Here is a 70,730-nt window from a genome sequence, read left to right as displayed (position 1 = left end):
GTATTCGTAATTTCCAAAAATCAAGTTCATGAAATTGAGGGAGATAGTATTAAACATTATGTTAGTTGAATTATATGCTCATTTTGGTAGTCTCTCAAAATTAAATGATTAATGAAATTAGTTAAAAATTAATAGTATTTTTCATGCAAACAAATAAAATATATGATTATTTTTAAAATTTACCGTTTTTTTAAATGAACTAAATTTAAGATTTATAAAAAAGTTTAAAAATTAAAATTAAACATTCAAAAATAAATTAACTAAAATGAACAGACACTAAAACATAACAACCAAATGATATTTTGACTATTGTTTTTGTTATAACCAAATGATATTTTGACTATTGTTTTTGTTATAAGTTTATAATCTAAAAATTAAAGGCAGCTAGAAATTGATATTAAATAGACTCATGTATAAGTCCCTTAAATTATCTATTTATGTTTTTATACAGATATATGTACATACATATATACATATATATTTGTTTGTTAACTCAATTAGTCAATTATATGACATCGGTGATTGAGACATATTAATCAAATTGTTTTCAAGATAAGAAGGTAAGGAAAGAACTATTTAAGCAATTTGACTATCAATTTTGAAATAATAAATGATAGAAGCGTTATTTATTGAGTTTTGCGTTCAAATTGGTAAATATGTAAGTATGTGTGAAGTCAAATGATGTATTTTTAGTTGTTAACATATTACGAACTATTTATACTTTGACAAGTGGGAGGAAAGACTTAAAATGAGACAATATATCACATAAATTTTTTTAGATCTTTCATGATCTATCATAGATAAAAATAAAATTTTACTATATTTTGTAATTATTTTTTTTAGTGATTTTGCAACTATTAGAAAAAAATTTTAAAAAAATGTTTAATTCATTATTTTGGATGTTGGGATAAATGAATTTATCATATTCAACTTTTGTTAGGTACTATAGCATTAAATAAACCTTGTGGAGTTCATTGAATTGGATTGCAATTAAATGAAAAATGTAATTTACTTTTTGAATTTTTACTCACTTTTGTTTCGTATTGGACTCTATAATTTGAATAAAGTTAAAATTTATTTGATATGATTTGTAATTTAATCATGTTTGGATAAAAAAAATTATCATGGAAAGAATTTATTCATGGACTAATAATTGTTTTGTTTTAGATTATGAGTTTTAATTTATCGATTATTTTATTACGTTATGTTTGGTGAAACATATCATATTGGACTTATAATTATTTTATCAATTAAATTTTAAACTAATTTTTTGAAATCAAATATTTAGGCTTTAAGCTAGGATCGATTTCATTTTGAAAATATCTCATGCGTCATTAATAGTTTACTTTATTAATTCGACAATGAAAGAAGGTACGCACTGAAATATGAACGGTTCTAGTGATATGTAACAGTTGTAACCATAGTTGTAGAAAGGGCACTAAGCTGAAATAACATGGAAAAAGAACAAGCAACACAACAACATTTGTTTTGAATACATAGTTATGACTGGAGGTACAACACTCTACACATTTATCATCATATTGTCCTATAACCAACATAACTAAATATGTAAGAACACAATAGTCATAACTCATAAAAAGGACAGAATATCTTCCCGTAATCTTAAATCTATAGATGATGTATATGATTATTCTATCGAACTGCCAAGAGAACTTGGCGTCAAGAAGCTTTTATACTTTTTCTTTGCATAACTTCTCATACGAGGTATTACCAATATATAAGGAATTCCATAACTTCTCATACGAGGTATTACCAATATATAAGGAATTCCTAACCACCCGTGATAGTATTACCAATATATAGGAATAAATCCTAACCACGTGGAACCCTTAAAATGAAAATCTAAAATAAAGTAGGTGGGACCATTAACTAACACGCACAAAATTGATACATAAACAATTTTAAAAGGTAATCTTAACAAACGGTCTAACTTTGATTCGTTAATATCAATCTAAGAGTTTAATTGAAACAATTATAAATATTATATAATGTCTTACTAATAAAATTTGTAGACCAAAGTGGTTGAGAAAATTCAAAATTTATATCGATACAATTATTTCGTGATACTTTTAATTGACTAAGCTCTAAAAGCAATATAAATATTTTTCCTTCTTTATTTTTCTTTCTTTTTTGTCCTATAATGATTTTTCAAAATGATCAATGTGTACATTATTACAAGATGAAGTTTATAAAGTTGACTATGAATATAACTTTTTGGACTCTTAGAAGTATGAGAGAAAATGATATTAACATTTTGGAAAAAAAAAAAGAAAAAAAGAAAATTAGATTGTGTGTTTATTGACTTTTCCACATTATAAATAAATTAAAATAAGAAGAAATTAAAAATTGTCCCCAATCTACATCTTTGAACTAAATTTCCACTTCTTTTAGGTTCTAAAGATTTTTAGGTTCTAAAGATTAAAATGGTCCTTCACTCATTCCATAATTTGGTTTAAGATTGATCTAAAAACTATTATTAGAAGTAGATGGATCGTTAAAAGATGATAAGAATAAAGAAAATTTTCCAAACAATTTATAGAAGTAATTTGAATATAACTGACAAATAAAACAAATTACAATCTAAAAAAGTTGTTGTTTGATCATGTGGACTTGTCTGAAATTAGTTCTTTTGTGAAAGATATTGAGTTAGTTGTCAAGGATGTTCAAATGCAATTCTTTGAGGTTTTTGTTTTATTAATACTGCTCTAGTCTTTGAAGAAGTAATCGGTAGGGCCGACTACTAGTTTTTTGTCTGATTGGTTTTCTGCTTGGTGAGGAGATTTGTTGACAGTGCTTCTTATCGATCTCTCACTCTATAGTTGTTCAACAAAATAAAAAAGGGGTAACAAATAAAGTTGAGAATCATATCGAATTCGATCTTTTTAGCTCCTTTAGTTGTATACTTTCACCTACTAATACTGCACATAGGTTCAAGATCATTTTCATTGTCTATGTGTCGTACGTTGATAGTTGTTCTTTTATTGAAATTTTTCTAATACTAAAGTATTTGACATGTCATTAGATTTGTGTAAAATACTTTTTAATTTTATATTATATTAAATTTTCGTCATGTGTTTGGATGCGATTTTTCTAAAAAAAATATGATAATATACATTGTGTTTTTTTCTAAATAGTATAATAAGGTAGATCTACTGATAATAACAAAAGTTACAAGTATATCAAACATAGCAAAATAAATTAAATTATTTACAAAATATAGCAAAATATCAAGTCTATTTACGAAGGGTCGTTATAAACTACTATATGTGTCTATATGTATCATATGGTAGATACTGATAATAGTCTATAAATAGATTGTAATATATTGCTATATTTGTAAATATATTTGAAAATTTTATCTTTTAAAATAATTTATATATATATATATATATATATATATATATATATATATATATATATATATATGAACTTCACTATATTTTTATATCGGTATAAAATAGAGTGATTTTGGGTAATCAAAATGGATTAAAGTAAGGAAGCACAAAAAAGAAAGTATTTTTCAAAAAGAGAACTAAGATGAATGTGGAGAGGTTGAGGTTTTAAAGCAAATATATGTAAAGAACAAGTTGAGAAGGGTCACTTCTCACCAACACAACCCATGTTTTTCTTAATTTCTTTATTTTGTACTTTGAATATCCCAACCATCGTTGGGATCTATTCCAAGAATTTCTTGTTTTTCAATTTAGAAAATAATAATAATTTGAATGAGAAACAAACACTATTTTTCACTATGTTTTTTATCTTGTTTTTACGTATAATTTAGAGGAAATAGAAATTAAATTCAATAGTTAAGGATCAAATATTTTTTTTTATAATAATAATAATCGTCGTCGAACATAAGCCAGTTCAAACACCCAAAAGTTAAAGTGTCTAAATGCTATAGATATAAAAAGATCAAGTTGTGTTAATTAACATGTGTATATGAGCTAACTCAAAACTTCTTACAAATATTTGAATTTCGAAAACATAATCAAATAGTCTTATTAGATAACGTTGGTTGATTTGACATGCAATAATAGTGATAGATAAAAGCCGATTATTAGATATTTTAAAAACGAGCAAATGCATCTAAGTGTATTGTATCGATTTTATAATGGTCATTTTCGTTAGAATTGGCACGCCATACCAAAACAATGGATTATTGGATTCTAAGTATTTTATTTCACCAGCTTTAAAAAATTCCAATCATGCATCTAAACTCCGACACTAACTTTAATTTTTCTAGTCTACGTGACCACCTCTAGAACGATCGTCACTAATCTCAATTCTAATTTGACTATCTCACTCGTTTGTAATCCATTTAACTATCACATCAACACACCTCCCTAAAATGCGTCACATCGATATTAGACTTATCGACAGGTTTTAAAGCAGTGTATTGAGTAATATTTTTAAAAATAATGTGCTACTGGATGATTCTAAAAAAGAGCTCGGTGTATAGTGGACATTGAGAAAAAGGAATAAAAGATAGAATATAGTTTTCATTTTTTTAAAAACAATGTGTTAGATATAGAAATTGTGGTCCAAAAGTGTGAGCGACACTAGTTGACTATGTGAGCCAGTGAGTGAGTATAGCCCAAGCCAAGGCATATGCTTTTTGCTTCAACATTCCTTGTGCTTCCCTCAACCACACCCTCTCTATCCATCACCTCCACACCCTTTTTTCTTTTTGCCATTTCCCATCTCTCTTTCATGTCCCAATCAAACTTACTAATTCTAACTTTAATTTGTGACTTGCATTTTTGGTTCGACTTGAAAATGTGAGGATTACTTTTTGAAGTTTAAATGAAAAAGCAAAATTAAATCTCGATCGAGTGTGAGGTTTTTCTAATGTATGTGTAGGTGCCTATGTATTATAATATTGTACGTGAATGTTACATATTTTTGTATGTTTTAGACTTTTAGATAAAATAATAAAGAGTTCGCTAGATAAATGACTTGAGAATTAGTAGAAAAATGTCAAATGATATGATTTTTTTAAAAAAATTAAAATTGTTGAATGACGTCAAATTTGAGTGAAATTACCAAAATGACACACATCTTCTTCTTCTTTTTTTCTTTCTTTTTTCTCACTTACAAATTATTGGTCTCTTGCGCAAAAACTAATTAATGTCGCTCTCCCTCAACCTTAGGTGTCTCGTTCGATCTCGCTCTCGCTCAACTTTGGTGTCTAGCTAGGTCTCGTTAGTGTGGCTCTAGTTCAACCTCGGTGTTTCGCTCGGTGTTGATGTTGTTGGGTCGTGTGGATGGTGCCAGAGAAGCCATGTCAGAGATCTGGAGAAGTCGTGTTGGAGAACTCGGAGAAGAAGCTGAAGAAAACGACATGCAACTAAAGAAGACAACGAGCAACTAAAGGAAGAAGAAAATGAAAACTTAAATCAATAAAGGAAGAACAATAGCGTAATTCAGACCGTTCTGACATTAGCAAATAGATATTTGACATTTGAAAAAAAAAATTGGATCATTTCACACTTTGTTCCTTTAAAAATGGGCTTTCTATATAATTTTTTCAATAATAAATTTGGTATTTTAAAATTTATAAGTCATACGTGTAGTACTTACCCTTAGATTTTAATTTCAATTTGATATTTTTTATTTCAAAAGTTTTAATTTAGTTAGTGTAATTTAGTCAAGTTTGTGAAGTGATTATTTTGATGGTACTTTACTAACATTTACTTTATTAGAAGTTAGTTTTTGTTTTAGCTATGTGTTAACTTTACCTAAGTGTAAGTGATCAAATTGGTAAACAACTAAGCATAAGGCGATCTAATATAATTTGGTAAAATAGGGTGGAGATCAAGGTCTATAGCCCAAAATCTCATCTCAATCACGTCGCTTGTCTCGACATGGAGCTAACCAAATTTTATTCAATGTGTAACTTTGCTAGAGATGACGTATGGTTACTACATTATTTGTTATAGTAAACTAAAAGCCCTCCTACCCAACAACCAAGTTGTCTCATTGTTAGCTATTTCTATAAATAGGTGGGATCTTTTACATACTCCAAGTACACGATGCTACTTCGCTCATTAAATGTATGGAACAAAAAACTAGATCTTGTTAGATTTTTTTACAAAACTTTCACCTTAATTCATTCAAACATCTTATTAGAGACCTCCTAAAACTTTATGCATCAATAGAGAAAAATATATGAATTTCAATTTTTGTGTGGATAAAACATAATTTAGAGACCGCTAGTAAAGTTTTGACCAAACTATACAGCGCATATTGAAACTAAGTCAAGGCTAAATGAGCAAAATGAAAATTTTCCAAAACCATAGATAATACATCGTAAAAAACTATAAGATTTAGTTTATTTATTTATTGCGGGAGTCGTGAAGTATTATCAAACATAATTGTAGTTTACTTATTCTAGTGAAAATTCTTTCATCTTTATTTCGGTACCTAATATTTCAAAATGAAAACAGATTCAAATTTATGCGGTGCGAAATATTCTTTTTCTTCCTTTAGTAAAATTTTTTGTATTTTAGTTGTGAATTTATTAAAAAATTTCCTACACCCTTTAGAAAGTTTACTTTTTTAAGATCAAAGGTTTAGCAATGGTGGTCCTTGAGCATTATAATACAACATCCTTCCATAGTGCATCATTCAAAAAGTTTATGTTAGTGTGTAGAATTTTAGTAGCAATAGAGAATCTTTTATATGGTCGAGACAAACAAATGACGTGTCGAAAACGATGATATTCTCGTACTTTTTTTTTTGTATAAGTGAAGTTGTAAATTAGATTAAAGTGAATATATATGTAATTGTGGATTTTAATTATATGCGTATTTTTTTAACCATAGATTTAATAATTTGTATCGTTGTTACTTTCTTATGTTGTAATAGTATGTTTATGATTTATATGTTTCATTGTAATTTGATTTTAAAATAAAAATTTTAAGAATATATGGATGAATTTGATAAAAGTATTTGCAGATAGAAAATGAAATTATTTTAATGAGAATGGAAATTTATCTTTTTTTAACAAATATGAGTGTTTTGTTTTATTAATTGAAGCAACTCTTTAATGGAGTCAGGGTATTCATGATCGTATGAAATAAGAAAGAAAATTAGGTCAAAGTTTCGATATAAAAAAAAAACATGAAAAGCACACCAAATGTGACAAGTGGATGCACAAAATGAGTTAATCTCATTATCAACCTTGAAGTTAAAGGGGTGTAAATTACTATAGTCAGATGCAATAAACTATAATAATCAATTTATAGTCAGATGCAAGAGCTAAGAAATTGGGGTGTAAATTACTGACAAAAGCTTAGCTCAAATTGACATTTCTTTGCAATTATACACAAGAAGTCTTGAATTCGAATATTTATATTCTTCCATTTAATTACAATATTTTAAGAAAAATTGGGATGCAAAACGACGTCGTTGGGATCGAGAAAGAAGCCTACCGAAGCTCGAGAGACCGATTAGAGCAAAAGAACGAAGCTAAAATAAAACCAAATAAGGTTTTTGAGATTCCATCTTCTACGCCGGCGATCCGCCATTTCAGAGTTGGGATAGCTCGGAACTCAGACAATGAAATTAGCTCCAAAAGTAATATTTCTCCTCAGAGATTCTGAGGGTTTTGCCTCAGCCCTTTCCGGAGCTCTTCGCCTCAACCCTCCTTCCACGGTCACCACGCTGTTAGCTCCATTTCCATTTTTTTTTTTTTTTGTTTCCTTCATTGAATTTTAAGTAATTAGCTGACTAACAGATCAAACTTGGCTTGATTTTATTGCAGGGATGAAATTTTCGAGTTCTCCCTCGAGGATTATGCAATCAAGGACCAGAAGGCCTCCGGTAACATCGTTCATTATCTTGATGATAAGGGAATTTATCAGGTACTTGTTGCGGTTTCGGATTATATTAGTGTTGAGAAATGGTCAGAAGTTTAGTTTTATGGAGAATGTTGGCTCTAAACATGTTATGAACAAATTATCCAACGTCGAATTTATTGTTAGATCGTTTCAGCTGGTTTAGCATTGAAAATTCGTGCTCGTGTATTACGAAGTGAAAGGCTTCGTTAGATCTCAAAGAAGGATTGATAAGAACTGTTAGGATTTTATTGTGGTAATCAAGTGTATAGGACAAGAACTAATCTTTAGATATTGGCACCAATATCATAGAGTCTGGTTGACATATTCCTTTGCTTCTAACACAACACACAAATATTAGGAGCTAGGTTCAACTATGGATGGAGTGTGAGTTAAAGCTTAGGTGCCTGATCAATGATGAGAACTGAGAAGAGGAAATGTGTGATGGCAAGGTGTTCTGTTTGGGTGTTAGTTTGGGTTCGATATTAGCTTATCTACATCTTGAGATGTGAACTTTACTTTATAATGTACCAACAAATAGATTGGATCGTCACCCTTATAAGAGGCTTTTCCTAGGCCTTTTGTATTATCCCTCAGGAAAGATTGCTTTATTGCTGATCTTTGTAGCCTTGAAATGGAATCTTGGGATTTGGGTTAGAGAAGAAACCTTAAGGACGAGGAAGTGAGGAAGGAGTCTAGCCTATAATTTACCATTCTATCATTGTCAAGAAAGGCTTCTTTGCAGCAATATCCCTTTGGCCTTTGCCAGAAGATATCTTGCAATTTAAAGTCAGTCAGCCACATAAAACCTTCACTTGTATTTCTAGCTGGTTCTTTCCCAAAGAAGATAAAAAATTTCATTAGGGACCTTAACAATGGAAGCATTAGTACTGCTAATGTGCTACAAAGGAACGTCCCTTGGCTCGTTACTTCGCCAAATTGGCGTTTCTTTGTCAAAGGGATGGAGAGACCATGCTGCATCTATTCATCTCCTGCCCCTTTGCCAATCATTTTTGGAAGATTATCCTAATGGCCTTCAATTGCTCTCTTGGGAGGTATAATCGCTTTACTGGAGGCGGTGTTTATTCGCCACCCTTTTAATAAAGAAAAGGAAGTCATTTAGATAAACTTCGTGAGAGCCTTTCTTTGGTCAGTTTGGTGGGAAAGAAATTGACACATTTTCAAGGACAAGCGACTGACTTTGATAGTTTTTTTTAGCATTTGATCTATATTGCTCTCTTTTTGTAAATTCTCCCCTTACACAACATTATTCTTTTTTCTCTAATTGCCAAATGGAACTGCCTTTTCTGTAATTCCTTTGGCACTTTTGATGTCTTCTTTTGTAATTCCTTGTTAATCAGTGAAATGAAGGCATGACAATTTCTCATAAACAGGAAAAGTTAATTTTGAATGCTAAGTTCGGTCTCTTAGGGGGTTAGAAGATTTTCTTTCTTTTACTTATTGTCAATGGTATGGCATTTGGGATCTGGTAAAGTTACTTGTTTCTGTCAGCTGATCCGAGTTCATGCATGGACTTAACTACAAAAGTTACTTGATGGATTATTTCTTTATCACATATTGTTTTTGCTTTATCTTCAGGTTTCAGTATTAATCTTACAAAATTACGAACCTCCAGTCTTGGCGTGTGCTTTAGATGTAGTTCTTTCACACATAGCAGGAGAACGTTCACCCTCTTCTTCTAAAGCGAAACCCACTCTTGTAGTCCCATCTATCATTACATCCTCAAAGCTCAAGTGGGAGAGCAAAACTCTCACCAAAAATGATCGGACTGTTCTTCTGTATGGTACCCAAGTAGGTCCAGAAACAGATATTTCTCAAACGATGGGTGCCAAAGTCAAGAAACTACCATCAGCTTCACAGATCTACTACGAGCAACTAGCCTGTTTATATCACTTGATTCACATCTTGAAGATTCCTGCTTTTTTCGTTGTTGGACTAACAGGTCGTAGTCTTTCCAATCAAGCTGCAGGTGAAGAGATTCAGGTACTTATTCAATCAATCATTTTATAATATTAAGAATGCCATCCCAGCAGTTTGTTACATAAAGTTAGCCATGATACAATCCAAATTGTGAGCATGAGAGAGTTCCTTCTTCAAAGAGGTTTAAATTTCCTTGAGGATGTTTGGTGCACCAATTTTATATGTCATTGAATAACTAAACTCCATCAACTTCAATAGTATACTATTATTCACTGTCGAAGTTGGCACAATTATCAAAGAATTTCATTTTCTCGCCTCTCTTACACACTTATCGATGAACTCCATCTTTTATCTCTTTTGTATATTTATCGAGGAACTTCAATGGTGCACCTCAAACACATACTTCCTAACTCCAACTAAACAAACTCCACACCCTAAACACATACTTTCTGACTTCAACTTATTGATTGTAGACTTCATTATCTCAAATCAATGCACTAATCACCCTTAGTGTTTGTTATACATAGATCTGTAAAACATTTGAAATCAACAGCAGTGATTTTAGAGAAAGACTTGGATTGAGTAGTGCTTCTTTCTAAAATAGCTGTAAATTGCTCTAAAAGAGTCTAGTTCTCATAATGTACCATAGGACTGTTGGTTTTAAAATCTCAAATTTTCTTACAAATCTTTTGTGGTTTCTTGTGCAGATACTGAATGAAATGGGTGAACTTTTAGCAAACTCCTTGCCACTCAGCTTCTCAAGAGAAGGAATTGTTTGGAATCCAAAAGAAACATCAAAAGATGTAAAGGAACCATGGCGTGCGTTATATGGATGATGGTTTGGTCTTTTTTGCTACCTTTTATTTTAGTTCATCTGGCAAACTAGGGTTATTTTTGTAATCCCATATGTCAAAAATACAATTATTAAAATTTTAAATTTTGTTAAGAAGAATCTTAGTTTAGATTTCTTCTTGTTTATAATCATCAGAAGAAACAAAATATGCTTGCTTAAAATATTGTTTACAATTTTTCTATTAATTTGTTTGGATGTATTTGGATGATAGTTATCAAACCGATGAAACTAATTACAATTTATTAAAATAATAGACATTTAAGGATTAAATTAAGAGTAACTGTTTATTGGACAATATTTGTTTTCAGTTGACTTAGAATAGGTAGGTCGAAATTAGTAAATATTAATTTGGCATGTTTAATCAACAAGGACATAATGTCATTTCATTCCCAAAAGTTTATATGCTGACATCCAATTATTGTCACCAGGTCAAAATCTAATATTTTGAAATTCGACCTATTTTCCAAAAGCAAAAGCATTTTGGTCCATCCTTTGAAATTACATTTTAAAAACTATCCTTAAATATTAAATATTACTATTTACAAACATATATCACAATTTATCTGAATAAACATTTTAGTACAATTTAAGGTTTAAAATAGTATATAATTTTAATTTTTGTTTCTAAGATATTCAAATATTTTAAATCGGTAGAGTAAAATATTTGTAATTATATAATATAAATTTATATACAATAAAATAAATTTTAATTACAAAGCAAAATATCTATTTTAAAATTTTAAATTATACATAGCTTATAAATTAAATATTTTCACGTTATTTTAACTTTTTTTGTATGAAGATGATTGATTGAAACATCTCCTTATTCTTTTGTTTGGAAAATTTTTGTTATTTTGATTGTAACCGTCGACGATCATTGTCTGATTCATAAGATTAATTTTAAAATATTCTCAAACTCAAATTTTATAAACTATGTCTAAATTATAGGAACTAAATTTGTTATTGAGTCAATACAAAATTAATAAATTTATAGTGTAGCAACCTAAAAACTAATTATAAAAGATATATTTAGCTTATATATATGTATAACATATTATTAAATCCAAATCTACCAATGATAATGAGGTGACCACGTTGGACAATTATATATTAACTAGAGAATATAAAAGACCTATGTAACAACGTAAGTTTATGATACACAACTATATAAATACAATATATATAAACAAAGAGGAAATTGGTGGTTAACCATAATATAACAAAAGCATACTTTTTTCATTAAAAATAAAATAAAGAAAGAAAGAAAATAAAGAAAATAGAAGAATAAAGAATGAAGTGACATAAATAAAATAAAAAATGATGGATAAATAAGTCTCTTCGATCCAAAATATAATGTTCAGAAACAACCAAAATTTAAATTAATCGAATATAAATACATAGATGAGATAATGTTGTAGCGTCATGGTAAGTATTGTGAGAATATTGCTTATTCGACATATAGTTAATAGTGTCATTAAGAGCTTCTTTGCATCTCTATACATGAGTTGGAAAATACAAAATACCTCTTATATATGGATTTATTTTATTGTTGCAATACTATAAAGATAATGATTGGGAATGTGAACATGAGTCACAAGGAAGATGAGGGAAAATGTGTTAGTGATTAAAGGGAATAAGAGAAACTTATATAACTTTAAAACCGAACTAATCAATGGTCATACTTTTTTTCTTAATTTAATTTTGTGCGAAGAGAGTTTTTAATGAATTTAATTAATTGAAAGATAGTGAGGAATGTAACCGTTAGTTGAGAAATGGTAGATTTATTGTAACACCCCGTAAATTTAAGAAACTTATTATGGGTATTACATTAAGTGGAATTCGAAGTTAAGGAATGTATTCGGTTGTTTTGTATTGGATTAATTAAATATATATATATATATATATACACGAGTATATATATTTAATTAAAGATTATAGAGTTTGGTAAAAATTGTTATTAATTAAAACACGAGAGCCCAATATCTCGAGTTGTTTGAAGATTAGAACTTTCGAACTTTCGAGGACGAAAGTTTCTTAAAAAAGGGAAGATTGTAACGCCTCCAAAATTAAGATAATTTTAAATTTGTTAAATTAAATTAAATTTAATTTGGACGTTATTTTGAATTCATTTAATGAGAATTATTTTATTTTTGTGAAAATTGAAATTAATTAAATATTTGTTGGATTCATTGAAAACCCTAATAATTAGAAAATTTAAATTATGATAAAACCAACCTAGTAAATAAAAAAGCAAACTATGAAAAGGGCAAAATGGGAATAAGAAGTTTCTCACTTTTATATATACTAGTAAAAGACACGTGCATGATACATATAATGCGTAACTTTAGATTATAGTAAACATTGCATGTATATGTTTAGGTTGTACTAAATTTAAATCTATAAAATTCAAAATATAACAGAATTAAATGTACATGGGAAGAAGTTACAATAATTAGATTAAAATATAAGAATTTAAATGTAAGACTTGTATATATCAAAAAAAATATTTTTTTTATAAACAATATATTTTTTTTTCTATAATTTGAAAATAACTTATTGTCACTTATGGACTTTATCCAAACTTTTGTTATCTTCACTGAAATTGCTCTAGTGCAACATAAAGTTGTCCAGGAGAAAACACATTTTTCAATAAGATATATTCCAACACTAGGAACTGTTTGTCATTGTGCTTTGTTAATTGTCATTGCAAAGCATGAATGAACGAGGGAATTGTTTTCTCTTGAACTTGAATGAATATTTATTGTCATTTGGTGGGCTAAATGGTATTTGTGGAAGAAAAAACTTGTTTTACTGCATGATCATCAATTGTTATTTCAACATGTATAATATTTTTGCTAAATAATCAACATACCAATTTTGTCCAATTACATAATCTATTGAATGAATCCAAATTTCTCAATAATAACGTTGGTAGAAAAAATCAAGGAAGCCTTTTATATGGTAAAAAAATGTTACAAAAACTTTTCAACTTTTAAGTATTTAAATTTATATTGTTAATTATAATTAATCAGATATTTAATTTGTAACTAATTTATAAAATATAAATGAAAAACCATTTGCATTCCAACTCTTCCCATCCTATATTTTAATTTCATTAAACTTAAGTATAATTAATTAAAAAAGTAGTGGGTAAATAAAAAACCATTTGCATTTAACTTTTTATGTGCATACTTTAATTCTACTAAACTTAAGTATAATTAATTCAAAAAGTAGTGGAAAAAGGTGTGTTTTTTATAATTATATAAAAAAATAAAATTAAAATAAATTTACCATAAAACAAAAAGATAAATTGAAACATATAACTAAATTAAAGGATATAATGGAGATAAAAATGCTTATCCATACCAAAACTTTTATATATACAATAGATTATAGAAGATATAGATATATATATAATTGAACTGATTGTACAAAAAAAGAGTTAAATGGAATTATTTTTCTTTAAAAAAATAGAACTATTTATTGTAAAAAAACAAACGAACTATTTTTCAGAAATTAAAATCGAACTATTTCTCAAAACAAAATCCAACCATTTGCATTTGAACATTTTGAAATGTCTCCACACATTTCCCGCACAAAACAATGTCATTCCCAACTTTCTTCCATCCATCTTCTTCCTCTCCTCTCATCTCCGCCGGTTCAATTCCGATCAGAACTCCGTTCGGTGCTCCGATTTTCATGAACCCTCACCTCTAGACTCCGAAACCTCTCAAACTCATTGCGCTTTGTAATTCATCTACCTACAATGGCTTCCAAGGACCCTGAAGAGACCGCCAACACGGCCACTGAGGAGGAAAGTTTGGCCTTCAAGAAGAAACGGGCACGACGCGTGAGCTTTGCTGATTGCGAGATCACTTCAGTGCATATCTTTAACCGCGACGAGGACTACGAGACGCCTCCTGAGCCCCAAACCACTCCCGAGGCTGCTCTTCCGGACAACGAGGTCCTAGGGTTCTTCAGGGACTTGGCTGATAGCGACGATTCCCGTGAATCTTCACCTAATTTGGATGATGATGTTCTTGGGCAGCGGAAATCATTTCTGAGACCGCTTGGATCGCCGTCACCAGGGAGTATATCTGCCGGCTCTGCAACTTCCAATGATGGTATGTTATTCTGTTTCTTTATCTCTTCGTTTTATCTAGCATTTTGTTTGTTGGGTTCTGCCATTTGAGGGATTTCGTTGAAGTACATTGTTTTTCATGGTAACAATTCATGAAGAAGTCAGGATTTTATCTGCATTTCTTGCACACACGAGAGGTTATTTGCACTAAAATATCCACTCAATTCACTATTGCAGAAGATAATTTTTTCGGGCCTGTATCAGCGAGTTTCATTAGACCCATGCGGTTGTCTGATTCTGCTGCCTCTGATGATAATCATGATGTTACAATGGATTCAACAGCATTTTCAATGCATTTTCGTAGCCTTGCTGAATCAGACTCGGGGAGGGATCTCAAAACTCCTACGGCAATTCGGTCTGGATTTGAAGATAGAACGCCGACCCAGAATACCGTGCGTACTAACCCTGACAGTTTTATGACATTAACGATGGCTGACAAAATGATTTCTCCATCTTCACAATCTGGTGATGTGGTAAGAAGTAAAGATTCTAATGCAATGAGTATCGTGGGAGAGAACTCAGAGAAATATGAATATGGGAGATTATCTCCTTCTTTAGATGCACTTTTGACCGAAGGAAGTAGGGATCTCTATGCTGTTTCAGTGGATGAAATATTGTCCGAACAGATTGAAACTCGTGAAGTTGATCAGACTGGACAAGGCAACTATGATGATGAGATTTCTGAGAAAACTGAAATGGTAGATGTTAGTATGATATTTTATTTTTCTTTGATATTTTTTTCCTTGCGAGACTTACCTTACTGTTATCCAAGGATTGGTGCACGATTTAATTGTTAGTTTTTGTTTGGTCTAGACTGGTGATTTTACCTTTAGCAATTGTCCGTATAATGGACAGCCTCAACTTATGGAGTTGTAAAATCTTTTTTAGCTCAATCGTTATCCTGTCATTTGTTACCAGAGTCTTCGCCTTTGGCTATTAATGGGTCTTATGTGGTTGCAGTCAGCATATTACTCTTAACTGCCTCTTGTGTCACGTTATGTTGGCAATGCAATTTTATGCATCCTGACTCGAATGCATCAAATTTTACTGTAATTTAAAATTTTCCATGCGATTTGCTGGTGTTGCACAAATATGGTTGAAGATATTTGTTCATTTTTTTCCCAGGGAAGCAATAAATACTCCAAACATGGAGGTGAGGAAGGTAATAGCGGCACACCCCATAAAGCTTTTCAATCCAATGGTTTGTTACAAAGAAATTTCTCAGATGGGTGGGATAAGGAAGATGTTCTCATGGACAAGAGGCATGAGACACCAAGAAGCATTGACTATAATCTCAAAGATATATCTCCGCTAAAGAGACTCTTATCTGCTGAGCAGAAAATATCTTCGGCTACTTTCAATTCCCCTTCATTTTCTGCTCTTGTGACTCCTCACTCGAAGCTGTCAAATTATAAATTGAGTACAGGGAGCATGAAGTTCGGCAAGATTCTATTGTCCAAGCAGATAAGTATTTCCAAGTTCAGACTTCCTGAATCTTCTCCACATGTTTCAAGTAATGGAGAAGGAACGGACAGATTGAATTCCAGACCATCCAGATACTCTTCTCTAGTTAACTTGAGTGGTCAAGGTGATCAGAGCAAGGATCTTGAACACAACAAATACATAGACATTCCTGTTGTGTGTTTAGAAGAACAACTTACTAGATCGAATGGAAACAACAATGAATTTAAAAGTTCATTTAGCACTTCTGGTAGTGGAGTCAAGACTACAAAAGATTTTCCTAAGCTGAGCCAAAGTGAAGAGCCAAAAGGTTTAGCTGAGGCTGGAGAAACACCAGACCATATGGATGTGGCTAATTTTCCCAACGTGCAACCCATTGAGCCGGCTACAGAAGCCAAGTCACCTGTTCAAGCTACCTGGACTGAGAACAAAGATCTTATGCCACATATCTTGATGTCAGAAGATCCTTTATCGAGGTCATCTACTAGTTCTGAAATTGATGATCTGACGAACATTAGACCTGATGGCAGAGAACAAAATAATTCAACTAATATGTATGATACAATTGTTTCATCTCCTTCCAAAAGTTTAGACGTGAGGTTATCAGGAGCCACTGAATGTTCGACTAGTTGCTTTGGTGAACTGAATCAGTGTAACCAACAAGACAAGCTTGTTCGTGCTTGTCTGACTCAAGGTGGAGCTGCACCTACTAGCAATACCAGACCCAGTCCTTTGAATTTGATTGCTGACAACTCGGGATCATTGCAGTCCAAAATTGGAACTGTATCAACTTCACCACTTCTGAAAGGTATGTCCTTGGTAGATGGGGATGATAATGGAGTTGACCTTTCGAATCTGCACAATAATTCGGAAACCTTCAGCAATTTACAACATTCTTTGAGAAATGGGAACATCGTAAGTTCTCATTTGGAAAGTCCTGCTAAGACTTCCAAGCTTGGTGCCTTTTCACCACAGTTTCAGAAGGCCTGGACAAGTGGACTATCCATTATGCAGGTTGTATTCTCTTTCCTTTTCCTAAGCAAATAATTAACATAGGAATTTTTTTATGTAAACAATAACAGCTTTATCCCCCAGATTGAGTAGAACTCTCATTTGAAAGTTATCTTACCTCTAGTTAACTTTCTACTGAAATCTAATGCTCTCAGAAATCATTCTTAACCAATTTTTTAGTTGATACGATTAATTAATTGTTATCTTTAATGACGATATTGAAGTTTGCTTGTTTTTTTATTTTATTTTATTTAAAATCTTAGAGTCCCTTCACTGTAATACCGAACTACAGTCCCAGAAGGATAATTTCAACCCAGACATCATCAGGCAAGAAAGAGTCTGTGGTTGCCATCTCTAATAAGTCGTCTCCGAGTTCCTTCAACAATGAACAGTCTCAGAGTTCTACAAGGAAAAGGCCATTTCAAAGTCCCTTTAGGAATAATCCTTTTAATGAAACAAAAGATGATGGGATGTTTATGAGAAAAGTTATGGCTTCTCCAACATCCAACTTGAGGGGACATATTAATCAGGATAATGATCAAGAAAGCTGTGTATCGGTGAGTTCTTCAAGGAAGGGCAATCACAGCCATTCTGGGAGCAAGAGAAGAAACATTGGCCCAATGCCTCTTGTTGGGGATCGTGATGACAATGACATAATAGTAAGGATTCGGCAAAACCTAAAACTTAATCATAATGGAAGTTGTGATGTAGACTCTTTGGTAGAAGAGTTCAATCAAATGAGCGATGGAAACAAGAGGATCGAGGACAATAGAAATCGAGCACTTATGCATTGGACAGATGTAAGTTGATTGTTTATCTTTTTTCTCAATGAAAGCTTGGTTTCTTACCTTGAACAAAAAGGATTACTTGTTTGCTAACCAAATTTGATGACAGGAGCAGTAGCGATTTGTTGTTCTTTTGGGTCAAGTTCACTAATTGTTTAACTTGCATTATTATGCGGCAGATGTCAATAAAATTTTTAGCAGAGATAAAAGATTTGCTACCCCCATCAATCAACAAACTGAACTCAAAAGCAGTACATTTCCCCTCATTTCTTCCTTTTTGCTGTCTCTCCTTTTTTCTCCCTCTCTTCATTACATGTTAAATTGTGTTCGGTAATGTTCTGATCTTCATGAATCGTACCCTAACTGATACTATTATTTTGTTTTTTCTTTTTCTTTTTCTTTCTCATTTAGATAGAGAAGCTTGAAGATACTTTGGTTCACCTTTTGAAGGTTAAAAAATATGAATTGCTGTGTTCTGAAATCCAATCTCAGGTTTCAAATATTGAAACAAGCTCATATTTTGATATGCTATTATATCATAACTGTCCACTAGTGGAAGTTTTGGCGTATTAACATTGGTATTATTTTATATGTAGAAAGTAACCGAAGATATTGGAGGAATGCATAAAAGGTGATTTGAGAAGTACATTTGTCTGTATAAGTCAGTTATTATTTGAATTCCTCATATTCTCAAGAATCGGTCGAATAACTGTTTTCGACATCAACACTCATGAATTGAACTATCACAGAGTAGTGGAAGCCAGGCTGTTGTTGTATAAAGTAGCATATCAGAAGGCAAAGCTTCAGTTGGAGTTTGTAAAGCGTGATTTGTATCTGGTACTGTATTTTCTGGTGATTTTAGTTCTTAAATTATGAATAACTTTTAACCTTTGTGCACACTTCCATGCAGAATAGAGCACAATCATTGAGCTCTCGTATTGAAAATTTGCAAATGTTGAAGTTGAATTATGATCGCCTAACGGATTGTGGTTCAAAGAGCAGTCATGTTGATGATGGAAATGGACTTTCGTGCCCAATTGATTCCGAGGTCAGGCATGGGGTTTTTAATCATAATTCCTTTTATTTGGCTGGAGATCCTATTGATTGAGTCACTGTGATAGGAGTTTCTTGGTCTCACCATTAGGCGGATGCCTTCTTGAATTTGTGTTATTTGTGTATACACTTAACTTGTAGCCCTGGTATTCTATCTCTAGTTTTCTGTTAGAACTCTACTTCTTTATCTGAATTTCACACTTTATTGAATTATGAATCGATTACAACATAGGAGAATTGAGGAAATCTCAATTCTTCTTACAACACTCAATTGTACTTCTTCAGGATTAGATTTCCATTCATAGTTCTCATTAACATACTGAATGGTAGGCTGTACATCTATGTGCTGTCCTACTAACTTCTTCAATTGAGACACGTGAAAAACAGGATGAATAATAGTACCAACCGGTAGTTCAAGCTTATAAGTCACCATGCCAATTTTCTCTAAAATTTTATAAGGCCCAAAAAATCTGGGAGAAAGCTTTTCATTACGCTTCTCCTTAAGGTCAATTGCCTATAAGGACAGATTTTCAAAAACACATAATCACCCACGCAAAATTCTACATCCCTTCGTTTGCGGTCAGCATAGCTTTTCATCTGCTCCTGTGCTAACCGTAAATGTTCTCGCAAAGCACTCAAAACAGCATCCCTTTCTTTCAACATCTCATCAATGGAAGCATTCTTTGTTTCAGTATTACCATAAGATAACAGAGCTGGAGGTTTATGACCATAAACAACCTGAAAAGGAGAAACATCCAAAGCCCTTTGGAACGTGGTTTATACCAATATTCTGCCCATGGTAGCCATTTAACCCATTCTTTAGGCTTTTCACCACAGAAACATCTCAAGTACGTTTCCATGCCTCTATTTACAACCTCTGTCTGGCTGTTCGATTGAGGATGGTAAGCAGTGCTCTTATTTAGTTTAGTACCAGATAAACGAAAAAGCTCCTTCCAGAAATGGTTGAGGAAAATTTTGTCCCGATCTGAAACAATTGACAGGGGAAAACCATGCAATCGAACAATCTCTTTCACAAATAATTCTGCCACCACCTTAGCCATGTAAGGATGTTTAAGAGGTAGAAAGTGGCCGTATTTACTCCAACGATCCACCACAACCAAAATGACTTCAAAACCGTTAGCCTTTGGTAAACCATCCACAAAATCCATGGAAATGTCACTCCATATAGTTTGTGGAATCTCCAATGAAACTAATAAACCAGCTGGAGATGGTGCCAATGATTTGTTTCTTTGACACATTAAACACTCCTCGTAATGTTTCTTTATGTTTATTTTCATTCCCTCCCAAAACAAATCACTGGCTATCCTCTTATAGGTTCTTAAAAACTCAGAATGACCACCAATTGCCGAATCATGATAAGTATTCAAAATTACTGGAATCAAAGTAGAGTTCTTTGTAAGGACTAACCGATTCTTGAATGTCAACATGCCATTCTGTAGGGAATATTTACTTTCCTTTTGATCTTCCAACTCCTTTAGTTCAGCCAATACTTTTTGGAATTTTGGGTCTGCTTCTACTTCTTTAATAAGTTTTAAATCAACTGCCATAGGCACTGATAGCCCAAACAATTGCACATCAGCCGGTTTTCTTGAAAGGGCATCCGCTGCTCTATTCTCTAGACCCGGTTTGTAAATCACCTCAAAAGAATATACCAAAAGCTTTGCTATCCATTTCTGGTACTGAGGTTGGATAACCTTTGTTCCAACAGAAACTTCAATGACTTCTGATCAGTTTTTACTAAGAATCTGCTGCCCAACAAATACGGTGTCCATCTTAGAACAGCCAATACAACTGCCATTAGCTCCCTCTCATATATTGGGCGAGCTCTATCTCTCAAAGCTAATGTATGACTGTAATATGCGATAGGCCGTTTGGACTGGATTAACACCGCACCCACTCCATAACCTGAAGCTTTTGTCTCAATTTCAAAGGGTTGATTAAAGTTGGGAAGTGCCAAACAGGGAGAGACATCATATCTTGCTTCAGTTTATCAAAAGCTTATGCCGCCTCTTCATTCCATTTAAAACCACCCTTCTTGAGCAATTGTGTTAGCGGTGCCGCAATAGATCCATAACCCTGCACAAAACGTCTGTTAGTAGCCTGTTAGCCCAAGAAAACCTCTGACTTCTCTAATATTCGTAGGTTTTGGCCAATCAGCTACTGACTTAATCTTCTTTGGATCGACTTCAACTCCTTCTCCCGATATAACGTGTCCCAAATATTCTATCTTATGCTGAGCGAAGTTGCATTTCTTTTTGTTTGCGTATAATTCATGTTTCCTCAAAACGGATAATACCACTCCCATGTACTTCACATGATCAGCCTCATTCTTACTATAAACCAATATATCATCAAAAAATACCAATACAAATTTTCTCAAGTATGGTTTAAAGACTGCATTCATCAATGCTTGAAAAGTGGCTGGTGCATTGGTTAGCTCAAATGGCATGACCAAGAACTCATAGTGGCCTTGATGAGTTCTAAAGGCAGTTTTTTCAATGTCTTCATCAGCCATTCTAATTTGGTGATACCCGGATTTCAAATCAATATTTGAAAATAGAGAAGTACCACATAATTCATCAAATAACTCCACTACTGGAATTGGGAACTTATTCGGAATAGTGGAATTGTTAACAGTCCTTTAATCAATACAAAAACGCCAACTACCATCCTTTTTCTTAACCAACAAAACAGAGCTAGAGAAAGGACGGGTGCTGGGCCTCACAACACTCGAGGCTAACATTTCCTTCACCAATTTTTCCATCTCCTCTTTTTGATGATATCCATAGTGGTAAGGTCGTATATTAATAGGATCAGTTCCTTTCTTCAAATGTATTTGGTGCTCAATATCCCTTCTAGGAGGTAATCTCTCTGGCCATTCAAAGACGTCTTCATACTGTTCCAAAACGGTAAGCATAGGGTTGTCTTTTTCTACCCCCAAATGAGTTATATGACAATCATTTCTGCCCAATCCCTCAACTGTTATTGCTCGACATTCAATCAAAAATCCTTCATCTTTCTCTCCCCAAGCTCGGATCATATTTTTCAAGCTCACCCTTGCCTTAGTTAGACTTGGGTCTCCCTTGATGTTCACTTGCTTCCTTCACAAGAAAATGACAGTGATAAATTTTTCCAGTCTACTATTGTTACCCTAAGGAGTAAAGCCACTTCATCCCCAAAATCACATCCACACCACCGTGTTCTAGAGGTAAGAAATCCTCTTTGACCGTCCAGTCCTTCAATTGCACTTCTAGAGCGTCACAAACACCTTTGCCCTGAATAGCTGTGCTAGAGCCCAATATCACTCTCGAGTGTGCTGTCTCCTTCGTTGGTATGAACAATTTCATGGCCAACTTTTCTGAAATAAAATTATGGGTCGCCCCACAATCAATCAAGATAACCACATCCTCACCTTGTAATTTTCCCCTCACTTTCATTGTACCGGGGTCATTCAAGCCTACTACAGAATTGATTGACAATTCAACATAAGCTGTGCAGTTCTCCTTAACTTCCAGTCTGTTTAACTCCTTCCTCTTTGTTTCATCTTCCTCAATAATTTCTTATTCTTCCAAATCATTCACCACCATAAACATGCGTAATTCCTGCTGTTCTTTCATTTTACACTTATGGTCTGCTGAATAATTTTCATTACATCTAAAACATAGGCCCTTTTCTTTCCTAGCTTGGAATTCAGTATCAAGTAATCGTTTATATAATCCCTCTTTTCGATTCTCTTTGGGATTAGTACTCCTTAAGGTAATTGTCCTGATAGGAAATATTGTATTTCCCTTATTCTCTCCTGCCATATAGTTCGCTCCAGATTTATTATTTGCGGCAGTTTGAATAGGGTATTTCCCGCCAGAAAACCCATTCATATTAGCCTCTCCTCGAATAATCTCTCTTTTTTCAACTAATTGCGCTCCTTGCATCATCTCAGCCAATCCCTTCGGTCGACAAAAGGCCACTTCAGCTCTAATCCATGGCAGCAAGCCATTCATAAAGGTATCTTCTATCACTCTCTCTTGTAAATGAGACAAAGGCGCCACAAGTTTATTAAACAAGTTTCTATACTCTTCTACTGTTGTCTCTTGTTTAATTCGTAAAAACTTTCCGCAAATCATTCCATCTCTACTTGATCTAAAACGAACTAATAATCTCTCTTTCAAATCTATCCAACTAAAAAATTTATCCCTCTCTTCTTGTGATCGGTACCAGTTCAAGGCTGGTCCGTCGAAGCTAATCGTGGATACTAGCATTTTTTCAGACTCGTTTAATTTATGAATTTGGAAATACCTCTCAGCGCGGAACAACCACGAATCCAGATCTTCACCGGTGAACATCGGCATTTCGACTTTCTTGAATTTATTTCGGTCGCTGGAATTTTCTTCGCTATCGTTCTTCTTTTCGTTTTGGACATCTCCGATATTTCGGTTCGATTTGGTAGCTTGCTCGACGTCGCCTCATTTTCTTTTCCTTTCCTAGTCGCAGAATCACGCGTGGCTGATTCTGTGATTCGCTCACTCATTCTGAGCGTTCCTTCGCGCTAGACTCCATCATCATCAGCAGCAACTGTCGTTGCTTCTCCGATTGTAAACACATCAACTCGAGATTCTTCGCAATATCGCTGAGACTGGACTTTATCATCGGCATTTTGCTCAGTTCTTTCTTCATTCCGGCGATTACTTGATCGATGAGTTCCAAACGTTCTTCGATTCTCATTTGAACCATTGTGGTTTCTTTTCCTTTGGATCGTTAGCGCCGGTACCAAATGTTAGAACTCTACTTCCTTATCTGAATTTCACACTTCTCCTTTGGATCGTTAGCGTCGATACCAAATGTTAGAACTCTACTTCCTTATCTGAATTTCACACTTCATTGAATTAAGAATCGATTACAACATAGGAGAATTGAGGAATTCTCAATTCTTCTTACAACACTCAATTGTACTTATCTCTCTCAAGAAGTTACAATGACCTTACCAATCTAACAGAATTTTCATGCCCCCTTCCCGCCTAAACTGAAAACCTTTTATACTAAAGGCCAACCGACCTATTACTAATTCACACGTGTATATCGTGTGATGTATTTTTATTCTTTCTCCTACTATATACAAGCTTGATGGGGGTCTAACATTTTCACCCTTAGTTTTGTGTGCTTATGTGGTTCACGCACTTGACTATGAAATAGTGCTCGAGTGTAAGGTGTACAGGTGAAATTTCGGGGATGCTGGTTGAATATCTTTGGATTCACAATATTTCAGTTTTTGAATAACTCGACTATTGAATGGAAAATGGTCAGTCGCCCTGCTTACTTTTCTGCAAAATATGGGAGCATAATATTGGCATTTTATACTAGCAGTAAATTAGTTTTTCAATGTTCAGGAGTTCTCTTTAAGCACTCTAGTTGATTATTAAAAGAAATATCAACTATGTAATTTTATTAGAATTATGTTCTCAATGATCGTTCCAGATATTTATATGTTTCTGTGTGAACACATATTTGTGTATACCTGTTCAATAAATTTGTATGGCAATTTCTTGGTGAATAATACACGTAAACGTGTTTGGTGCAGGCATCTTGTGAAAGAGCTAACACAATAAAGCATGAATTTGTAACTTTGGATGGAAAGATAAAGGCACTAAGCAAATATTTTTCAACATACTGTAAGTTGAAAGGAATGACCAGTTCAACTGACATTCTTGGATCAGTTATTGATCATCTAAGAAAGAGAAAGCTCTGCAGGTCCATTTATCAGGATTTGCAGGTTCCTACATTCACTAATTTTCTATTTGACTTAAGATTATAATTTCTTGAATGTCTGATACACATTTTTAAACATCATATGTACTTTTTCAGATGTGGAAAGTAGATGATTTTGAGAAAAAAAATGATCACTACACCATACTTCTCAACTACCTTGGTTATTGCTGCCAAAGGTTGGATTTTTTTTCCTTTCAGTTTTTCTGTGTTTGTTTACGAGCAATTAATGATGGATGAAATCTCAGCTAAACTCTGTATTTGTTCATTGGGATTCTAAATAGGATTACAATTAAAGCAAATCCATTCCCAAGTGTAACCGTCTTTAATACATTGAATGATTCCCATATTGCGAAGGTACAGAATGATTTTTTAATAGCCTTCTACCTATTATCTTCCGTTCTTTTATACTTTGTTTTTCTCCACCAGAAGTTTCCAGAAATGAATGCTGGCAGTGCATTTTCTTTTGTGTTAAATGTTGAGAGGACGAGGAGGTGTAATGCCTCCAGGCACTTCTCCAAAGAAACTCAAGTGAGTTATTCATCCTGCTTGACTATTCTATCTCTCCATGACTCACTCCCACCTTTTTCGCTTACTTTTTTATTTTGTGTATCCGTAACTACTGTCTCTATTTGAGCCGAGCTCAGTTGTGTGAGCTTGTAACCCAAACGGGGGCATTGAGGTGGTTGGAGGTTGGTACAGTCCACAACTACGATCTCTATTTGAAGTGTTTTCTGGTCCCATCAGTTTCACTTTCACTAAAATAACACAGCCTCTTTCAATTTGAAAACAATGGTGAATTTCAATGTAACTTTCTTGTTTCTTGTTTCTTCTTCTTTTTCTTTTTCCCTTCATTTAAAAAAAGAAGAATGTGCCTGGCAATTGATTTACTGATACTTATCCGGAGTATATATGCTATATTCTTTACCATGTCAACACCTTGACAGTTTAGATTGCAAACTCCATGTTCATAATGTTGATGCACTATGCTGATTCTTGCAATGCTTTAATTCTCTCTTTATTATGCAGATGATGAGTTCTCTTCTACACAACCTGCTAGATGTGATTGAGGAAATGCAGATTGCCCAGATAGAGATTTCAAATCTCATCCTAATAAGATTTAACTCACCTTCAGGTCATTAATATTTTTGTTTTTACTTTTGACCATGCATGATAATGCTTTGCTCTTACATGATTATCCACATGCATGGTCTTCACTAGTTAGTGTTTTTTCCAACAATGTTCCATTTTAAAACACCACTCCCAAAACCCCTTCCAGAAACAGTGTCAAAAAGGAATCAAAGAGTCTTCCATGATAAATACCTTGGCTGTTTGAATCGTTTTGAAATCACTCACAGAAATGCCTCCTGCTAGTGCGCCCTCTCAAAGATTTTCGGAAACTACAACATTCAAGACCTCAACTTAAATTGGAGAGCTTCTATTTTTCCAGCTTGATTCTGTTTTTGTTTCGCTACTGTTCTGTTTTTTGCTATTCTCATCTCATTTTTTGGGTACTTTTCTTTGTATTAAACTCCTTCCCAATCATGATCTAGTGAAGATTTGTTATCATGGCTTAGTAAAGAGTTGTTTCTTTGATCTTATTTTTGTGATATCTGGATATGACGAGGTCGCTAAGGAGGTGTTGACTTAGTTGAGATGTTTGGGTGCGATTACTGATCCCTAGTACTTTTGTTAGCTCTTGTATAATCCTCTTGTAGTTTGAGCTCTTGTAGTTTGAGCTTCTGTCTCATTTTGACGATTAATTAAGAGACTTTTAAAAAAACAGTGTTTTAAAAGTGTGCAGCTCCCTAACTTTTTATGCATACTATTGGTGACGTCTGCTTACTTTCTATCCTCAAATTGACATCGACCAACATGAATGATCTGTGAATGTTTCATGACCACAGATTGTTTTTCCTTATGAGAGCTTAAAGACCAACTTCCTTTTTGCTGTTCTAATCTTTGCAGACGAGCAGCTTGATTTGCAACTTAGCTTCATTAACTTCCAAAGTGGCTGGAAGGTAAATCTGGTTCTGGACATATCGGATTTGAGTCGGTAAGCCACAATTTAACCTTTCTATATTTATACTGTCTTGTTTGTCTGAGTGACCTAATATCTAACTATCAAATTCTGTTACTTATTACTGTATTTTTTTTATATAATTCTTATTGTCGTTTTTGAGAAATCAGTTTATAAAACTTTTTTTTGCAACTCAATAGAAAGGAGTAACTTAAACATTTATCTTGAAACATACCTTAATAGCTTAGTAAACATTTATCTTGAAATATACCTTAATAGCTTAGAAATCATGCTTTAGGAACTATTATAGAAATCATTTAATCGCTCACTATATTTGGTGTTAACTCTTGGTTGAGATTTCTTTCACAATCTCCTTGAATTCTTCTTTCAGCAGCCTTCCTTAGGAAACAAACTCAATTATGTTCTTTGAAAGTAATTTAAGCCTTCCTTAGGAAACAGACTCAATTATGTTCTTTGAAAGTAATTTGAGTACGAGTGAATTGTGAGAAACCTTATTGTGAAGTTACCTATTTATACTAAATTCTTGCATGAGAATGAATTGACACCTCCAGCTTCCTTAATTTACCTTTTGATTTCCTTAATCCACCTCCTACTTGGCCGCAATTGCATGAATTATGCTTAAAATACTTGATCTTCAATCCTCTTGGCCAGAATTGGTCTGAGATCATTCTGAGCTCACCAATCAAACCCTTTCCTGTCCCAGTCTTGGCTGGCACAACCTTGAGATAACCTTGAGATCCTTCAATTTCCTCTTTTGGTCTTCGGTCTCAGCCGAACTCGAGCCCAAGATTGCCTGAGATTCCTTTAATGTCTTTTCTCTTCTTTTAATCTTGGTCGAACCAGCATTGAGATGACCTCGAGATTACACTTCTGTCTTCAATCTTGCCTGGGATTCCACATGATTGTCTGAGATCCTTACACAAAAGCATTTTTTATTTCTTTTTGACCGAGCAAGATCGAGTTTTGCCCCGGAATTTTACCTAATCAACTTACCATCTCGCCCAACTTCAATCAAAACGCCTGAACAAAACGCCTAAAAATTTCAAATGCCTTGCAAACCTCTATGGACATGCCTTCTCACCTAGCCACATACACTCAAGCTTGGGCGCTATACTTGCCCAAAACGTCCAAAGCTCAACACTTAACTTTGAACCAATTTTGATCTAAATTTCTCTTTCCTTTACCAAAACTTAACAATTCTGAAAGGTCGTAGAAATTTGGGGTTTCACAATTATGCAATATTTATACTTCTCAGTTGCCAATAGTAGTTCTCCATTTCAATTTGTACGTTATTGTAACCTAGAGCTTATGATGTCCATTCATTACAAAAAAATTTATGACTGGAACTGGATGAATCATAAATTTGATTTACATAGCAATCTTAACATAATCTTATTGATTAATTTCTTGGTCTCTTGGCAGAGGGATTTACCCTTCTGAAGTTCTTCCACATAAGGTTGAATCTCCTGCTTCAACTCAGTACGCACTCTCAGAGTCAATGTTAAATGGCATTAGAACTGCAGTTGGGGATTTAGATCCCGGGTACTCGAGGATTTTAAGAGTTTGTAGATGTGTTTCGGAGGCTGTCCAAGTCTCATCTAGTCGACAATAGCATTTTCTCAATTTTCTGCATGCTAGCTGGCAGTTCCAACATGATTGTAAAATCTAGTCTTATTAGCGGTCAGGTATTTTTCCCTCGAAAATACTCCGAGGATTGTAATTTTGACTAACCTGTTGGACAAGTTTCTTTATGATGTCTTTAAGGTAGCCGAAGCTTGTAATTTTACAAAATACGTCTAAACTATAAGCAAGATCAATGATGATAATTACTGAGATTAACCAAACTTGGTTTCATGACTTGGATCTCTTTCATTTTCTGTTATGAGGGTCTCATCTAAAAGTTGAAGGCCACCTACGGATGTTGGAATAATGAACTGCAGGAGGATCAAGTTAAAGGCTTAAAGCTACCAGTGCACGGACTTCATCAAACATCATCATTCAAAATTAGGTAATATCCCACGGACTCTTAAAGTGTAGTGTAAAGATAGGGTAAGTTGGCCTGTTAGGTCATGGAGTTTAGCAGCCGACTCAAAAACCTAGGATCTTATTGCTTAATTTCTTTATTGTCCGTTGGACTTTAGCATGACCGAAAAGCATTATTTTTCTGATCATAATATAAAAAAATTTCAAGTTGGATATATGCGTTTTATTTTCTTGCCAAGCCACCCTACAGTCTACTGTGTTACACGAGGTCCAAATTTGACATTGTTACATAAACATAAAGTTGTTAAACAGGGGGGGATCTGCTTGGATCAGCATCTTTCTTTTAATATTATAGTGTTTATCATGCCATGAATTAAAGGAGGCCAGCAAGGAGTGGTCCAGTATGTATTGTAACTTCACGTGGCATTATGAGGGTGCAAGTGATAATTATTGGGAGGGAAAATGGAGAAGAGGCAGGACTAGTGTGTTGCTCACTTCATGTGTGGGATTGGATGCTATGCCATTTGTCAATTTTAGAGAAAAATGACATATATTCCTCTGCATTTCTATTTTACTTGTACAATATTATACGAAAGACAGGTTTAAAGGAAAAGAACCATGAGTTCTAATTTGGCTCTTTTAACATGTTATATATAAGTCTAGTTCGTTTTTCATAATGACTTAGGTCTCTATTTCTTAAAAAACGTAGCAAGATTTTTACGTCAAAAGATTGTTTCAATTACCTTTAATAGGTTTTTTTTAATTGTCTATATTTTGTTTATAAGTTGTTTTTCAAATAGAATTTATTTTAAAGATTCATAAACATAGTCATTATATTTTTTTCGTAGGAGATAAATGGTTAGTTATACAATTACGAGGACCAAAATATTGTAAGAGCCAAAGTCTAGGAATTAAGAGTATTTAATTATTATTGATTTTTTTTTCTCTTAGTAAAAAGCGCAATTGATTTAATGTTCTTATTTGGGATTGGAATTTATTATTCTTGTACTTTGTCATAAAGAAGGGGAAAAGAACTCTTTTTTTTCTTTGGAAAGCTACAGAAATTCAGTCAGTTTTAGGTTAGGATTGGGGGGGGGGGGGGGGGGGGGGGAGAGGATTTCTTGTGATATTGAAATTCCCCAAAGCCATATTTTTATGGCAAATGGGTAATTATGTTATGGCCAGCGTTTTCCTTCTAAGCAAAAAAATTTAGACTACTTTAGATCAAAACTAGCAAACTGAAAGTGACCTAATTTCTTGATGTAGATGTTCTCTTATGTCAAATAGTTTAGAGCCTGTTGTAATATTATTATAAGCTATAGCAAAGACAAGTAGGATTCTGTCTGTTTGTAAAATCCACAGAGGATGAAACCAATAGTTTTATGAAAGGATAAGTTTTTATAGCCCCATATGAACTCATAAGCAGTGAAAATGTCATTCAATTTATAGCATAGAATCTCTGTTATATTCCATCTCTAATTACAAAAAGGAGTTGATTATGAAGTTTACTTGAAAACTTTATGCTTTCTTAAATAGGTTATGAATTTCAAGTATTTATGAGATTCCTTGTTGAATTCTCTATTATCATTTAACATGTTTACTTATTGTTCATTTGACTTTTGTTTGGTATTGTTTAAATATAGATCGATGCTTCAATGTCGAAATACCTAATTGTTTGATTAATGAAAATTGCCGATGGAAAATATCTTTGGATGCAGGTAAACAATAATGTTGAAGAGAAAAGTAGAGGAAGAGGAGGAAGAGAAAGCACTTCTGCGCACTTTTTGGGTTGGTGGGGTTGAATGGCTTTGATTGTTGAATCTTTGATGTCTTTTCTTCATTTGCCAAGTAGGCCCTTTGATTCCTTCATATTAACAATCTCTCTCTCTCTCTCTCTCTCTCTCTCTCTCTCTCTCTCTCTCTCTCTCTCTCTCTCTCTTTGAGGTTTGAAAATTGAAGATTATAGCATAGCATCTAAAGGAACAGGGTTGTTTTTTTTAATCAATTGGTTTCTCATTTGTCTTTTTTTTTTTTTCTGTACAATTTGTTGTCTTCCTTCCAAACATGATCTGATAAGAGTGGCTTTTCAAGTGGGATTTTACTGTTTGTTGTAAAGTTTGAATAATCTTTTCAAAATCTATGCGATTGAGAGACATGAAGATGTAGACATTTTTTTTAAAAAAATGTTATTGTTAATTTGGGTACGACATATTCGTGAGTGATTTTAAATTATTAAAAATCAAAACTATTTTTCTTTTGTATCTTTTTCTTTCAACATGATACGTTGATACGCTTGGAAATGATTTTAAATGGTTAAAAATCGCTAGTTAGGTTTAAAAGCTCTCTCGAAGTTGTTTTTTTTTTTTGTAAGTGCTTCTAAACAATTTAATTTATTTGTTCAATTCATTGTGTTTGATTAAAGACATATTCAAGTTCAAGGGTAAAAGTGATTGTAATTCTATCAAAGTCACTCAGAGTTATATGCTTAGATTTTGTAAATAGCTTTATTAAATTAAAGTTTCTTTTTAATAAAAAATAACATTTAGCTCAACTAATATCAAATAAGCCATTGTTAAATTTATTTAATTCCACTATATCTAAAAAAAGGACATTTTAGTTTTTGGTGCTTTGAGGTTAGGTTAGGGTGTTTTGATAGCTAAGTTTTGACATCTCTCATTTGACTTATTTCATTAAATTTTTTTGGTTACTTTTTAATTTCCTTTGAACTTATTAAATTTAGGGTTCAATTAACGAAATTGTAAAATTGTGAGTCCACATTAAACTGTATATATATATATATATTAGAATTAAAATTTCCCTAAATTTTATAATTGACAAGTATTTAGTATTTACAGCCTGTTCAAATAATAATAAATAAAGTAAGTATTTATAGCTAAATAAAATACAAAACTTTTGATACCTATCTTATCTTTCCTTTTAAGAATTGACAAACGTATGAATTACATATAATTAACATAGTTATGACTATAAAAAAATTTAAGAAGAAAATATCAATTTATCCGAGAATAATTTAAACCATAAACTTTTGTAACACACTAATTTATATCTTGTATTATATTTTGTTTGAAAAAGTTGTATGAAACTTATAATGACACTAATTAAACGGTCAACTTTCATAATCATAATTAAACAAATTTAAATTCTATGTCAAAAATTTGCTTGAGAATCATCATTTTAATTGTTCATTTTGTAAAAACAACATTGAAAGAAGACTACATGTTTTAAGGAAGATTTGAGATGATTGGTTATGAAAGTTTTGGGCGTAAAATAGTAATAAGGGTATGATTTAAAGGATTTTAATTGACATTAATTTTTTCAAAATTAAAAATAAGAAAAATGTGTGAATATTTAAGAATACAACTCCAATTTGATTAAATGGCTTTTAAGAATTGAATTAATTAATAGTTGAAAAATGGATTTTGTTTAATGATGGAGTGGATGCCTACTTCCACCAAATGAGTAACCAAAAAATTAGCTTTACATTTAAATTTATTGGATAGGCATCCCCACAACCCCTAACTTAACCCATTAAATCTCTTTATTTCATTTCATTCTTATTTATTTTTATTAGAATTTGTCAAAAAAAAAAAAAAATGACAATTTTGATAAAATATTTACGATATATAACAAAATTTCATATTCTAAAAATGATAGACATTGATAGACATGAATATACTTCTATAAGTCATATTGATAGACAATAATATCTATCAATGTTTATCATCGACAGAATCTAAAATTTTGCTATATATCATAAATATTTTAGTTTATTTTATAATATTAAAAAATGTTCCTGTTTTTTTTATTAGTATTACTATTAAAAATTTTTAGTTTAATAATTAAGATATGGATCTAAAAAAGGGAAACTTAGATAAATGTAACAAAAGTGTAATCTATTTACGGCCGTGTAACAAAGTCCAAAAAGTTAGCCATTTTTTAAATATTTCAGGTTTGCCCTTCCATCTTTCTTTTCTTCCTCGCGATTTCGTATTTCTTTTTTTCTCTTTTTATTTTCTGCGATTTCTTTCCATATTTATGTCGTTTAATTTTTCCATCTTTTTCTTCTTTTCCTACTCGTTTTTTCGCTTCGATTTCTTTCCATCGTCTTTCTACTTTTCCTCTTCTTTTTTTCGCTGCAATTTCTTTCCATCGTAATTTTTTTTACGCGTTTATATTTGGGTAACCAAATCTAAACGAATGTGTACAACAAAATAGCAAAATCTAAAAGATCGTGTATAAAGAATCTTGAAAAAAAATCATTTAGATTGGAGTAGCCAAAGGTAAACGAGCGTGTAAAAAAAATAAAAGATTGTGTATAAAAAATCTTGAAAAAAAAAATCATTTAGATTGGAGTAACCAAATGTAAACGATGTTTAAAAAAGCAAACGATTGTGTAAAAAAGATAAAAGATCGTGCGTAAAAGAAAAAAAATCATTTCGATTAGAGTAGCCAAATGTAAACGATCGTGTAAATAAATCTAAACGATCGTGTAAATAAATCTAAACGACGGAATTGAAAAGATAAATTGTAGTGATATCTAAACGATCGCGTATAAATTGTAGCCATATCTAAACGATCGTGTATATATTGAACCATATCTAAACGGTCGTGCATCAAATAATAACAAGATCTAAAGGATCACTAATATAGGATCGCAAATATATTACGCGCACGTTATTGACGGTGTGGGTTGATAGGACATTTTTTGTATTTTACACGGTAAACTTCTAGGCTTTTCCGTTTTTGGAATTGTTCTATAGAGTGTAAATATTTTGCCGTTTTTTTATATTTTTGAAAAGACGTAGATATTAACATATCCTGTTTTTAAATTATATAATTCCTAAAAACTATATATTGTTTTATATCTTACAATAAATATTTATAATTATACTAGTGAATAATTGATTAATTTTTACTATATCTTATAGATTTTTAGTGATTTCTTATATATCTGTTGAACTTTTCTATTTTTTATATAAAATTTTGGTCGTTTGTTTGTTTGTTTATTTATTTTGTTCTTAAGGATTTTGAATGTTTGAGTAATTTAACAAAAAAAAGAATATATACATATATATATATATATATATATATATATATATATATATATATATTTTCTTATTCTCAAAATATTGTTTTCTTCTAACATTGTTCTTTTTCTTTGTGTTTCTCTAGAATTGTGTATTAACCCTTTTATTAATTTCTTTTTCAACTTTAAAAAAACTTTTTTTTTTATCCATATAACAAATATATAGAGATGTTAGATGTCAAATTTTGGCTAAAGAAAAACGTACCTAACTCTCATGTGTCATTAATGATTGAAATTTGTAATTTTGAAAAGGAAAGGACTTGTAAAATAAAGAAAAATAGATGTTAGTAAGAGAATTATAAAATAGTGAGAAGTTGAGAAGTATAAATTACCTCGTATAGAGTCATCATAAGGTATATGTATAGGGGATTTGAGATAAGATATATTTTTGTCAAACCAAGATTAGATAATCTCTCGAGTTGGATGGAGTACGACATGACAAATGGAGAAGATTAGTCTCAGCTCGGTTGAGGCTCTTCCTTGGATTATATATTGGACTTCAAGTATGACTATGGGTCGGGGCATACGACCCATATCAATCTTTAATTGTCTCTTTTGGCTCATATCAATGCTTCTTCCCCACTTTATTATTTCAAAATGTCAATTATAATCTTTGATCCAAAATCACTTAACAACATTGCTTTTATTTTGCATCCTTTTCTATAATATCTTTTTCACTTTTCTTTATCTAAATATCATTTTTTTTCTTTTAATTTTGTCCTCTCTAAAATTTACTTTAAATTTCTTTATCTATTTTATGTATTTTTTTTACACTATTTGTGAAATTTCTCATTTTCTCCCTAATTTTATTTCTCATTTTCTACTTTTCTCTTTCTAATATTTATCTCTCTCTCTCTCTCTATGTATATATATACACTAGTAAACAATACGTGCGACGTACATGAAAATCACACGTGAAAAAATTATAGTTTTAGCTTAGCTTTATAAAATTAGAACAGTTATGTATTTGAATATTTTCATATTTATATCATTTTTAAATTCACATCATAACGAGTGGAAAATGAATATAAATTTAGAAATATCATAATATACATCTCAACTTTTATAATAGCTTTAATAAAAAAAATTAAATGAAGAAAAAAACAGAGCAAGATTCCCATGGTTACGTTGAAAAAGATTTTTAATATTACATAAGTTAAACATAAAAGAGCATAGACATATCTCTACATATCAACCATGAAATTGGTGGTTCAAGTTTTTCCAACTTCTGTTGTGTACTAAAATAAAATCTATAAATGAAGAAATATACACAAGCATACTTTTATATAAAAAATAGATAAAAAAAAAAAAAAAAAGAAGAGAATAGAAAAATATAATTTGATTTGCTTTTCTTCTTCACTTTTAGCATTTGATTTGCTTTTCTTCTTCACTTTTAGCATTTTGTTGTGATTTGTAAATATGAGTGAATAAAATGAGATATCTATACTCAAAGATTTGAAAAGGAAGAATTTGGAAGGTTGATATCGATAGTTAATATGAGATAAGTGAATGTAATTAGCAAGAGATAAAAGATTAAAGGATGGAGAGAAATGTGAATGAATTTGGATAAATTTAAATGACTTAACTAATTTTGAAGAGAAAGTTTTAAATTTTTAGAAAAGTTATAACAAAGAGATAAAAAGTTAAAAAAAAAATGTAACTTCTATCTCGTAGAGTGTAAAAATGGTCATAAACACTAAAACTATGTGAATGACAAAATTACCACTAAAACGAGATAAAAAAAAGTTATAATAAAATAGTAAAATGAGATTAAAATTTTTTTCAACTTCTACCCTTTTATATAATGTAGATATAGATATATATATAACATTTTTCTTCCTTTAACTTTTCTCACTCTAATGTTCTTTTCCATATTATTTTCTTGTTTTCTTAATTATAATTCCAAATCATTAACTTTTTTCATATTTATTTGTTTCCCCTCCTTTCACTGATATTATTATCTTCCATTCTTCCACTTTTCTCTGCTTCTTTTAATTTGTTCTTATTTATGTTCTTCTAATCTTTTTCGCTCTGAACCCTATTTTCTTTCCAAAGTAAATAATACTATTTCTCTATATCTCAACATTTTTCTATCACTCAAAGAGTTCTATTGTAGTTTTTGTGTGGTTTTTTCCTTATAAAATAAGAAAGGGAAAAAAATTAAATACTCAAATGCTTATCAAATAGATTTCAATTTGAAGTTTCTTAAAATTTAAAAAGAAAATGGCTAAATATATTGATTTTGCCTCATATGTTTCAAAGTTGATTGAATTCCTATGAATAATAAAATAATGACATGGTATTAGAATTTTCAATTTAGATTAGACCAACATTTTTGGTATTTATCTTAGTCATAGTCAACTTAAGAACTCAATTTATCTTCGTCAAATTACAAAGCTTACTTATTAATCTTTTTTTTTTCATAATTACACGTGTTTGGACTACTTTATATACACTTTAATTATGTAGATAAAACAATCCCTAACTTTAATATATTTAATTGTAGAAAAGTCATAGAATATAATATTAAATCTTAGGTAGGTGACTACTGAACTCGTTCCTTCTAAATCCATCACTGTTTACCTAGTAAGATATTTCGTAATTAAAATTGATTGAAATAAATTTTAGAATATATGAGTATCATAATCGTTAAATCCACTTCACCCCTCCTAAATAATTGTCTTCCAAAAAAAAATACTTAATACAAAATACTAAAATAGAAAATAAATTTTTTTCTTTTTTGAAAGATACACTCAACCAAGCAAGTACTTGTCCCTTCGTAAACTATAATATCTCTAATGACACACACACATATATTTATTAATATTTAGTAGTAAGGAAAAGGTATTATAATATTATTGAAAATTCTTTTAAGAATATAAAAGTACCCTTTTTGGCTTTTGGCAATTAAATAAAAAACAGAGTCAGAAAAAATGGAAAATGGCAATTGGCAAAGCACATGCCAAGTAGGTTTTGATGCATTCAATTGGAGGGACCATTAATGCAGAGTGAGGGCCTAACTTCCTTGATAAAAGACAATGACCCATTTTCACTAATCCCTTTTTTTTTCTTCTCTTTTCTAACATTTTTGCTTAGATTTTCTCTATTTTTTTTCATTATCATCTAAAAAAAGAAACCTTTTTTAGTTTTTTTTTTTTTTTTAATTGGGTTATGTCATTTTTCTCCTTCTCACACATGCTCACATCCATCCCATATCCTTCTCTTCTTCCTCTATCCATCTAAAAAGAGGGGAAAAAAAAAAACCCAGAATCAGATTAAGAGAGATTCTAAAAAATTTCCAGTCTTTTTGTGTTTCTCTTGCAGTAATCATTGATTTTGTTGTAAATTTGAAGACCCTTTTTACCGATCTCTGTTTGTGTGTTCCAAGTACGGTAATTTCTTTCTTTAAACCTCTTTATACTTCTCTTCAGGTCTTTCTCTTTTGTTCTATATGTGTGTGGTTTATCTTCTTAGAAAAACAGTGATTTCTGTTAAAGTATTGGTTGATTTTGTTGACTACCCGTTTTTTTTTGTTTCTGTTTTGTATCAAATTTGTTATTGCTGAGTTCTTGGTTCTTCATGTTTTGGTTTATTTTTCCCAAGTGGGTTGGTTTAATTGTCTGAATTTGTGTGTGTGTTTTTTTGTCATGGTTTTTGCTTTTTCTGACTAGTAATTATGATTGTTGTAAAAGAACTAGACGATTGATGTATTCAGTGTATGAAATCATTGCAGGAAGCTAAGTCTATTTATTGTCGCCATGGTCCTCATGGGTCAGAATTGATTGTTCACGAAAGTTTTCTTCTCTTCCCCTTTATTCTCGTGCCGAGTATGAATTTGTGTTAGTTTCTTGGAGCTGGGGCCATGGTTAGTGGCCATATCTTTCCACTTAAAGGCAGGTTCAGGTTTCACCTACCTATCCTCAGTTTTCCAATTATGTGTTCTTGTTTAATTAGCAGCTGAAATATTTACCTTTTTTGGGCATTTTAATATAATTCTGGATTTTAGCTGATAGCTTATGCGGATTTGTTCAGAGGGAAATCGTGGGGGTATGGTATATATATTCATTTGTAGGTTGGGTTCTTAATCTTTGTTTTGAGCTGAACGAACTCTTTTGCTGAAAGTAACCACTTTGGAAATGCCTTCTTTGGCATTTGTAAGGATTTGAGGAGTGGTTTTGATCCTTTAATTAATGTAATTTTGATCTATTGCAGAAGTTGAATTTAGCTTGTTCCTATAGTTGATTCTAGTCTCGGCAATCTAGAAGGATTTTGAAGGGTAAGTTTCAAGGATCTGATTGCAGCATGGGTTACATATGTGATTTCTGTGCGCAACAAAGGTCGATTGTGTATTGCCGATCTGATGCTGCAGCTTTGTGCTTATCTTGTGACCGAAATGTTCACTCTGCTAATGCCTTGTCAAGGCGCCACTCGAGAACATTGTTATGTGACCGGTGCCATTCACAAGCAGCATTTGTTAGATGTCCTGAAGAGAATATTTCACTTTGTCAAAATTGTGACTATATGGGGCATAGCTCATCTGCCTCCATTTCGTCTCGAAAGAGGCAACCAATCAATTGTTACTCAGGCTGCCCGACGGCTGCAGAGCTCTCATCTATCTGGTCATTTGTTTTAGATCTCCCTTCTGGAAGCGACGCTTGTGAGCAAGAATTAGGATTGATGAGCATTGCCGAAAATAGTGCTGTAAATGCCTGGGGCCCTAATGATAAAGCTGGTCAAAATGTTTCTGGTGTAGATGAAACCAATGAGTTCTCAAGTGTGGATAAATCAATTTGGTATGGATCGTCTTCAATGCCTCACATTATGGACCAACCGATTACTATGGATGCAACTTCACCCAAGGTATTTAACTAAATCATATCCTCCAGTTGTACACTAGAACAAAATGGTTTCTGAATCAGTTACGTTGTTTCATCAATCCAAATCCTTCTTATACTTTGTGGTTCCCCCAAAATGCTTGTTGATAGACCAAACTAGTAGACAGTTTATAGTCCTAATTTTACTAATCTATGTTGAAATGACAAACCAAAAAGGACATAGACTCGTAGGTTCATCTCTTAATCTTAATGGCATCAATCTATTTGTACCATATTAATACCTTATGGCTTTCCTTTTGAAAATGTTAGTAGGTTGTAAGAACATAATGTATAAGCAAACTATCCATTTGGAATGCATTGGTTAGTGTCTTAGTCGTCATTTTTCCATCGTGATTTTCATTTGAAAAGTTCTGGAATCACTTAGTCGCTTGTAAGAATAGTATGTTAGGCTATTTTGTACATGAGTTTTATTCATTTGACAAGTCAAAACAATTTGCTTTAACAACTGGACGAAGTTTAAATTTCTACCAACTATTTTATTGAAACTGTACTTATTGTTCAAATATGTAATTTGTTGTGTATTTACACAATGATCAAGGATCCTCACTTTAATCTCCATTAGTGGATAGGATGTCTACCTTACCTTGCACTTGAAGTCGATATTGGGTCTGTCATTTTTTCCAATTATTTTTGTTCTTCTGATCTCATATTAAAGAAATTACGGTTACCACTGGACACAACCAGAGTTATATACTACAACATGTCTTTTCAAAAGCCATAGTATTTTGTTTTTTTTTAGGATTCGTGGACCTTGCTGAATAAATATATGGATGGGCATTGATAATCGTTATCTTTAGACTCTGCAGGGAACTCTAAAACTTCAATAGTTGTTCCTTGTTGTTTTCTAAGTTCTTAATATTCGTTATGATCAACTCTCTTTTTCATAACTTGAAAATAATTTTGCCCACCAATATTTTTCAAATAATGCAAAGTTGTTTTATATTTCCACAAACACCTTTAAATGGCTCTACAGGCTGCAGGGTTACTTTCTACAATCCAAATTTGTCGCTCTAGTCTACTTTGCTTACTAAAATTACTCGATTATGACTTCTTGTGATGATATGTATGTCTTAGAATTCAATAGTTTTTTTCCATAAGAATCTTTGCAAATTTCACGCTATTAATATGCAGTTGCACTATCCTGGAACAAAAGGTCCTGAACTCGATATCGAAGATGATCTATACGAGAGTTTGAATATGGATGAAGATAGTTTGAATATTGAAAACTATGAAGAACTATTTGGTGTATCTCTCAGTTATTCTGAAGAACTGCTAGAGAATGGTGGTATTGATAGCTTGTTCAGGATGAAAAACTTATCTGCCGCTAAATCTGGTTGCCCTGGTGGGGCGGCTGCAGAGGTACCTCAATCCCCTTGCAGAAATATCTTTTTGATTGATTATTTGATGTTAGTCTCTTATTTCTTCATGTCATTTGTTTCCTAATTTTTTGAGGATGAGCACATTGTTAGTTGTTTCTCAAGGATAATTTTGTAAGGATTTGATAAATTACACACTGATTTAAGTTTAAGCTATAACAAGCATATTAAGATACCAGTAATTACACTTGAGTATACCGTATACTTAACAATTTCAAGGCTCTGATTTCAGAAATGTGTTTGTGATAAGTAACTCTTGAGCAATGGATTTAAGAACTGTGTTGAACATTGAGACTCAAAAAACTCAACCCAAGAGTCCCAAAATCAATTTGATCTCATCCCCTAAGATAGTTTAGGTTACAGATTACTTAGATGATCAAACAAACCAAGGATTTGACAAAACTTGTGGCTGCCATCAACCCTTGATCTTTGAATCTCTCCACAAGTAAGATTGATCAAGTCAAGCTTGAATGATTCTTAACATGCAAACTTAACCGAATGTTAAAGAAACTTAGCTCTAGGCTAAAAGAAAGCTCAAAGACTTTTTTCACTACACATGTCCAAGTCTAGCCTTAAAATAAAAACTCTGGAAGTAATTTGAAGGGCAGGTTCCTGAATCTAATGCCTGACTTGCACAAACTGAAGCTTGAGATGGACTTGAATTTGTTTGATTGCAACTGTAGTCTTTGACAGATGAATAAGATAACTTGGTTGACATCATTTGCTAAACATGAATGTTTATTTATGTTCAGGGGGCATCGGTCAGTTTTGTTAATAATGTGATGCAGCCTGCAAGCAGTAATGCAGCATCGGCAGATTCCGTTATGAGTGCGAAGACTGAACCAGTTCTTTGTTATAACAATAAGCAAGAGCACTCCGGCCTATCGTTTTCTGGCATGACTGGAGAGAGTAGTGCAGGAGAACATCAAGACTGTGGAGCTTCATCAATGCTTCTAATGGGAGAGCCGCCATGGTGTTCTATGGCCACTGAGACTTCCTTTCAGTCATCCAATCGTAGCGATGCTGTAATGCGCTATAAGGAAAAGAAGAAAGCTCGAAAGTGAGTATTTAAGATTAAGTTAGGCATGTGCATGCATATGCATTTTTTTTCTCAACCTCTTTTGCATGTTCACTCACTATTCACCAAATGTAGCACTTTCAAGTTGGAATTGAAATTCTGAAGTATCACAAGTTACACAACATAAATTGTCATAATAAGCGATGACCTGTCATGAATACTGTAAAAATGTATCATGCTGATGGTTGAAATATGCTGAAAATAACTCTGGTTGTCTATTGTCTTTCTTAAACAGATTCAAATAAGGTGCATACTCCTAAGTATTAGCCCTTTTAGCTTACATAATTATTTCACAAAGCTTTTGCATTATCATCTATTGTTTGATATTCTAATAGGTTTGAAAAGAAGGTGAGGTATGCCTCTCGCAAAGTTAGGGCTGATACTCGAAGACGTGTCAAGGGGCGCTTTGTCAAAGCCGGAGAAGCTTATGACTATGATCCATTGAGTCAAACCAGAAGCTACTGAAAGTTCAACTTTAGGATTTCAATGAACACGAAAAAGAAAAAAAAAAAGGATGTGGCTTAAGGGTTCGACATTGTACTCTAGTCTATGGATAGATATCGAAATATCAGTGTCAGACAGGAAGTATAATCATATACAAAGGAACCTGAGTTTTCATCAGGTAGATGTACAAAATCCAGGTCTAATAGCTTTATCGGTTTAACTTGAGGGGCCGAAAAATCTGTATCCATTACCACCTAAAACGAACAAAGGATCGCAAATATTGGCCTCCCTGACAATGTACATTTCCGAGCTCTAAGCAACGGGTATAGTTTTCTTTGCTAATCAATGCAGCTTCAGCTCCTTTGCTATGTACTTAAAATTTGAAAAAAAAAAAAAAAAGACCATACTGATCTGATCATTGGCTGGCAATGGCTGTGTTCTCAACATGGAAGTTACCTCTTCCTCCTCCATGCTTTTGGCTACTTGACAAACATGGCTGCACCAAATTCACAGTTTCCAGGTAATCTTAATTCCCTTTTCAACTGACTTGTAAATTTGATAAAATCTGTTTATTTGATGAGGTAGAAATATGCAGCCAGAACAGTTATATTTGGGACAAAACTCGAACTGTTGTAACTTAAAATTTCCTTAATGGCACATAATGAATGTATATGTTGCAAAGATTGGTATTAGTATTTAACCAATTTTGTATTATATTCTCTCTTTTTCCCCCAAATTACTTCACAATGATATTAATAGTTTATATTCTGTCAAGAGCTCGTAAGTTCGATGTGCAGGACATGGCGGTTGCGTTGGAAAGTCCAAAAGGCATATAACCAAATCAAGCATCTATACGCACAATGTTATTTATGGCTCATCTACTACTCCCACAATACAAATCATGTTTCAATATGGAATTCACTATATTTTTCCTTTTTATTTTTATTTTTTTGGTCAAATTGGATGGAAGATGAGATTGAGAGTATGACATAGCCCAAACCTCTTGCATACTTTTAACTCCTTGTGATGGTTGACTTCAACATATTCTGAAAAGATGAGAATGTTATATTCTTTTAATAGGGTAAAAGAGGACCACTTTGTTTGGATTCTTTTTTAATCATCTTTTCATTATTATGAATGATTTAGACACTACCTGGTCGAGAATTAAGATTCTTTCTTTCAATATCGCTTTTCTATTTGGTTCTTCATCTTAAAACTTTCAATTTTGTGTTCAACATTTATGTCTTAATTCTGTGCCACATAGATTCTCGAATTAGTTCGATCAATTTTGTGTCAAATAGATTCTTGATTTACTTTGATGTTTTTAAAATTTTATGGAACTATTTACGTACAAAAGTAAAATCTATAGTTCTATAAGGCAAAAAATAATAATTAAAACTAAAGAAATCTACATTTATTATATCAAATAATTATAAAAAGTTTTAAATATAGCAAAAACATAGCTGTTACATATTTTTAAAATTAATAAAATTTCAGATCAAACTAAAAGTTTGAATACATGCAAAAGTTTTTTTAGACCCAAGCTTCAAGTTTAGAGACTAAGCCCATGACTTATTGTTGATTACATCATTTCTTTCTTTCTTTCCTTGTTGAGGTTTTCAAAGAAAACATAATAACAGTATATTAGTTATGACATTTAGAAGTTAATATATATAAATATATAGAAATTCAAGTTGGTTATATATATATATATATATAAATAAATAGAAATTCAAGTTGGTTTGAATCAATCTGAAAAACGTACCTAAGATCCAACCTAACCAACAAAACACAGAAACTCAATCCAACTCTATAATTGAGTTGGATAGTACAAGTTGTTGACATTATCAAACCATTTGAACACCCCCAAATCAATTCAGTGTACCAAACATAACATCAACTTAACTAGTTAAAGATATATTTTTTTTATAAAAAATTTGAATCTTCACCACATGTTGAACTAAAAGAAGAGAACACAATATCGAATATTCTACTACTGGTCCTTCTGTAGTTCTATACATTAGTAAAGGAATCCCAGGAGAATCTCGCTAAAGTAACACCGACAATCTCTTGTTTTCAATTCATAGTAACTAAGCGTTGGATGGTATGTTAAATACACATTTCTTTCAAACTATTTGTGCAATCCATACAAATGTAGACCATAATTGTATCTTTAAACCAATTTGCTCAAAAATCCTACAAAATTGGCGGCATTTATACAATTTAATCTCACCAGATGACACAGACTAAAAAAATGGATAATGAAATAGAGGGGGAAAATTCCTTCTTTTTGCTAGATAACATATAGCTGAGACATACATGCTGAATTTGCTAACAAGCCAAAATCGACCTCAGCTTTTTAAGTATACTATAGGCAACTTGAAAGCTACAACAAACTAGGCAATTCACTTGAAGTTTTAGACTTGTCAATCATCTTCATCTGAGCTACTGTCCTCTAACACCCTCCCATTGTCCTCAGCTGCGGTCATCATATTATCCTGCAAGTATAATCAATCCAAATGATATGAATATCGGAACTGAAAAAAACAGAAGGCTTTAAAAGTATATCGTATCTTACTGGCATCTTATCCCAGTCTTTTAATTTGGAATTGGTCAGCATATAATTGTCGCGTAATGGAGCCCAGGCAGGGCCTTCAGCGTCCGCTGCACCACCTGATGTGTTTAACTGTTCAAAACAGAGACGGCTCTTTGAGTTTGTTGCATTATTGGACATGAAAGAACATCTACTCAGATAGTGTGTGATGGTGACCTGAGTTTCACTCCCTTAATCAACACCCCTTTCTATGTCAATTTTCCCCATAGGGCTTGGTCCCCGTTTCCCATCCCATTTACCTTTTTTAATTTTGTATTATTAAATTATCATCATCGTGAATTCCCCGTAGGAGATCCCTATCCCTATCTCCATAAACTTTGTGGAGATATGAAAAAGTTATCCCCGTTCTTGCCCCAACCATGGGCATACCTACCCTTCCTATCCCACTACCCATACAACAAGGATGATGGCCATGCATACGCTTTGCCTCTGGGCACAGAGACTTGGGTGTTTGTAAAAACTAAAATCGCTTGTAAGAGATGAAAAATAGATTTACCAGCAGTTAGTTGAGAACTAAAAAGTAGAAAAATAACTGACCTTTGCATTACTGTTTGTAGCAGACAAAGTTGGCTTGCCCAACTCAGAAAAGAAAGCTTCTTTTCTGCGTTTATTTATAGCTGGCAACATAAACCAAATAATTTGCTCAGAATGAGACATGATAAAATGAAAAACCACTCAAGACATGGTTTTACCCTCAATCTTGAATGGCAACTCAGATTCATAATTAGGGAAATAAAGTATAAGTATCTTAATACACAAACAAAATGGGTTTAACAAGGTTACGCTGAACATGACATAATACTATTGCTATATAAGCAAACAGGGTAAGGCATTAATTGACTGGTAGTAAGAATGAGAAACTAATAGGTCAATAAATTTGAGGGGCGTAACTTCAAATCACTGATTACTCCAATAACACACATATACTTCCTATCAAAGTCAATAAATTAGTCAAGTTGACCATGACTCATTCATTAGAAGTTCAATACGTGGTCAGACTATACGAACTTAATTTTCAACGAGTACAAAGCAGAAACCACAGAAAGAAATAAAAGACATACATCATAGACTAGGAAAATTAAGCTACAATATTTAATACGATGCAGCATGCAACGACAAAAAACATCAACCGAATGAAAATTTAGGGACAACATATCCACGTGGCAACAGAAAAGAAACTGAAGATTATATTACTCATACACAAAATGAAAATTTGTATACTTCTGAGATTAAAGTTACGTAGGAGACATAATACCTTTAGCATCTTTAGTTCTTGAAGGATTCAATCCTTTCTGAGCATGTTGTGCCTTGTTGACCTGTCATATTGAAAATAATAGAATTCAGCGATGAATGCAACATAGATAAGGAGGATGCAGCAAAAAAGTTGTCTGAAATAAGAACTCGGCTACTTACAGCATTAAACAACTTGACAACTAACAATCAGCAAGCAACAATCCACATGGAGATAAATGTGTTAGTACGATGAGAGACATAACAAAGTCTAAATAAAAAAGATAACCACGCCCATCAAAGTAAAATAGAACTATGCTACCTCCTTTTGTAGCAACACCAATAAGAAACTTTTCGTGAGAATCCAGGTATGTAGCCGGTTTCACATGACCTTTTTCTCCTACCTGCAATATCCGAACATTTACATTCAACCAATTTCAAGCAAAAGCTAAATCATAGAACAAACAAGATATTTAATTAAAAGGAAATACCAGTTGTTTCGCTTTCCTGGCTTCTCCTTTAACCTTCCGCTCAGCTTCCTCTTCTGCAAGCTTTTCAGCAACAAGCTTCTTGTTTGCTGATAGGATAGGACCCTGCATCACAAATATGGCACAATCATGTCTTCATTACTTCAACTGTTGAAAACAATTCGGACATATTTAAGATAAACTACCAGAGTTTCATCAGATATGTTCTTCTTGAGAATGCTTATGAATGCAGCTCGGAATGCTCTACAACCTTCTGTAAACTTTGTTATACCCGGTTGAATTTCACCATTTTCATCATCTTCAGACAGCTCGACATCTGCATTCACATCCTTCCTTTCCTCTTCACCCTCAGAAAGCTCTTCATCTCCAACCTCCTCCTCATGACTGTGCACCAAAATTTTGCTCTCATTTTTAACCGTTGGAGCCTTCTCACCGTCATTATCGTCATCATCTGAATTATACTCCCGTGCCCGTTTTTGGAAAAGTTTCTTCATCTTCTTATCAACCTTAGCTTTGTTTCCACTTCCACCCATCATCCTCGGCCTTTTCTTGTTCCTGGAACCCATCTTTTTCCTCCTCTTTGCACCTCTAACCAATTCTATCGCATTCCCGACGTCAGTCATAGTACCTGATTCTAATCCAAATCTTATCCAAAACAAATATTCCAAACGATCTTAACCCCTGTTTGAAACCCCTGAATTTGGAAGGATTATAAATCAGTGTGCTCGGATGCCCAAAAAAATTGAAATCAATTGTCTGAAAAATGACAATGATTTAAACTAATATGTATCACCTGTTTAAAATTCTACCCCATAATATATAAACACACACCGTTTACAATTCTTCCCCATAAGGTTTTCTTATATATGTATAAATTTAATTTACGCCTGTCCAACAAAAACCACCATATGCCAGTTCATAGCCACTCATAGTTTCTTCAATATTCAAGAAGACTCGATGTCATTCGATCAAACACAAACTCAATGTTATCTTTCTAGTTTATTTATCCAATGTTGATTTTGTTTTTAATTGATGACAATAATTTCAATACAAGCTTTCCATCCCAATAAGTCTTTTTATAGCCAAACAAACTAAGTTTTCTCTTTTTCTTTGTTCATCTTCTTAAACATTTTATCATTTTATTTACTAACACGGATAGGAATGATATGTTTTTTTTCCTTACTCCTTTTGATTCAATCTCTTTTTTCCCTCTAATAAAAATTCTTAACTTTATAATTTCATTTAGAAAACATTGGTTGAAGAAGCAATCAACAACCCCCAAAAAAATTGTTCTTGATTTTTCTTCTCCGTCGATGAATAGAATAAACCAACATAGCCCAAAAAAACAAAATAAAGCGAAAAAAAAAACCTTGGTGATCTGAAAAATGAGCGACAGCGGCGATGATAAGGGGCTGAAGCAGTGTGCTTCTAAGAAGAATGAAAAACAGACATAAGCAACTCTGATTGCTGGAAGAGGCGAGAGTGTAAGATGGAGGGGGGACAACAACGACTTCGCCGGAAGGCTGAGGCTACGGCAGCTGTGAGTGCGCCGTCCGATGGAAGGCAGAGCGGACGGAGTGCGGCGGCGGGGCAGGGTGCAGTAATAGACGGAGAGAGTGGCTGAGCGAGAAATAGGGTTTAGTAAAAAGAAAAATAAGGAGGTTTTCTAAAAAGAAAAAAAATTAAAAGAAAATTAAAATTTTCTGATTATTGAATTTGATGTGTACGGAAGAGTGGGAAATCGAAGATAGATGGAAATAAAACATATGTTTATATGTTTATAAATGTATGTTATTAATAACATTTATTACAAAATTAAAATTGGCAATATCTCATGGCTTTGAGATTGGATATATTAACTCACCTTGGGCTCAAGGACGAGCATTGGTTGGTCGAAGTTGGTTTTCCAACCAAACCATCATCAAACTGACTAAAATCGATTTAATAAATATTTAAATCGATCCAGTCTATGAAAGAATACAATTGGTCGGTGAATTTAAGCCTTTTAAATATTTAAAAATGTTGTTGGTTATGTTCGATATTTTTCTCAAACCAACACTGATCCAATTTCTCTTTTATCTCCCACAAACCACCTTCAATTCAATTGATCTTGGCCAGTTACTTCGATTTTTCGATTTATCATATTCACTCTTACTTGGACGATAATTGGGCCTCACATCTCAATTTTCCAAAAGTAAATGCTAAATGTAAAATTTTAAAGGACCAAGGGTGGAAAATTCATTAAGGCTAGAAGGAAAAGCTTTTTTCTTTTGGTGAAGAAGAGGTGTTGATTAAGTTGGCGACTCAAGCCATTCCTATTTATATACATGAGTTGTTTCCAACTTTCAAAAACTTTATTTAAGGAGATTAGCTAATGTTTCGCCTGTTTTCTATGGGAGTCTGCTATTGATCATAGTAATCCGTTGGTATAGTTTGAGTCGATTATGTTCTCAAAAGAATGAGCGTGGTCTTGGTTTCCGTGATCTTCACATTTTTAGTTAGGTCATATTAGTTAAGTAGGTCAGACAGAGTTAATGGATCCTAAAGCGTTTGAATCGCCTCCTTTCCAATTTTATTCTTCGATATAAGTATTTCACAACTAGAAATTTTTGGATTGCATGTCTAAGGAGTATATGCTTGGAAAAACAACTATTCAAGCGTGGATTTTCCAGTGGAAGATTGATGATGATAAGTTGACCAAGTTGGATTATGATCTTTTGGGTTTCAAGAGAATGTGGCTGTATTCCTTTTTCAGTGTTTTTTTTCTTAAAGGGCATAAAGTGGAATGCAATGTAGAGAGTTGACCACTGGATGCTTTGGTCAATCTGATACAAAATTGTCCTTCAATTGTAGCTTCGCTTCTTATTAAGGCAAGTTCGAGGATGAGTGGGATGTGAACAAAAGTTTAGTACTTTTATGTTAAAAGTGATTATTTTTTAAGATGGAACTCTGGCTCGTCCCCCAGGAAGCTAGCTAGTTCTTCAGTATCGGTATTTCTTCACATTTCTTGAAGTTGTTTTAGAAATTTAAAATCTTGCCCAAGACTAAGGTTTGGTCGGAATTCATCCCGATATTTCTCTAACAATACAAACTCTAGAATTTGAAAATTAGGAACAATGAACTCCTAATATCAAATTCTAAAACCCCAAATTAAATCAAAGAAAATAATTTTTACTACCTCATTGATTCATCAATATGGTTTAAATAAATTTGAAAGGTTAATTCTTGCTATCTCATCAAAACAAAGATATATGTAGAAAAAAAAATTAATTATCCAACATTTTGCAATCACCGACAATATTTTAGTTAAACTCATATAAGAGTGTACTAACAAATTTTTTAAGGCATTGAATAGTAACATCATGAAAATGAGTAATAACAATCTAAAATTTCAACTCAATCCAATGGGATGGTATTTATAGTTTAATCTTGTTTTTATTTATTAAATAAAACCATAGTTCAATTGTAACGCCCCAAATTTCGAGGTAAGTTTTGACATTTTATGTTAATTTTTTGGGAATTAATTTTTTTTTGTGTTAATTTTTGTTTGGTTTAGAAGAGAAAAGAAAAAGAAAATGAAGGGTAAGAATTTTTAATAATATAATATTATATAAATTAATATAATAATAATATAATATAAATTATATATATATATATATATATATATATATTTATTTATTTAAAAAAGAAACCCTAATCTACCTGCGCGCGTCCCCCCAGATTTTTTTTCTCCTTCTTTCTCTTTCTTCCTCTTCATTTTTCTTCACCCGATAGCCGCGTCGTGCCCCTCCGACCTCCCTTCCTCTTCATTTCGTCACACAGCCGTCTCCGTCTCTGTCGTCGTCCGCCTCGCAATGCTGACGTCCGCAGCCGCGTCTCTGTTCTTCGTCCGCGCTTGGCCAGCCGTCGACGGGTCCTCCAAATCGGTCGTCCGACCGTTCGCCAGTCGCCATCTCCGATACTCTCTCTCTTCATCTCATGTATCCGAGCAAGCCATCGACTCCTCCGCCCTCAACCATCGTCTGGCCGCGTACGCCTAGTCGTCACCGTCGCCGGGTCTTCTTCTTCCACCTTCAACTCGTTTCGCGCTACACACCATACCCGAGCCAACCAAGCTGGACCGACTTGGGCCATCCTTTCTTTCAATCCGACCCGAAAACCGAGATGCAAGTCAAGCTGAGCCGCGAGCCAAAGATTGAGTCGAGCCGCGAGTTGAGCCGAGCCGCGAGCCGAGAGATGAGCTGATCCGAGCTGCAATCCAAGTCGAGCCAAGCTACGGTCCAAGCAGAGCTGAGCCGAACTGCGATCCAAGCTGAGCCGAGTTGCGATCCAAGCCGAGCCGCAAGCTGATCCAAGCCGAGTCGAGCCGCGAACTGACCAAGCCAAGCCACGAGCCGAGCCGCCTCCAAGCCAAGCCGCACTCCCTATTCATCGAGCCACCTAAGCCTTTTTCCCTCCACATCGGGTCACGGTGAGTCTTCGGTAAGGATTATTTTGGTGAGTTTCCTAATGTTGCTATAGCCGATTCGAGTATAGATATTGGAATAAAACATGGAACTACCTTTCGTTCCTTGAAGGTGTTATAGATTTGACGCTCGAGTTCTTGGGTTTCAGACATGCTTATTTGGAGATAACTCTCCTTTACTCGGGTAAGTCGACGGATGTTGTTTAGAACGATTTAAAAGTGACTTTTACTAGTGTCATCGTTTAAACCCTTGTGATTTCGTTTAGGTGGATTCGTTGGACGTGGACTCGATCAAGGAGTATAGCCAAATTTTAGGTAAGGGATTTCTTACTACTGGACCTCGATCCGAGACTGGAAACGTAGTAACCCACATGGGAATTATACGATAGTAACTGTATTGAATCGATCGACATATGTCTGACTAGTATATATCGTTTATATGCTCTTGACTAATTAAATGTAATGTGATCATTAGTTGTATCCTATGTGTTGATATACGTTAATGAGTTGTATTTGCGGATAGACACCGATGCCCCGATGTTCTGTGTATTGTAGTTATGTTGGTGGGCTATGTTATGAATTGGAATAGTATGTCGATGGACTATGAAATCTTAATGTTATGTAAAGTTGAAGTCTGTTGTCGGGACACTGGTTATGGAGTTATGTCGTGGAGGGATTAAGAGTTCGGAAACCTCTTGTGTACATTGAGTATACGCCGTTGAACTGTGCTGTAGACTGAAAATGACTGTTATGCATAATATGGACGTTATGCATAACATAGATTACCTGTAGATACGCTAGGGTTTAAATTGAGCCGAAGTATCATCAGGTGACTTTACAAAGTGATGATTTGACTAGTTGACTGGATTTAAAAAAATGTCACAATGATGTGTGAATTGGATATGCATATAGCAACTAAGGAGATAGTTGTTTAAACCTAAATTGTCTGACTGGCTAAGCCCATGACTGAATTGTTAGCTTTAACTTTATCAGGATGTGATTGTTGTAGATGGTTTAGTATAGACTGTGGAGTAATAGTTAGCTTTATCTATGAGGTAGTGTATCTTACAGGCATGATGTCCTTCGGGATTCCTCGACTGATATGTGTATCCTTCAGGATTACTAGACTGACATGTGTATCCTTCGGGATTACTAGACTGATATGTGCATCCTTCGGGATCACGAGACTGATGTGTGCATTCTACGGAACCATTAGACTGTTTATGTAGGGTACCCCTTAATAGGAAGCTAACTGTTATTACCCTAACGGGCCCAGTAGTGGGTCCTTTACTGGGTATATCTTTATACTCACCCTTTTTCTCTTTAACTTTTCAAGTGAGGGTATGGCGAGGGGCAGACCGGCGAGGGGCAAGAAGGATGCATGAAGGCCATATGGACGCGTCTTGTTTTCTTTATGCTTCCGCTGATGTATTTTGTTACTTTTTACTTTTCATTTGCCAGATGGAGTCATGGTTAGAACATCGGTTTTACCATTTTATTTGATGACTTTGTGAACCATATTTTGGAACTTTTGAGGAAGTGATCTAAAATCGGGGTCTAAATTGTTTTTGTGATATTCTGAATGTTTTTAATGAATCGTAATAGGTCTTTTACGAGTTTGTGTGTCTTACTATCGTGTCTTAGCAGTAGGTAGTGACCTCAGCTTAGTCCGAAAAGTTGGGTCGTTACAGTTGGTATCAGAGCCTAAGTTTTAGGTTCTGTAGACTGACTTATGATGTGAGTCTGTGTTTTGGTGTCCCTATGGCTAAAACGATCCTTTGCCACTCGTCAGGTATGCTTTCATGAAATTATATGTATAACTCTATATGCATTACCTTACCTAAGTTAAACTGCGAAGTTAATTATAGTATGAGACTAAAGGAATCATTGGTGGTTGTTAGGGAAATGCCGCCAAAGAGAGGTGCGCGTAGGGGTGGCTGAGGAGGCCGAGGGAGGGGAGCAGGACGTGTCCAACCTAAAGTACAGCCTGTAGCTCAAGCTACCGACCCTGCTGCACCAGTTACTCATGCGGACCTCGCTGCTATGGAGCAAAGGTTCAGGGAGTTTATTATGTAGATGCGGGAGCAGCAGCAGCCTGCCCCGCCAGCTCCTGCTCCGGCTCCAGTTATACCCCAGGCCGTGCCGGATCAGTTGTCGGAGAGGCCAAGCACTTGAGGGATTTCAGAAAGTACAACCCCATGACATTCGATGGGTCTTTGGAGGACCCCACCATGGCTCAGATGTGGTTATCTTCTTTGGAGACCATATTTCGGTATATAAAATGCCCTGAGGATCAGAAAGTTCAGTGCGCCGTTTTCATGTTGACAGACAGAGGTACTGCTTGGTGGGAGATGACAGAGAGGATGCTAGGGGGTAACGTGGGTCAGATCACTTGGGAACAGTTCAAGGAGAGTTTCTATTGGAAATTCTTCTCTGCCAGTTTGAGAGATGCCAAGTGTCACAATCGTAACTTCTTAACACGATTGTGCAGCACTTGTTTAGCTCGATCAACAAGTCAGCCGTTCAAAATTCAGAATCCACGGACAAACTTGCGGTATGATGTAGCCTCCCTCCACGTTCTTGAGGAAATGTTTTTATAAAACGAGAGAGAGAAAGTAAATAGTTTAAAACATCATAAAGAAAGCATTGAAGACTGTCAATTGCAAAGAAAATAGCTTAGCTTGCAAAGAGTGTGACAAGGCTTGGACGGGGGTCGGACTACTCATGTACCCCTTATAGTACATATTGAGATTTTTGGCCTTGGCAGACTTGCATATGAAAAAGCCGAAATGTCACACTGTGGCTAGGTGACACGAAAACGAAAGAATTAACCTAAACTACTTTCAAGACATAAAGATAAAGTGATTTGGGGGTATTCGGGCATACAACCATAGGTAAATAATACCTTGGACAAATATGCCCTTGACATTCTCCCCCACTTAAACGGTTGACGTCCTCGTCAACTGGCGAAGCTGGAGCTCTTCGGTTTTCTGCATCCACGCTTCAAGGTCTTCACCATGTTCTCCGCTTGTTACCTCCACGAGGGGCTTCTTCCGCTGCACCAGAAATTTATGTATCTCCCTCGTGGGCCTTCTACCAGTCCTTACTCTGTCAGCAAGGACTTCCTTGACTTCTCTGTCTTCCTCCAGGTCCAGGTTGACAGATAATCTTACGATGTTGTTGCACTGTCATTTGGAAGCTTGGTCATCTACTCGAACTCAAGAGGGCATCGCTTTTGATCTACCCTCTCCTCCATCGGCCTTGAAGCTTCTTCTAGGCACACGCGAGCGATGTTGGCCATCTGTTCCCATTTCTCTCTAACTCTGTGGACTTGAGAGCAGTCTCTTACATAAGGGCTATTAGCGAGCGGCGACAATACAAAATGCCTCTTACCTTTAATCTCAAATGGACTTCTCTTGATCAGTGAGTCTGTCTGAGCACTATGACCGAATTGGGCTACCTTCAGCAGCTAAACCCAATTCTTTTGTCTGCCATTAACACAGTGATGCAGATATTCTCCGAGCACACAGCTGAATTGCTCGGCTTTAACTTTGGGAGTCTAGGTTGCATCGACGACCCCAAGACTTGGCCCCTCGATCATGGCATGCTTTGAACCATTGAAGGCGGCCTGACACTCGAGGTTCTCACTCCACTGAGTGTCTTCTTCTCTCAACAACTCACTTTGGTGGCACTCCCCCACATGATCCAGCACGTTTATCTGGCTCTCCACAGAACAACACTTTCCTCCTTTGGCATCGGTAAGACTCAATGACACCACGGGGAACTCATTTGCTTTATGTCCAGTGACACAAGTTTTCTCGAGTCCCTTTGCCTTCGTTGTTCTTACTCGACAGTACCTCGATCGGATGTCTGACTTCAAGAAATACTTCACCCCATATGGGCGGTCAAATAGCCTGGTGAATGTGGAGAGTGGATATTTGTGGCGAACTGTGAGCTTACTCTGGATACGGCGGTCAGTATACTGTTATGGGCTTCTGTCCTTCTTCTTCTTCAGGGAAAGGACATGGACTCCATACGGAGCTTGTACAGGTCTACTAAATCCTGTATTCAATAACATCTTCGATGTTTCCCGAAGTTTGGCTAACTCCAGCGGCGCCATGCGATAAGCATTCTTCGTCGATGCTTTTGCCTCTAGCAACAATTCTATTCCATGGTCGATCGTCCTTCGCATCAACACGGATTTGGGCCAACTATTTGGCAACACATCATGGCACTTCTCTGGGACACACAGAGCGTCTTTAGGGACTGTCTCCTCCTTTTTTTCCAATACCCCAAGTGGGATCTCTACAGATGGTGGTTCCTCTTGGGCGCGATTCTCGTCTAGTTGCATGGCTGATATCATTTTGAACCCGTTAGGTTGACGAATATCTACTTGTACTACTGTGGGGAAAGATCCGGTAATCGCTAGACATTTGGTTGAGGGCATTGGAATGACTTGATGTTCAAGGAGGAAGTCCATTCCCAGTACTACATCAAAGTCGTCCATCTTTACAACCACAAAGTCTACGGGGCCTTTCCATCCTCCCAACTTTATCGTCGTTCGCTTCACTAGTCTGACGATAGGTAGGCAACGGAATTCACGGCCTTCATCCTTCCTGAATCCTTCTCTTAGCGGAGCCTTAGACATCTAGCTTCTGCCTCTGTAATGAAGTTGTGGGTTGCACCAGAATCGACCATAGTGCTCTTAGTCTTCTTTTGGTTGATCCAGTAAGCCCCCTTTTGTTGGTACTTGTCTCTCTCCTGACTTTTACTGGAGGGATGACATGTATTTTATGGCCCCTATTCGAGTCTTTTTGCTCCTATCTATCTGGCCCATTTCATCCTTAGCTTGATTTGACTTATCGTCTGAATCCACGATTAATGAGGCCTAAAACGCATGGAAGTCGACTTTATTCGGGCATTCTCTTGCTAGATGTGGCTTCCCACATATGAAACAACTGAGGGGATGCTTGGGTGGGATCCGATTATTCAGCCTTCACCATGTGTTCTCTGTGTTTGACTGGTGAGATCTGCGGTCTTTACTAGGACATTCGTCTCCCCCAACAGCTTTGGGAGAACTCGAACGACTATTCCTGTTCCTTCCAGGTGAGGAACTTTGGTGACGTCTCACATCTTGAGAGTCACTTGTCAGATCGAACAACCGTTCGACTGCTGCATAAGCTGATAAGAGGTCTTGAACCCTTTGTTCATACAACTTGGCCCTTGCCCACGGTTTCAGCCCTTTGACAAAACAGAATACTTTGTCTTTCTCTGACATATCGCGAATGTCTAACATCAACCCTACGAATTGTTTCACGTACTCCTGAATCTCACCAGTGTGTCTTAGATTGCGCAACTTTCATCGAGCAAGGATTTCCACATTCTCGGGGAAAAATTGCGAGCGGAGTTCTCTCTTCAGGGCGTCCCAAGTATCTATTGTGCAACGCCCTTCCTGTATGTCCACGTATCAGGACCTCCACCACAACTTGACATCTTCAGACAGATGCATCATTGCCAATGACACTTTGGCTTCCTCGGTGACGGTGTTTGTAGCCTTGAAGTACTGTTCAAGGTCGAAAATATAATTCTCTAAAGCCTTTGCATCTCTTGCCCCACAGAAGGGCTTTGGTTCCGGGATCTTTACTCTGCTAACCGAAATTGCTCCTCCAACTGGAGCTTGGTTTGCCATTGCTTGGATCGTGAGATTCAGCCTCGCGTTCACGTCTACGATTTCATTCCTAACGACATCGAGGGTGACTCTAAAATCCTCCGACATGCCGTTTATCATCTCTAATAGTTTCTTTTGGGATCTATCTAGCTCGCTGACACGTTCTTTCATATGGGCAACAAAGCCTGATGAATTGTCTCCACGCTCGTAGTTAACAGTTCTTTCGACGCTTATGTTTGTTTTTAGGGTGTCGACTCTTGCCAACAACTCTTGTATCGGTAACCCTTCGACACGGCCAGCTACCGCATCGATTGTATTAGTTTTCTCAGAAATTTCGTCGAGACGAAACTCCAAGTAGCGGATGGAGTCGGGAACTTCGACTAGGTAGAGCATCTGCTCTTCTAGCTCAACGAGTCGGTCTTTTTGGGCCTTGCCCGATGGATTTGTGGATGACATGTTTCGGTTTTATCGTCAATTAGTCGATTTGGCTCTGATACCACTTGTCACAATCGTAACTTCTCAACACGATTGTGCGGTACTTGTTTAGCTCGATTAACAAGTCAGCCGTTCGAAATTCAAAATCTGCGGATAAACTCGTGGTATGATGTAACCTCCCTCCACGTTCTTGAGAAAATGTTTTTATAAAATAGGAGAGAGAAAGTAAATAGTTGAAAACATCATAAAGAAAGCATTGAAGACTGTCAATTGCAAAGAAAATAGCTTAGCTTGCAAAGAGTGCGACCAGGCTTGGGCGGGGGTCGGACTACTCATGTACCCCCTATAGTACATATTGAGATTTTTGGCCTTGGCAGGCTTGCATATGAAAAAGCCGAAATGTCACACTGTGGCTCGGCGACACGAAAACGAAAGAATTAACCTAGACTACTTTCAAAACATAAAGATAAAGTGATTTGGGGGTATTCGGGCATACGACCATAGGTAAATAATACCTTGGACAAATATGCCCTTGAAACCAAGCAGCAGGAGTTCTTGAACTTGGAACAGGGCGATATGACAGTGGAGCAGTATGATGCGGAGTTTGATATGTTACTCGCTTCGCTTCCGAGATGATAGCAATTGAGGCGGTCAGAGCTGATAAGTTTGTTAGAGGGCTCAGGCTAGACATCCAGGGTCTGGTTCGAGCCTTCCGACCCGCCACTCACGCTGATGCACTGCGTCTGGCAGTGGATCTTAGTTTACAAGAGAGGGCTAATTCGTCCACGGTTGCAGGTAGAGGTTCGACCTCAGGACAGAAAAGGAAGGGTGAGCAGCAGCCTATTTCAGTGCCACAGCAGAACTTTTGATCAGGTGGTGAGTTTCGTCGCTTCTAGTAGAAACCTTTTGAGGCAGGGGAAGCTGCCAGAGGGAAGCCTTTATGTACCACTTGTGGAAAGCACCATCTGGGTCGTTGTTTATTTGAGACTAGACTTGCTTCAAGTGTAGGCAAGAGGGGCATACGGCTGACAGATGCCCGATGAGGCTTACCGGGGGTGCACAGAATCAGGGAGCAGGTGCTCCACATCAGGGTAAAGTCTTCGCTACCAATAAGACTGAGGCTGAGAGAGTAGGCACGGTGGTGACAGGTACGCTTCTAGTGTTGGGGCATTTTGCCTTAGTTTTGTTTGATTCTGGTTCGTCACATTCCTTTATCTCTTCTACGTTTGTGTTGCATGCCTGCTTAGAGGTAGAGCCCCTACACCATGTTTTATCAGTATCTACTCCTTCTGGGGAGAATATGTTGTCGAAATAAAAGGTGAAAGCATGCCAGATTGAGATAGCAGGGCACGTGATTGAAGTAACGTTGTTAGTCCTTGATATGCACGACTTTGATGTGATTCTGGGTATGGATTGACTAGCTGTTAACCATGCTAGCATAGATTGTTTCCGTAAGGAGGTAGCGTTTAACCCTCCCTTGATGGCCAATTTTAAGTTTAAGGGAGAAGAATCAAGGTCGTTACCTAAGGTAATCTCAGCTATAAGGGCCAGCAAACTGCTTAGTCGGGGTACTTGGAGTATCTTAGCGAGTGTGGTGGATACTAGAGAGGTTGACGTGTCCTTGTCATCAGAACCAGTGGTGAGGGACTATCCGGATGTCTTTCCTGAAGAACTTCTAGGGTTACCTCCTCACAGAGAGATTGAGTTTGCCATAGAGCTGAAGCTTGGTACGGTTCCTATATCCAAAGCTCCATACAGAATGGCCCCAGCAGAATTGAAAGAGCTAAAAGTGAAGTTACAGGAGTTGCTTGATAAAGGCTTCATTTGACCGAGTGTGTCACCTTGGGGTGCACCAGTTTTATTTGTTAAGAAGAAGGATGGATCGATGCGCCTATGTATTGACTACAGGGAATTGAATAAGGTAACCGTTAAGAACAAATATCCCTTGCCCAGGATTGACGATCTGTTTGACCAGTTACAGGGAGCTACGGTGTTCTCTAAGATCGACCTTCGGTCGGGATATCATCAGTTGAGGATTAAGGATAGCGATGTACCGAAGACATTCTTTCGTTCCAGATATGGGCACTATGAGTTTATTGTGATGTCTTTTGGTTTGACGAATGCTCCAGTAGTGTTCACGGATTTGATGAACAGAGTGTTTAGAGAGTTCCTAGACACTTTTGTGGTCGTGTTTATTGATGATATTTTGATATATTCCAAGACAGAGGCCGAGCATGAGGAGCATTTACGCATGGTTCTAGAAACCCTTCGAGCTAATAAATTATATGCAAAGTTCTCAAAATGTGAGTTTTGGTTGAAGCAGGTATCCTTTCTATGCCATGTGGTTTTTAAAGCTGGTGTTTCTGTGGATCCAGCTAAGATAGAGGCAGTCACCAGTTGGCCCCGACCTTCCACAGTCAGTGAGGTTCGTAGCTTTCTGGGTTTAGCAGGTTATTATCGACGGTTTGTGGAGAACTTTTCCCGTATACTCATCTCCAATGCCGTTCGAAGATACTCCGACCATTCGTCACTTGTTGTTTGTCGGTCGTCCAGTGCATTTCGTCGCTCCTCCTTTTCGAACCATTCAATCAACTTCAAGCGTTTTCTCTTATTTTGGTGAGTTTCATCTCTAACCCATTTTCAATTTATTTGCTATAAATGTTTGGTTTAGGTATTTGTTGCTAGTTTCATCCGTAAATGTCTGGTTTTTGGAATGGACTTATTTGATGTAAATTAGTTTAGTCAAAGTTTGGTTTAGATTCTTAGAAAGTTCAATGGGTAATGAAAAATGAATTGAACTAGAAGATTTAGTTGGCTCAAATAGAGGAGTAAGCAATATGAATAGAAGGAATAGAGGTTTTCTATTTTATTTTATTTTTTTTATTATTATTATTTTTATCTACATTGCTTTCTATCTATTATGTATTATCTTATATTGTGAGCAATTTTTCATGCTATTGCTATGGATGCTTCTCAAACCACTCTAGCTTCTATCTATTCTGTATTATCTTATATTGTGAGCATTAGTTTGAATTGTTTTTATGCATGTTTAGTAAGTCTCATAGGCCCTCATGATTTATCTCGCACGTATCTCGCACCTTCCAAACTTTCACTATTTATTTCAAAATCAAATTGGTACACCTCCTAATCCATTTATAGCGATTCTTTGCATGTTTAGTAAGTCTCTTAGGCCCTCATGCTTTATCTCGCACGTATCTCGCACGTTCCAAACTTTCACTATTTATTTCAAAATCAAATTGGTACACCTCTTAATCCATTTAGAGCGACTCTTTGCATGTTTAGTAAGTCTCTTAGGCCCTTATGCTTTATCTCGCACGTATCTCGCACGCATCTTGCACTCCAAACTTTCACTATTTATTTCAAAATCAAATTGGTACACCTCTTAATCCATTTAGAGCGATTCTTTGCATGTTTAGTAAGTCTCTTAGGCCCTCATGCTTTATCTCGCATGTATCTCCACTAGAAGAAATGTGGGCTTTAATGTCGGGTGGAAAAAATGAAAAATGAACTTTAATGTCGCTTTTCAAAAAGCGGATGTTTAATGTCGGTTTTAAACCGACATTAAAGCAGAAGCTTTAATGTCGGTTTTAAACCGACATTAAACATTCTCCCTTTTTTAAAAGTGACATTAAAGCTCATTTTTAATTTTTTTTTTAATATTGTAAAAAGTCAATGGTTTCTCTCTCTTTTTTTCCCCAATTTAATTTAGCAAAAACCCTAGGGTAGTCTTTCCCTCCCATACGATCTTTTCTTTTTCCCATTCTTCTTCCTGTCCTTCCTCCACCCAAGCTCGTCGGCCTCCAATTTCACGCACAGATGATGTTACGCACAAGCTTCGGCTGACAATCCACCACCAGACGTTCACGCACAGACGACATTCGACCATCACAGACGACGTTCACGTACAAGCTTTGGCCGCGCCACCACAGGGATATCAATCGACTTGTCGGCGCCACCACAGACGACGTTCCCTCCCCTGATGTCCATAACAGACTTTCGCGCAGTAGATCCCCACGAATGGCCGCCCCAACTTCGCTCCACCACGTACGTTCCCGCACTGATTTGTAATGTGAGTCTAATTACTGTTGAAAACTGGTTCAATTGCAGGAACAGAGCTTCCGGCCGCAGCTGTGATACTAACATTGTGGAATATTTATTCAATTTTCAAAGTGGAAGGTTTTCATTGAAATTTTGTGTATTCAAAAACTTTTAGAATCGTAGATAGATATATTTGTAGTTGGATTCATAATGGGGGAATAATAAGAGAAAAGTTGCCTTTTCTTGAGAAGGAGGGTAAAGATCAATATGGGATTTTTTGAATATTCATTTTCTTTTCCATAGAAATGAAATTATTTGAAAGGAGTGTAAAGAAGCAGCTTTTTCGGAGTCACTGTTCACCTTAATTTCATTGTGCCCAATTTCTACTTTTTGGACAAAAGGTGGGTCTCAAACCAGCCCCCTCAAATTAAGTAGGAAGGAGACGTGCCGGATTTATTGGCTTTTTTCTTATTTTCAATTAAATTAACTCTCGCCGCAAAGGAGCAGAAAATTGCCATGATTATAGTTATGGTAACTAGCCTGTACACTGGCCTCAATTAAGAATGAAGTGGCCTCCCTCTTCCAAATTTTACTTGGCCTTTATTCGTCTTTCCTGAGATAAGAAGAGTTCCTTAAAGTAGAAAAGTAGCACAGCCGTAGATTTCAAGGATTTTATTTTGACCATTTCAAATTCATATGAGCTATCATGTTCATTTGAATACATGATTTACATGATTTTGATGTTCAAATAACACCCCTTGTAATGTCTAGAAGGTGTCACTTCAAGATTCAGTAGATTTGTGTTTGAAAGGATTTAAGCTTAGAAATGGGAGAGATGATGATAACCACCCAACACTATCATGTGTTCATGTGTCACCTACCCTAAAGATTATTCTGTATTAACAATAATTTAACGTTAAAATTGATAATCCATTCTTTGTTGCCAAAATTGGTTTGTACTTTCTTGAGTAGGTATACATCATATCAATAAATTCAACGTTGACGAATATACCATATCCATTAGATTTGGCTCTTTTGACGAATATACCATATCCATTTCTTTTCCTTCAAAAGAAAACATATCGATGCGAGTATTTGCCGATTGTCAATTGTTTTAGAAACTGAATCTTAAACGTTGTTTGCTGGTTTTCTGCTTTCTACAGAGCTGGTCGTTTTGGGGCAACGACCCAGTGCGAGCACAAGGATTGGTACGCTTTTGGAAATCCTTATACTTCATTACTTTTTCAACTGAAAATGCCAACTGAAGACTTTAGCTATCTCCTCAGTAAACCTATTTCCAACGCAAAATTTGTTTTTTTAAAAATATACATCGTTGGGGAAAGAGAACGCTTCGAGTACTGAATTGAAGCGAGACCATCAATGTCTTGATGAAGATACGGAACCCGAGTCTTTGCATAGCAAGAAACAAGCTAAGGAAGTGTCGAATGAAGACGTTCGCTCAGAAGAATTCTTATCTATGAATATGAATACTTCAAGTTACAAGGTACAAAATTAGTTGCTGCTGCTTTTCTCTTCGGAATTAGAAGTTTCTCTAATTTTACCATATTTAGGAGCTTGAGTATGTCTCTTTGTGTTGACATTTCTCTTGTTTTCCTCCTCCATTATTGCATTTTTCCGAATAGAATCGTATGTTTATTTTCAGTTACCAAGAATAGTTCATGTTTCAAATGTAATAGGTAATTTCATTTTCCTTTTGAGCAAATACTTGGTTCATCTGATGTAGATAATCATAATTTATCTGTCACCTTCAATATTTGACCCCATTTAATGACTTATGTATTTTATGCAAGGGATACATATTTGGTTCTCTCGTTCTCTTATTCCCTTTGAGTGCTATTTGATTCAAGTGTGCCTATTCATAGTTAATATATATGTTGATCAGTACAGTAGCGTAATTTCTCTCCTTCATTGTTTGTAACAGTATTAATCATGAATACAAGGAGTGGAACGAGAAGAACCCCCAAAACTTGACTTGGATTTTTCAATATCTCTTCTTACTTAACAGAATTCCCTTGTTTGACTTGGATTCTACTTTACTAAACTAATATATATATGTGTGTGTATAATGAAGGGACATCAGTGATATGTTAGTTTGGAGCTTAGTGCGCATATAATAACAGCAGTGATAGGGTCGGGGGTTCTATCGTTGGCGTGGGCGATAGCGCAGCTCGGTTGGGTGGCTGGACCGAGGGTATATACTGCAGGAGGTAACAATGTTAAATTTTGTGGGTTGGCTCAGTATGGTAATCTGGTTGGTGTTAGCATTGGTTACACCATTACTGCCTCCATTAGCATGGTGTAAGTCTTCTCTCTTGACATAACTTTCAGAAATATTAAAGTTTATAGAGTACTCATATTCTCTTCACTCTCCTCCACATGTGAGTTCAAACACTAATTTGATTTAAGAAACACAATATGTGAACTATATATAGAGAAAATTCTCCTGATTGATATCATGTTAAACCACAACTAAATGTAACTCAAAAGCTACATTGGTATCATGTTAATCACCATTGAACCTGAAAGTTTAAATTGATAGACATATTTATGTTTATATATATTTTCTTACCTTTCTCTATTATTTTTTTCCCTTGTCAGGTTGCATCGTCTTTGAATTCCTCCTACTCCTACATATTGAACAGTAGCTCCAATGTCTTTACATGGTCTGGAAGCCTTACAAACTCAGATAATCAAGAACTTGTTGAGCGGTTGTTGGATTTGATAAAGGTTTGCATAATTTTTTCTCACCTTGCGCACAGAGTTTGGCTTCTTAACATTCTTGAAAAATATGTTCTGTATGAATTAAACCTGGTTATATAAATTTGGTGCATCTCTCCACATCCATATGACATTCTATGGTTAGCTATAAACATCTCACTTTGGCAAGAGAAGTCTCGCTCATGTGAGTTCAAGTATTGTTTAGCCAGACTGGCCAAAATTCATTTTAAATTGGCTCTTTGACCAAATGGTTCACATTTTACTTATTGTTTTACCTCGTTACATTTTCTGATTGCTTTCTAACTTGAGTTTCAATTGTCAGCAGCCCAATGTGCAATCTAGATCACAAAAGGAAGGCTCAGAATCTGAACAATTTTGGAATTTGCTGGGAGGCAAATCTGAATATCCTAGCCAAAAAATTAGTCGAGATGCTGAGAGTGATCCTCACCTATTTTCTTGTATTTTCTCAAGAGGTCTGTATAATTCCTCCTGCTAGTGAAAATTTTATGCTTTATCTTGTAAACTTTGCTATACTCCTAATTCTAAATCTGACCCCCTTTCCTGTGAACTTTTTGGGTGAGCATAGGCTCCTTGGGAGACCCTCCAGAATGTGTCCTGAGGAGTTTTGGTTATTAAATTCCTTTCTTGCAATCGGTCCTAGCTTGATATTGTTGTTTTTTATTTTTCTTCCGAGTTATTGGATATTTTTCTTCTTGTTGGGATCATCTGTTTGCGGAAAGAATAATCCTATTATTATCGTAACAATATGTTTTCTTTTATGCTTTACATGTTCATGAAAAGATTCCTTGCTTTGTTGTGACCATTTATATGGGGTTTTTTTGAGAAATGGCAGGTCCACATCGACGAGATGTTAATGAGAAGAGAGATTGTTTGTTCTGATATTTTGATATTTTGATATTTCTACTAGCAACTAGGTCATAACATTGTTACTTATCAATTCAACCATCCATCTTCATGTCTTTTACAGGGAGTTATCACTAAACAAATGACTGCAATAGAAGAAATGGTTGCAAGTGAGTACAATTAGCCAGACCCTCATCTTTGTGACAAGATCTTGAAGTTGGTCATTTGTGAAGCGTTCTACTTTTCTTTCTTTCTTTTTTTCCAAAGGATGATCAGTGTAATAATTAAGCTTCATAATTTCTGTGTTTGGATCCAAGTTGTATATAAATGTCACATTATTAAGATTTCATTTTGTATATGTACAAGTAAAAGATTTCGTTTTTAACTATTTGGTGTCATACAAAATGGACAATAATGCAAGGATTTAATAAAAATAAATTTGAAAAAACGACATTAAAGACAGCTTTAATGTCGGTTAAAAAAAAATTAAAGACATCTTTAATGTCGGTGGAAAAACGACATTAAAGATGTATCATAAGTGACATTAAAGGCATATTTAATGTCGGTTATCCACCGACATTAAAGATGAACCGACATTAAAGGCCTTCAATAACACCTTCAAAGATGTCGGTTTATAACCGACATTGAAGGGCTTTAATGTCGGTTTATAACCGACATTAAAGATGTCTTTAATGTCGGTTATAAACCGACATTGAAGCCCAACCGACATTAAAGCCCTTTAATAACGCTCGCAAAGATGTCGGTCGCCAAGCGACATTAAAGGCCTTTAATGTCGGTTTTAAACCGACATTAAAGGCCAAATTTCTTGTAGTGCTCGCACGCATCTTGCACTCCAAACTTTCACTATTTATTTCAAAATCAAATTGGTACACCTCTTAATCTATTTAGAGTGATTTTTTGCATGTTTAGTACGTCTCTTAGGCCCTCATGCTTTATCTCACACGTATCTCGCATGCACCTCGCACGTTCCAAACTTTCACTATTTATTTCAAAATCAAATTGGTACAGCTCTTAATCCATTTAGAGCGATTCTTTGCATGTTTAGTAAATCTCTTAGGCCCTCATGCTTTATCTTGCACGCATCTCGCACGTTTCAAACTTTCACTATTTATTTCAAAATCAAATTGGTACAACTCTTAATCCATTTAGCGCGATTCTTTACATGCTTAGTAAGTCTCTTAGGCCCTCATGCTTTATCTCGCACGTATCTCGCATGTTTCAAACTTTCACTATTTATTTTAAAATCAAATTGGTACACCTCCTAATCCATTTAGTGCTATTCTTTGCATGTTTAGTAAGTCTCTTAGGCCCTCATGCTTTATCTCACACGTATCTCGCACACATCTCACAGTTATTTTTGTTATTTATTTGCATCTCGCAAACATCTCGCAGGCATCTCGTAGGTTCTTAAGTTCAAATCAATTTTTGTAGGAACTAAAAAACTTAAGGTAGTTTAAGGGTGTCACATGTTCGGATTTTAGTGCGTTACGGTGGTGCATGGGATGAGGGACGAAGAAAATATGAAGGAGGCGTGTTAAAAGGCATTGTTGTCAGTAAAGAAATAACACACAAAGATTTACAGGATGAATTTGACCCTACAAAGTTCGATCATAAAGATAAGATGTATATATGAGATAAAAGGGGAAAAGGAAGCTCTTCCATTTGAGTTAAGCAATGACCGTGATTTGAAGTTTTATATGCTTAGTGAAAATCCATTGGAGGTCTCCTATAAGTATCATTTGAGCCTACAAGCAATCAAAGCAAGAAAGTGTTAAACAAAGATTACAATCAGTATCTGAGAGCAACCAAGTTCAAAATTTAAACCCTCATCCTCCAATTGGAATGGATACATTACATGACAATGAAGTTGATATTGGTGAAGTTCAGGTTGGCTTGTGTGATAACATGATAGATACCAATTCAGCTATATGGGAATCATATGAGTCATATGATTCAAAAGATGATACTTTTACATGGGAGTCAGTTGAGATGAACAATGAATTGTTTGAGACCCCACAACAAAGAGATGCTCCTACAAAAGATTGCAAAAGAAAAGGTAAAGTTCAGTACAACTCCTCTACTCGAAAGTTGAAGGCAAAAAGAAGTGGTTGGTCCGAAGAAAGCTCTATAAGTGAGGAGTTGGATGTAGGACAAATATTTTTTTGCAAGAGAGATTTGTCAATGAGATTAAGTGTGTTGACAATGATTTTTTTTCTTCAGTTTGTAGTAAAAAAGTCTACAAAAGAGGTTTTGTTTGTTAGATGCATCGACAACAAGTGTGGTTGGAGATTGCGAGCGGTGAGATTGAAGGATTCAAATATATTCAAGATTAAAAAGTATGTCAAAGTTCATTCGTGTTCTCTTGAGTTTTTGAATCATGACCATAGGCAAGCAAAATCTTGGGTTGTTGGAGAATTTAATAAAGTCCAAATTCAAGGGAGCTGGTCGCCTATACAAACCACGTGATACCATAGAAGACATAAGGCAAGACTATGACATAAATATGAGTTATGAAAAAGCATAGCGTGCCAGAGAAAATGCATATGAACGAGTGCGAGGGTCTCCTGAAGAGTCATATAATCTTTTGCGTAGATATGGTGAAGCACTCAAACTTACAAATCTAGGTACAATATTTCACATGAAACTCAAAGATGATCGTTTCTTCAAATATCTTTTTATGGCTGTTGGTCCATGTGTCAGAGGATTCTTAAATTGCATTGACCGGTCATAGTCATGGATGGAACATTTCTTAAGAACAAATATCGGGGTCAGTTTATAGTGGCCGTTTGCTTAGATGGTAACAATCAGATTTATCCTCTAGCCTTTGGAGTAGTTGATAGAGAAACATATGACTTAATACAGTGGTTCTTATAAAAATTGAAAGGTGCAATAAGGGAGGTGCCTAATCTAGGCTTCGTGACAGATCAAAAAACATGCTTCTCCAAGGGTATTTCATCAGTTTTCCTCTTTGCATTCCACGACCTTTGCGTCCAACATTTGTCTCAAAATTTGCATGATAAATATAAGAATGAGACGGTTGCTACTTTGTTTTACAATGCATCAAGAACATATGGTGAATCAACGTTTCTAGAAGCGTGGAGAAATATTCTTGCATTTCCTAATGGTTCAGGGAAATATTTAAATGATGTTGGAATAGCACGGTGGTCTCGTGTTCACTGCTCAAGAAGACGATATAACATGATGACAACAAATATAGCAGAGTCCATGAATTATATACTGAAAGAACCTAGAGATTTGCCTATTGCTTCATTCCTTGAACATGTTCGAGCTTTACTACAACGTTGGTTTTGGGAGCGTCGAGAAGAAGGTATTAAAGTGACGTCTACATTGACTAAATGGGCAGAGTTAGTTCTTCAAAAGAAACAAGAACGAGTTTTGACAATGAAGGTCAACCCAATTGACTGTTACCAATTTCATGTCAAAGATTTAGATAAGGAGGAGGTCGTAAATCTTCAGACTCAAGAGTGCACTTGCAAGGAGTTTCAAGTTGAGTAGCTACCATGCACACATGCCATTGTTGTAGCACGGGATCGCAATATAAATGTTTATAGTTTATGTGCTAATTATTACACTAATGAATGTTTGTTGGCCGCATATACGGAGGCCGTCTACCCAGTTAGGAATCAGTCAGATTGGAAGACAAGCGAAGACTACGTACATATGACTGTTTTACCTCCAAAAGTAGTCAAAAGAGTAGATCGACTGAAGAAAAAGAGGATTTCAAGTGTTGGTGAAGCTTCGAAATTGCATAAGTGTGGTCGGTGTAAACAAATAGGTCACAACAGATTAACGTGTACCAATCCAATTTCATATACCGAGAAGTCGAGCATACAAGATTAGAAATTTCTCTACCAATGTACTAATTATTACACTAATTAATGAATATTTCTTAATGATGTCTCCGAACATTCTTACTTTATGTGCTTTCAGATAGATGAAGAAGACGAAAATAACAACTGACTAATTCATTTAGGAACATAAAAAACTGGTTTCACAATCATTTAAATATAACTAAACGATCGTTTAAAAACAACCAGACGATCGTTTAAAACAACCAAACGATCTTTTGAAAACAACTAAACGATCGTTTAAAACAGTGGTTCTTATAAAAATTGAAAGGTGCAATAAGGGAGGTGCCTAATCTAGGCTTCGTGACAGATCAAAAAACATGCTTCTCCAAGGGTATTTCATCAGTTTTCCTCTTTGCATTCCACGACCTTTGCGTCCAACATTTGTCTCAAAATTTGCATGATAAATATAAGAATGAGACGGTTGCTACTTTGTTTTACAATGCATCAAGAACATATGGTGAATCAACGTTTCTAGAAGCGTGGAGAAATATTCTTGCATTTCCTAATGGTTCAGGGAAATATTTAAATGATGTTGGAATAGCACGGTGGTCTCGTGTTCACTGCTCAAGAAGACGATATAACATGATGACAACAAATATAGCAGAGTCCATGAATTATATACTGAAAGAACCTAGAGATTTGCCTATTGCTTCATTCCTTGAACATGTTCGAGCTTTACTACAACGTTGGTTTTGGGAGCGTCGAGAAGAAGGTATTAAAGTGACGTCTACATTGACTAAATGGGCAGAGTTAGTTCTTCAAAAGAAACAAGAACGAGTTTTGACAATGAAGGTCAACCCAATTGACTGTTACCAATTTCATGTCAAAGATTTAGATAAGGAGGAGGTCGTAAATCTTCAGACTCAAGAGTGCACTTGCAAGGAGTTTCAAGTTGAGTAGCTACCATGCACACATGCCATTGTTGTAGCACGGGATCGCAATATAAATGTTTATAGTTTATGTGCTAATTATTACACTAATGAATGTTTGTTGGCCGCATATACGGAGGCCGTCTACCCAGTTAGGAATCAGTCAGATTGGAAGACAAGCGAAGACTACGTACATATGACTGTTTTACCTCCAAAAGTAGTCAAAAGAGTAGATCGACTGAAGAAAAAGAGGATTTCAAGTGTTGGTGAAGCTTCGAAATTGCATAAGTGTGGTCGGTGTAAACAAATAGGTCACAACAGATTAACGTGTACCAATCCAATTTCATATACCGAGAAGTCGAGCATACAAGATTAGAAATTTCTCTACCAATGTACTAATTATTACACTAATTAATGAATATTTCTTAATGATGTCTCCGAACATTCTTACTTTATGTGCTTTCAGATAGATGAAGAAGACGAAAATAACAACTGACTAATTCATTTAGGAACATAAAAAACTGGTTTCACAATCATTTAAATATAACTAAACGATCGTTTAAAAACAACCAGACGATCGTTTAAAACAACCAAACGATCTTTTGAAAACAACTAAACGATCGTTTAAAAACAACTAAACGATCGTTTAAAAACAACTAAATGATCGTTTAAAATAACGAAAAAATGATGTTTAATTTTATTAAATGATCGTTTTTATATTTTACACGACTGTTCATTTAGTTTGTAATTCTTTAATTTATATATATTTTTAATTATTTGCTACACAGCTGCTTTCATGATCGTATATACATATTTAAAAGATCGTTTTGAAATAATTACACGATCGCTTATATATATATATATATATATATATATATATATATATATATATATATATATATATTAAACACCCAAGATGCGATTTTTCAACATTTTAAAAAAAGTACGCGAATTTACAATATTGCCCCTTTGGTAAAAACAACCAATATATACGTTCTGCCTTCTTCGTTTTCCGTCACTTCGCAATAGATAACCGCACTGATCACTTAGTCCATTTTTCTCTCGGTCCATTTTTTTTTTCAACGTCAAAATGTATTTTTCTAAACTTTTCCTACTATAACATTACACTTTTCCTTTCTTTATATCTCAAAGGTTTCGACTTCTGTCTTGAAAAACTATCGTTTTGTTCTTAAATTCTTATTGTCAAGCGTTTAGGGTTTTAGATTCGTTTAAACTTCTATTCTCCAGATTGTTAAATTTATTACTTGCCGATTTACTATATTTTCAGGATGGCTTTACCTAGCGACAAGTATTTCCTTGCCACTGTCTCATGCCAAGTGCACAATATCGGCAGTCTTATTTAGGATAAACTGACCAAGGAACAGCTGCAAATGTTCGATAAAACAATTTTTGATCCATTGCTGAATGTCAACATGGTCTTCAACGGCCAGTTGATCCATCATTTCTTGTTGAGGCAGATACTTGAAGACGGTAACGCAGATGGAATCTGTTTTTCAGTTTTGAGGAAGAACGTCTGTTTCACCCAAAAGGAATTTAACATCATAATTGGATTGTGGCCAACAAACACAACATTGGA

The 70,730-nt window shown here is 34.8% G+C and overlaps 4 protein-coding genes and 1 long non-coding RNA gene across 27 annotated transcripts; 4 read left to right on the top strand and 1 right to left on the bottom strand.

Annotated features, from left to right (window-relative positions):
* The first annotated feature begins 7,405 nt into the window (after positions 1 to 7,405).
* On the top strand, positions 7,406 to 10,817 carry LOC103500492 (uncharacterized). Its single transcript, XM_008463799.3, has 4 exons — positions 7,406 to 7,691; positions 7,790 to 7,889; positions 9,462 to 9,866; positions 10,511 to 10,817. Exons 1-4 carry the CDS (start codon positions 7,585 to 7,587, stop codon positions 10,637 to 10,639), a joined length of 741 nt encoding a protein of 246 aa, XP_008462021.1. The 5' UTR covers positions 7,406 to 7,584; the 3' UTR covers positions 10,640 to 10,817.
* A 3,417-nt stretch (positions 10,818 to 14,234) lies between these two features.
* LOC103500493 (uncharacterized) lies at positions 14,235 to 29,546 on the top strand. Of its 7 annotated transcripts, none has more exons than XR_007821445.1 (18): positions 14,235 to 14,780; positions 14,975 to 15,501; positions 15,923 to 17,272; positions 17,533 to 18,069; positions 18,234 to 18,305; positions 18,466 to 18,546; positions 18,651 to 18,685; positions 18,804 to 18,891; positions 18,965 to 19,102; positions 24,701 to 24,892; positions 24,985 to 25,064; positions 25,170 to 25,242; positions 25,315 to 25,416; positions 25,915 to 26,020; positions 26,854 to 26,941; positions 28,349 to 28,611; positions 28,867 to 28,934; positions 29,222 to 29,546. XR_007821445.1 is itself a non-coding variant. In XM_008463801.3 (16 exons), the coding sequence occupies exons 1-16, from the start codon at positions 14,423 to 14,425 to the stop codon at positions 28,536 to 28,538; spliced, it is 4,011 nt and encodes a 1,336-aa protein (XP_008462023.1). In that variant the 5' UTR covers positions 14,235 to 14,422; the 3' UTR covers positions 28,539 to 28,770. The 7 variants fall into 7 exon arrangements, 3 of the variants coding, with proteins under 3 accessions (XP_008462023.1, XP_016902820.1, XP_008462022.1); XR_007821450.1 differs by having other exon boundaries at positions 28,828 to 28,934; positions 29,289 to 29,546; XR_007821444.1 differs by having other exon boundaries at positions 28,828 to 28,934.
* A 7,475-nt stretch (positions 29,547 to 37,021) lies between these two features.
* LOC103500494 (zinc finger protein CONSTANS-LIKE 9-like) lies at positions 37,022 to 42,926 on the top strand. Of its 15 annotated transcripts, none has more exons than XR_007821434.1 (8): positions 37,168 to 37,403; positions 37,750 to 37,913; positions 38,229 to 38,876; positions 40,043 to 40,270; positions 41,040 to 41,347; positions 41,701 to 42,132; positions 42,262 to 42,329; positions 42,585 to 42,926. XR_007821434.1 is itself a non-coding variant. In XM_008463803.3 (6 exons), the coding sequence occupies exons 3-6, from the start codon at positions 38,319 to 38,321 to the stop codon at positions 41,828 to 41,830; spliced, it is 1,224 nt and encodes a 407-aa protein (XP_008462025.1). In that variant the 5' UTR covers positions 37,098 to 37,403; positions 37,750 to 37,913; positions 38,229 to 38,318; the 3' UTR covers positions 41,831 to 42,926. The 15 variants fall into 15 exon arrangements, 5 of the variants coding, with proteins under 5 accessions (XP_008462028.1, XP_008462025.1, XP_008462026.1 ...); XR_540105.3 differs by having other exon boundaries at positions 37,200 to 37,403; positions 37,750 to 37,909; positions 42,607 to 42,926; XR_001764180.2 differs by having other exon boundaries at positions 37,060 to 37,403; positions 37,750 to 37,909; positions 41,701 to 42,329; positions 42,607 to 42,926.
* Positions 42,927 to 43,858: 932 nt separating this feature from the next.
* LOC103500496 (uncharacterized) lies at positions 43,859 to 47,868 on the bottom strand. 2 transcript variants are annotated; one of them, XM_008463808.3, is made up of 9 exons: positions 47,511 to 47,868; positions 46,327 to 46,835; positions 46,145 to 46,246; positions 45,976 to 46,057; positions 45,837 to 45,856; positions 45,679 to 45,739; positions 44,961 to 45,040; positions 44,388 to 44,495; positions 43,859 to 44,307 (listed from the first exon to the last, which is right to left on the bottom strand). In XM_008463808.3, exons 2-9 carry the CDS (start codon positions 46,762 to 46,764, stop codon positions 44,236 to 44,238), a joined length of 963 nt encoding a protein of 320 aa, XP_008462030.1. In that variant the 5' UTR covers positions 46,765 to 46,835; positions 47,511 to 47,868; the 3' UTR covers positions 43,859 to 44,235. The 2 variants fall into 2 exon arrangements, with proteins under 2 accessions (XP_008462030.1, XP_050941569.1); XM_051085612.1 differs by having other exon boundaries at positions 43,859 to 44,495; positions 47,511 to 47,867.
* Positions 47,869 to 60,786: 12,918 nt separating this feature from the next.
* Positions 60,787 to 64,756, top strand: LOC127149743 (uncharacterized). Of its 2 annotated transcripts, none has more exons than XR_007821426.1 (3): positions 60,787 to 60,799; positions 63,388 to 63,516; positions 63,833 to 64,756. It is a non-coding gene; the product is annotated as an uncharacterized LOC127149743 (long non-coding RNA). The 2 variants fall into 2 exon arrangements; XR_007821427.1 differs by lacking the exon at positions 60,787 to 60,799 and adding an exon at positions 63,022 to 63,087.
* Positions 64,757 to 70,730: the final 5,974 nt, after the last annotated feature.

Source organism: Cucumis melo, chromosome 1 (genome assembly GCF_025177605.1).
Source record: "Cucumis melo cultivar AY chromosome 1, USDA_Cmelo_AY_1.0, whole genome shotgun sequence".
NCBI classification, from domain to species: Eukaryota; Viridiplantae; Streptophyta; class Magnoliopsida; order Cucurbitales; family Cucurbitaceae; genus Cucumis; species Cucumis melo.
The sequence above is the reverse complement of the archived record's forward strand: the minus strand, read 5'-3'. Positions and strand labels throughout refer to the sequence as shown.

Coding starts and splice junctions, on each gene's coding strand:
- LOC103500492 (XM_008463799.3), top strand. CDS start 7,585: ATGAAATTAGCTCCAAAAGTAATATTTCTCCTCAGAGATTCTGAGGGT. Junction 7,692..7,789: donor CCTTCCACGGTCACCACGCT/GTTAGCTCCATT, acceptor ATTTTATTGCAG/GGATGAAATTTTCGAGTTCT. Junction 7,890..9,461: donor ATGATAAGGGAATTTATCAG/GTACTTGTTGCG, acceptor CTTTATCTTCAG/GTTTCAGTATTAATCTTACA.
- LOC103500493 (XM_008463800.3), top strand. CDS start 14,423: ATGGCTTCCAAGGACCCTGAAGAGACCGCCAACACGGCCACTGAGGAG. Junction 18,686..18,803: donor ATTGGAGGAATGCATAAAAG/GTGATTTGAGAA, acceptor GAACTATCACAG/AGTAGTGGAAGCCAGGCTGT. Junction 25,243..25,314: donor ATGATTCCCATATTGCGAAG/GTACAGAATGAT, acceptor TTTCTCCACCAG/AAGTTTCCAGAAATGAATGC.
- LOC103500494 (XM_008463806.3), top strand. CDS start 38,319: ATGGGTTACATATGTGATTTCTGTGCGCAACAAAGGTCGATTGTGTAT. Junction 40,271..41,039: donor CTGGTGGGGCGGCTGCAGAG/GTACCTCAATCC, acceptor ATTTATGTTCAG/GGGGCATCGGTCAGTTTTGT. Junction 41,348..41,700: donor GAAAAGAAGAAAGCTCGAAA/GTGAGTATTTAA, acceptor ATATTCTAATAG/GTTTGAAAAGAAGGTGAGGT.
- LOC103500496 (XM_051085612.1), bottom strand. CDS start 46,764: ATGACTGACGTCGGGAATGCGATAGAATTGGTTAGAGGTGCAAAGAGG. Junction 45,857..45,975: donor TGGTGTTGCTACAAAAGGAG/GTAGCATAGTTC, acceptor GCTGATTGTTAG/TTGTCAAGTTGTTTAATGCT. Junction 44,496..44,960: donor CTACAAACAGTAATGCAAAG/GTCAGTTATTTT, acceptor TGTTTTGAACAG/TTAAACACATCAGGTGGTGC.